We start from the raw sequence: 72089 nt of genomic DNA on the forward strand, positions 1-72089 counted from the left end.
GCACCTTAGTTATCAAAGTGACATCTTTACTCTTAAAATTTTATAAAGGTCTTTTGCAGCAGATTTACCCAATGTGATACATCATTGGATTTCTAGACTACTGCTTCTATGGACATTGATAGTTGATCCAAGTAGTCTGAAATCATTGACAACTTCAATTTTTCTCCATTTATCATGATGTTGTTCATTGGTCAAGTTGTGAGGATTTTCATTTTTTCACAGTCCAGTGTAATCCTTACTGAAGGCTGTTGTATCTGGCTTCATCAGTGTTTCAAGTCATCTTTATTTCCAGCAAGCAAAGTTGTGTCACCTGAATATTGCCAGTTGTTAATGAAATCTTTTTATAATTCTGATGCTGTGTTCATCTTCAAATAGTCCAGTTTCTCATATTATCTCTTCAGCATACAGATTGATTGTCTTTTCAGTTACCTTTTATACATGCAAGAGCTAGTTTATCAAAAAGGAAAACAGAAGAACTGATGCATTTGAGTTGTGGTGTTGGCAAAGAATATCACTGTGGACTGTCACAGGAATGAAGATATCAGTCTTTGAAGAAATACGGCCAGAATCCTCCTTGAAAACAAGAATGGAGAGAGTTTGACTCATCTGTTTTGGAGACATCATCGAGAAAGACCAACTGCAAGAAAAGATAAAATAGGAGATCAGAGAAAACCAGGAAAACTGTTAATGAGATGGACTGACATAATAGTAAGACATGGACATGAAATATCAACTGTCAAGAACAATGTTTCATTTTGTTGTATACACGATTACCATGAGTCGGAGCCAACTCATTGGCAACAACAACAATTAGCTGTATACCTTCAGAAGGCCTGGTGGAGTAGTGGTTAAGAACTGCCTCTGCTAACCAAAAGGTGGACAGTTCAAATCTACCAGGCGCTCCATGGAAACTCTATGGGGCCGTTCTATTCTGTCCTATAGGCTCACTATGAATCAGAATTGCCTCGACAGCAATGGGTTTGGTTTGGTTTTCGGTTTCAGAAGGTCTGGAATGTAAAGGCTACCTTCTTGATGCTGATTTTGATACCAACAAAGGCCAATGAGTTGTGAGTGTTGAGAGACATTTGCAGAGGCCAGACTCGAGATTGCAGTGGCTTCCTGACTCCATATTGCACCTGCATGTCCTTACAGTCGTTCTAGAGCTGTCTCCTTGTTTCCTGCTTCTCTGATCTCTCTAGTTATGTCTTAAGCCCCTTTTGCTTAAAATACCTAGAGTGATTTCTGTTCTTGACTGGACTTTGACTAATATAATCCTACATTCAGAATTTTCCTATAACAGATGGATAATCTAATGGGATCGCTGCCTATAACGGAGTTAGGATAGCTTTGATCATTACTTGGGAAGATCTACCTGTATACAGAATAAATTTTGATTTAGAAGAGAATGCTTCAGCCCCACAGAAAAGGACTCTAAAACATTGGGTACAGTCCCAACTGAACAGTCAAATATTAGAAGTTATATCATTGCTCCAGTTCTGGGATAAATTGGAACTGAGGTACTAGATAGGGCAACATGTTGATAGAAAGACAACAACAAGTGATAATAATAATCAGATTGCAGACTAATTGCCATGGTGGATAACTAACGGGTTAACAAAAGAGTAAATGGAAATCTATAATTAAGGAGTTAAAAATATATATATCCCAGGCTCTGGGGTGTAGCTGGCAAAAGAGATTAGGGAGCTGACTAAAACCGGTCTGCAACGGTTAGGCTATAGACCCCAAACCGGGAGGCATGACTTAATTCTGGAGAATGAGTGATATGTGACCTAAGAATGATAGGACTGGCTCAACCGATATCACAAAATAATTCACGTATTAATTGTTTAATGAGAGACTAATTTGCTCTGTAAGCCTTCGCTTAAAATACAATTAAAAAAAAAAAAGAATTAGAACGCTACTGAGCAATGCAGAGGACCCATTCCTAAACATTTACCCTCTGGCCATTTCAATGCTAGCTGTGCAGGGAAAGTAGGCAGCTCTGATATTTTATGAAGAGGTACAGTGGACATCGACAAAGCAAGAAGTAGGGGGGTATTGAAAGGAGAGGAACACCAGGGAAGGCTGTAGGGAAGAAGAGGAGGAGAAAGTACAGAGGAATAAGCCTATCACTTTTATTTCAAGAGAATCATTCAAATTCATACCCAGAAATCAAGAATAAAAGATTACAAACTTGAGTAATTTTACCACCTGCAGTAAAACGGAATAACAATTTATAAAGAACTATGGTACATATTTTCAAAGGGTAAATATGTAAATTACAACCACACTGAAAATCCTTATTCAAACGTAATTCTCATGTTGCTCTGAACTTTAATAATTTACTATTTTGGAGAGAGGCCCCAAAGTTTTCAAGCAATGGGCGTAGGCAGATAAAATGTCAAATCAATACAGAAAGATGTAAGTAAAAAGAAATTTGGATAGGAGAACTAACTTTCAGACATTGTCATTAAATAGCTGTATATTTTTGAACAATTAGTTAAAAATTTTTATCCTCTAAAATTTTCTTATGGATTAGAAAGATTTAATTAAGCCATCTTTAAGATCAAATAAGATTAATTTAAAAGCATGTGATTCATTTTTTTAAAAGAGGCAAAAGATAAAAAGAAGTGATAATATCCATTTCTGTCAATGATACCAAGAAACTCTTTCTCATATATTATGATTAGTAATGCAAATTTATACAACTTTCTGGAAGCAATTTGTAATATGCTCCAGGAGCCTTAAAAATGTTGTACAATATAAACAAGCAGCACTATATTTTGAAATCTACTCTTAGAAAGTGATTTCCAAAACATGGGAACATCACATAACAAAAACTATCCATTACAATATTATTTTTAATATAAGGAAATCATGTAACTTCAATATTAAGAATAGAAAATTTAGACTAATATCACCAATTCAACACAATGTTATTCAGGCGCTAAAATCATCTTTAAAAGACATCAGAGATTGTCTTAGTCATCTAGTGCTGCTATAACAGAAATACCACAAGTGGGTGGCTTTAACAAAGAGAAATTTATTCTCTCACAGTCTAGGAAGCTAGAAGTCTGAATTCAGGGTGCCAGCTCCCTGGGAAGGCTTTCTCTCTCTTTTGGTTCTAGGGAAAGGTCTTTGTCATCAATCTTCCCCTGGTCTGGGTGTTTCTCTGCACTGGAACCCCAGGTCCAACCAACACACTCCACTCCTGGTGCTGCTTTCTTGGTGGTAGTAGGTCTTCATGTCTCTCTGCCTGCTTCTCTCTTTTATATCTCTAAAGAGATTGACTTAGGACACTACCTGATCTTGTAGATTGAGTCCTGCCTCATTAACATAACTGCCTCTAATCCTGCCTCATCAACATCATAGAGGTAGGATTTACAACACATAGGAACATTACATTGGATGACAAAATGGTGGACAATCACACAATATTGGGAATCATGGCCTAGCTAAATTGATACACATATTTTTGGGGGACACAATTCAATTCATGACACTGAATAAGAAAATAATGGCCTTCTCATCAAAAAAAAAAAAAAAAAATAGTTTCTCCCTCAAGCCTTCTTTCTACTGAAACAGTTCAATCCATGACAGAGCTATACAAAATATGCTTGTGCTATAATATTACAATAAAAAGCAACAGAAAATAAAATATACGATGTAGTAATTAAAAAGAAAAAAAAAAACACTGCCATGAAGTCAATTCTGACTCATAGTGGCCCTATAGGACAGAGTAGAACTGTCCCATATGGTTTCCAAGGAGCACCTGGTGAACTTGAATTGCCGATCTTTTGGTTAGATGGTGTAGCTCTTAACCAGTATGCCAGCAGGGTTTCCAATTGTATAATAGTGTATAATGTGTGATATACAATAACTGTGTAAATATGAGTGAAACAGAACTTTCTAGGAAAAATGTGCTCCATAATCCCATCATCCCCATGCAGCTCCCCTACCATCCACCCTGTGCCCATTGTCCTCCTCATTAGTACATCCTTTATTTTTTAATGAAAGAAGCATCTATGGGACCCTCCCTGGTAGCATAGTAGGCTGACCATCTTTGGTGTATCTAATCTACCATGCCCATCTCTCTGAGCCTTCTCTTTCCCTCGTATAAGTTCCAGGGCATGTTCAGCTTCTCTGCTTATTTAGAATAGGCCAGTGTCATCTCCAAGCTTCCAAGGAGCCATTCTATCAAAGAATCAAGACAGGCAGAGATATTCGTGCCAGCAGGTTAAATCCCATGTCACTAAAAATTACCAAATATGAATACTCCTTTCTCCTGCTTTATGTTCTAGACCCTGGCATCCACAACTTCGTTCAGACTCATGCATATTCTCCCAGTTCCTTCTGGTACCCGTTAGCCAGGACCTGACTATTTTGATGAATGCTTTATTTCTTCCCATTCGGTAACTATACTTTCCCACTTAGGCAGTGCTGAGAACTGGTTCTTGTTATTTGTCTAGAAATAATAGAGAGAAATGGAGGCAGGCCTTGAAGAAGAAGAGCATCATTTTGTGAGGCTTCATGTGAACATTTTGTTGACCTCCAGAGAAAGGGAGGTAGTACTTTTTTAGCAGAGAGAGTGGAACATTTCTACCAGCTCAGAGGATTCAGATAATCCTGGGGATACGAGATCTCAAGTACACCACCCAAGTGTCTTCATCATAGGTCTCAAGACCCCAATCCTTTCCTGTTATATCTGACTTTAAAATAGAAGACTTGCTGGGGCTGTAAATCCAGTATCCCTTTTAATTCCATCATCATGATGAACAAATCGTGGGTCTGACTTTACCATTGCCTGCAGGAGATAAAAAAGGGTCTCCTTAAATGCTATCAGGAGGTCTTCTGACTTTCACAGTGTACTCTGATGTCATAGGTGGCTAAGTCTATTGTCATCTTTCATAAAAATTTTTATTGTGGTTAACAAAGCTTGACCAACTCCACAAACTTTAAAATGGCCATCATCACCATAACGTTCAAGTGTCAATGCTTCCCATTCACCTACACACCACTGTATTGCAACAGAGGTGAGAGCGTTAGTAACTGTGGTACACCTGCTATTACCACCCCACTTATCATCATATAGGACACTTGTTCTATCTTAGCAGCAGGTGGTCCAATTCCAGCATGCAGTCATGAAGGCCTGCTTTCTAGGGTGTTAACTGTCTTAGTTTGGGTTCCCGCAAAAGCAGATGTTGAGACAGGATTTTGTTCTATGTAGTTTTTTGGGCCACCACCCATCTGCCCATTTGTCTTACTGTCGTGGCTTGCATGTTGCTATAATGCTAGAACCTATGCCACCAGTATTTCAAATACCAGCAGGGGTCACCCATGTGGACAGGTTTCAGCAGAGCTTCCAGACTAAGACAGACTAGGAAGAAAATTAGCCAATAAAAACTCTGTGGATCACACAGAATATTGTTCAATATAGTGCTGGGAGATGAGCCCCCTAGGTTGGAAGGCAGTGGCTGCAATGAACTCGAGCATACCAATAATCATGAAGACGGCATAGGATTGGGCAGCGTTCTGTTCTGTCATATATGGGGTAGCCATGAGTTGGAATCGACTCCATAGCAACTAACAACAATAAGGAGTTCATTTGGGAGGTGACCACAGGAATTAAGGTGAGGGGGTGAAGAAGTGAGAAAGGGAAGGGTATAATAATAACGATGGTGTTACTACTATTAGGAACTAAGCTTAGTTCCACTGGAGACCCTCTCAGAGACTGGGTAGAGCATATCTCAGATCCATCTCACTGAAACTCAAGGAAGCTGGTATGTATATCCAACCTGCCTCATCAAGGGTCACTCCTGGGGAAGGATGACGAGGCTGCACCTCACATACTTTGGACATGTTGTCAGGAGGGATCAGGCCCTGGAGGACATCATGCTTGGTAGAGGGTCAGCAAAAAAGAGGAAGACCCTTAAGGAGATGAATTGACACAGTGGCTGCAACAATGGGTTCAAGCATTACAATGATTGTGAGGATGAGCCAGGACCAGGCAGTGTTTTGTTCTGTTGTAGACAGGGTTGCTATGAGTCAGAAGCGGCTCAACAGCACCTGACAATGACAACAACCTGAGGCATTAACTCCCTGAGATTTCTGACTGTGCCTGTTTCCACAGCCAGAGAATGTCCTAGGGCAGAAGGATTGACAAAATCATTGGCCCCAGATAGAACTGTCTGCAGGTGGCTTCGGGTGAGCCAGGGGGACATGGGACAGCACTGACAAAGTCTGCTGCAGATAGGAAACTAATCTTCAATGGAGAAAAAATTAGTCTCGGTCAACTCCTATCTATGAGCTCTCTAAAACCCGTTGCCTTCAAGTTGATTCCAACTCATAGTGATCCCATAGAGTAGAACTGCCCCATAGGGTTTCCAAGGAGAGGCTAGTGGATTTGAATAGCCAACCTTCTGGTTAGCAGCCAAGTTTTTTAACCACTGCATCACTAAGGTTCTCTAAAAACAAAACAAAAAATCCATTGCTGTTGAGTTGATTTCTGACTCATAGCAACCTGTATTTGGCAACATAAAACTTGCTTAGCTGATGGACTGAAAATACATGGCATAACCTTAGGCAACGCTGCAATGTCTTTCTTTGAGTATGAACAACAGGAAGCATAGGGGACAAGGACAACAGCAAGAAGCACTGAACCACTTAGGATGTGAGGGTGGGCACTTGCCTGGAGACCATAGAATCACTGAGAAACGAATTGACTGAAGAAAAAGCAGACGTGGGTTCCTACTGCTACAAAGAACAAATGTAAATAGAGAAAATGAAGCCTTTTAAAGTCCTATTTAAACTACTATACTCTAATATCTTACATGTCTCTGCTATGTGCACGTGTATATATGTGTGTGTATGTCAAACGTACAACCTGTGCATACATACACATACATATATGATGCACCTCTCCATCACTTAAATATGTGCGCATCTCTGTACTTTTCCACAGAAATTTTGTGTGCTCCTTATTAGATCCAAAACAACTTGTTTAGCACTCAAAGCAGGAGAAGTGGTAGACTTAACCTCCCCTACTTCCTGATGACTTATTATCTACTAAAGGAAATTAGATAGACAGAAAGACAGATATCCAGTATATAAGTTATATGACCCTAAAACATAAAAATGTGCTATGGACATTCAGAAGATACTAGGATTGTGTGGATATTAGAAGATCAAATAAGTCTTTATGAAGATTGCATTTCAACTGATCCTGAAAGAAAAGTAAGGATTTGGGCATGAAGAGATGGGAAGGGGTAGGGAGCAGCTAATGGCTAGAAGTTGCGCATGAAGGAAACAGTTAAGCAATAAGTTCAGAGAATATACTCAGCAAATAATAATAAGAAGAAGCTTTGTATATCAGAATATACAAAGGAATTCATGTACAGAATCGCAGCTGAAATACACCTGATGATCAAATGCCTACCTCTGGTGCTTCTGCTAGGCTAAGACGAGATAACAGATAATCTGCATAATTGTACATAATGACAGTAAAAGGTTCGTGCTAGAGAAATGCCCACAATAGGGTATTAAAATAATGAACAGATAAGTGATGCGTACTTTCTCCTTCCTGGCTGGCATGCCTCGTTGGTCAGTGGGGCACAAAACCGGAAGTAAAGTGTCGTTACTTGCTGGTTGTTGTCCAGCCTTTGGTTGAATTTCTCTTTTGACCTTTTGGGGTTCAGGCTGTAGCCAGACTTCAGTTGCAAGACCCCTTTCTCTTCTCTCCCTGGCTTAGCATTCGGCATTCAGCATTTCTACAGCAGATTAATGACAGCTAATAATATCTGATATATCTGGACATTGCCACATAATGAGTTGCAGTCCCACTGGGTCCCAGAAGTGTCACCACTAACAAATTCGCCAGACCTGCACGTAATTAGCATGTGAAGGGAGTGATCGCACAGTAAATCTGTGGGGAAGATGGATAGCCCAGGAGAGAAAGGCAAGGGGAAAAAAATCCCTCCTTATCCTGACTTACTAAATAGATATTTCTTGGCAAGAATTTTTTTTGATAACAAACTGTGGACAGGTTACCTTTACAGTAACATTATTCCTTCCATGGCTGATAGGCAGAATTTCATTATGTCACCGCTAATGTTTCCATATTTCTGCAAAATGTCACCATATGTAAATTAGGAGAGGTGAGGGTTTCCCTGGCAGTTTCCTTTAAAGATGCACAGCCCCCTTTTCACAGCGGCCTGGTGCTCACTTACCACTCTGCGACAGGCTTGAATTTAGTCAATAAACCCACAGAAATGCTGTCCTTACCAAAGCAAGGCTAAATGAAAAGGAATACATACACACAGACATTACTCTGAAACGACAAATGGAATCTACCCTAGGAGTGGAAAATACAAAGGGAAAAGAAATGCACAAACCCACATCATGCCTCCAACAATTACCAACTTTGAGGTGTGTTTCTCACATGACACTGAGTATTTAAACCCACATGGCAATTTTAGGATTTGTCTCACACAATCAGAACAAAAATAGAAATGTTTCTGATTACATTGGGTAAGGCATGAGAGCTTTGCGCTTGATCCTTCAAGCTCAGCACACTAGTCCACGCTAGAGTGATGCCATGCTACTTGAAGCAAAAATATGTCTATGAGATCGAAGGAAGAGGCTTGCAAAATGTGGGTCAATCCCTTTCCTACAAGAGTGTTAGTATAACACCTAGTGAAAACACAAAGAAATTTTAAAAATCAAGCCACACAAAGACAATTCACGTGCTGGGTCTCAGAAATACTGGCTCATGGAGCCCCTTTCCATCTCTTTCATGTTGGATTTGGAAAGTGGCTAGCATCAGAAACCTCATATTTTACACTTCACAATTCTTCTAGTGGCCATGGGGATGGGGGGTAGGGCATTCTTCGAACCAGCATTCTGGAAAGACATTCCCAGGTGGTCAGGATAATAGACTAAGCAAACAGCACTTACGATCTGATAATTGCCCTAATCAATAATCAGTAATCAGTGAGGCCCCTGAAGGCAGAGGCTCTTCTTCAGCCCTCAGCCCACTATCCTCAGGCTTCTACCCCTTAAGCCACCGAACCTTGACATCAGTGACCTCCAACACTCTGAATGGAATTCTTACTTGTAGGTCGTACTCACCGGTCCTGTCTGCAAGATGTGGCCAGACTGCACATGCCTCAGGAAACCTCTTTCTCCTTATTGTCAAGGTTACCATTTTTTTGTGTACTTTCTCTGGCTGCACATCTTAGTCTTTTTGCCTGAGTCCCTGTCCAACCCTTCAATTATAGTGTTTTCTGGTATTCCATCATAGGTCCTCCCTGATTTTCATGTTATACTTCTTCACTGGGAAATTCAACTTATATGCATGCCTTCAACCACTCTTGTTGTTGTGTTGTTAGTGGCCATCGAATGAACTCCATCTCATGATGACCCTATGTGTAACTGAACAAAATGTCGCCCGGTCCTGCACCGTCTTCATGATCATTGATATGTTTGAGTCCATTGTTGCAGCTATTGTGTCAATCCATCTCACTGAGGGTTTCCCTTGTTTTCACTGGCTCTTGCTTTATCAAACATGATGTACTTCTCTAGTGATTGGTCTTTTCCAATGACATGTCCAAAGTAAGTGAACCAAAGTCTTCCCATCCTCACTTCTAAGGAGAACTGTGGTTGTATGTCTTCTAAGTTTGACTTCAACTATCCTTATATCTATTAATTCCCAAATGTATACTTCCAACTCATAGTTGTATCCTGAACTCAAAACGTTTAACCAATAAACTACTGAACATCTACTCCTGAACGGCCCAAAAGCTTCTTTTCAACTTTTATATGTCTAAAATTAAATGTCTGCATCCAGCCTAGCCCTGACCCAAACCTGCTCCTCCTACGCTGGAAACTATTATGGTACTTAACACAACTCATTCAGTTTCCAAAAGCCATTTGAGAGGTCTTCCTCTCCCTCACTCTTGTATTCAGTCAATGGCACAATTTTCTTTTCTCAAGATTCTTTTTTTTTTTTTCAATTGTACTTTAGGTGAAGGTTTACAGAACAAACTAGTTTCTCATTGAACAGTCAGTACACACATTGTTCTATGACATTGACATGGCGTAATTGTCAACACTCTCCCTTCTCAACCCTGGGCTCCCTATTAACAGCTTTCCTGTTCCCTCCTGCCTTCTAGTCCTTGCCCCAGGGCTGGTGTGCCCCTTTAGTCTTGTTTTGTTTTATGGGCTTGTCCAATCTTTGGGTGAAGGGCGAACCTCAGGAGTAACTTCGTTACTGAGCTGAAAGGGTGTCCAGGGGCCATACTCTTAGAGTTTCTCCAGTTTCTGTCAGACCAGCAAGTCTGGTCTTTCTTTTTGAGTTAGAATTTTATTCTACATTTTTCTCCAGCTCTGTCCAGGACCCTCTATTGTGATCCTTGTCAGAGAAGTCAGTGGTGGTAGCCACCTAGTTGTACTGGACTCAGTCTGGTGGAGGCTGTGGTAGATGTGGTACATTAGCCCTTTGGACTAATCTTTCCCTTGTGTCTTCAGTTTTCTTTAATCTTCCTTGCTCCCGAAGGGGTGAGACCAGTGAAGTATCCTAGATGGTCACTCATAGGCTTTTAAGACCCCAGACACTACTCACCAAAGTAAAATGTAGGGCATTTTCTTTATAAACTATGTTATGTCAATTGAGCTAGATGTTCCCCAAGACCATGGTCCCCACCCCCACAGTGGTGCAATTTTCTTAATTACCTTTTAAATTTATGCTCTTTCCTTCAGGTATTCAGTTCAGTACCTTTAATTCTTCTCCTAGACTATAGAACATAGGCCTAATGGGTCCCCTGATTCAAATCTTGTATTTTACCCTTCCTTTTCCCACATGAAGGAGTCCCTGGGTGGTACAAACGGTTAACTCGCTACGGTGCCAACTGAAAGGTTGTAGGTTCAAGTCCACCCCTGGGTGCCAGGGAAAAAACATTTGATGATCTACTTCTGAAAACTCAGCAATTGAATACCCTATAGAACACAGTTCTACTCTGACACACATGGGGTGGCTGTGAGTCAGAGATGACTCAGTGACAGCTGGTATCTGGTTTTCCCAACATGCTACCAGAAAGATTGTTCTAAAGCCCAAATACAATCACGTTATTCATTTACTATAAACCTTTCAGAGGTGCTCCATGGCCAAATTAATCAAGCTCAAATTCCTAAATTCAATAACAAGCAATATTAATTGCCTTTTGTTTGGCAGCTGACTATGCACCTCTCTATCTATATCTTTTGTTTGTTTATTTTTGTTTTGGAAGTGCAGGATCTCAGCTCCTATTTCAGTCCTACTGCGTTTTGAGAGGATTCCCCCAGTTGATGTGATAAATTCAGATTGAAAGCCTTAGGAGCACTAATCTAGCACACTGGTTCTCAACTTTGACAACACGCTGGAATAACCTGGTGAGATTTTACAAATCCTGATTCTTGGGTACTAATCGCAGCTGTTCTAATGCTAATATTTCTTAGATAGGATGACAAGCACCTAATATTGAGAAAAAGGAAAAGCACTTAAATTGGACTTCATTAAAATTAAAATATTCTGCTCTCTGATAGTCACTACTGAGAAAATGAAAAGACAAGCCACAGACTGGGAGAAAATATTTGTAAATCATATATCTAATATAGAGCATGTATCCAGGATATACAAAGAACACTCAAAATTTAAAAATAAGAAAAAAAAACTAATTTAAAAATATGGGCAAAAAGTTTGAATAGAGATTTCGCCAAAGGTGATATATGAATGGTCAATAAACCCATGAAAAGATGAACAACATCATTAGTAATTAGAGAAAGGCAAGTTAAAACCACAATAAGATACTGCACACTTGTTAGAATGGTTAACAGTAAAAAAAATGGACTATACCAAGTGTTGACAATGATACGGAAGAACTGAAACTCTATATGCTGCTGGTGGGAATGTAAAATGGTACAGCTACTGTGGCAGTTTCTTAAAAAGTTAAGCATATGCTTACATGTCCCAGCTATTCCACTTCTAGGTATTCACTCAAGAAAAGAAAATATATTTGCATATAAGACTTGTACACAAAGGATCATAATGGCTTTATTTGCAACAGCCCAAAACTAAAAAAGAAAATGACCATCAGATGAATGAATAAACAAATTGTGATATACCATATTTTTACACAAATAACACACACCTTCTATGTTTGTTTGCTAAACACTACCCCCACCTGTGTGGTATTTTTGTAAGTATAGGATGCTTTTTAATTTTTTTTTTTAACAGCAACGTGTTAAAACAAAAATTGGTATAATGGTGCTTCTGGAAATACCTCACAGGGGAGAGGGAGCGGTTGGCAAACATATGTAGAAGGTGTGCACTATTTGTGTAAAAATAGAGTATATGGACACTGCTGGGAGCTAAAGGAGCCCTGGTGAGCAATGGTTAAGTGCTCAGCTGCTAACCAAAAGGTTAAAAGGTTAATGGCTCAAACCTACCCAGCAGCTCTGAGGAAGAAAAGACCTGGTGATTTGCTTCCATTGAGATTTGCATCCTGGGAAACTCTGTGGGGCAGTTGTACTCTGTCTTATAGGGCAGCTATAAGTCAGAATCAACCCAACTCAACAGCACACAACTGAGAGCTAAAATGAAAGAACTCTTGGTTCTCACAACAACATGGTTGGATTTCAAAATAATTAGGTTGGATGAAATAAGCCGGACAAAAAGAGTATATACTATATGATGTCATTTATGTCATATTCTAGGAAATGAAAACTAATCTATAGTGATAGAAAGCAGGTCGGTGGTTGCTGCTAGTGGGGGATAAGAGGTGCTTGGCAGGATGGCTTATAGAAGGAAATGATGAAACATTTTTGGGTGATAGTTATGCTCACCCTCTTAATTATGAGGATGGTTTTACCAGTGTACACGTGTCCAAACTTACCAAGCTGTACATTTTAAATATGTGCACTGTATTGTATGTCAATTATACTTCAACAAAGCTGTTAAAAGGAATCATGATGTCCACACTACACCCTAGACAAATATTAGCTTTATCTTTTGTTCTTCCTCCAAGTACACTTCATCTTGCTACAATACTCAAATACTAAATTATTCTCTTACTATGTTACATATCTACTATATCTGCAGTCTGAAATTGATGGAACATGCAATCAAGATGCATTGATAATTCCTGGTGATTGGAATGTGAAAGTTGAAAACAAAGAAGGATCAGTAGTTGGAAAATATGGCCTCGGTGATACAAATGATGTCAGAGATCGCATGATAGAATGTGGCAAGACCAACAACTTCTTCGTTGCAAATACCTTTTTTCACCAACGTAAATGGCGACTATACACATGGACCTTGCCAAATAGCATACACAGGATTTAATATTTGGCAGATGCTGAACAAGGTTGGTGTACCGAAAAAAAAAAAAAAAAAAAAAAATGGATGACGTTGTCCTGAGCGACCGCATTTGTGAGTAAATAAACTTTTTTTTTTTAATGGCAACAGGTGGAGTTGATAGGTGAGTTTTAGGATACCATCCTGCTGTTGTTAGTTGCCATCAAGTTGTTCCAATTCATGGAGACCCCATGTACAACAGAACAAAAACTTGCCTGGTCCTGTGCCATCTTCACGATCACTGGTATGTTTGAGTCCTTTGTTACAGCTATTGTGTCAATTCATTTCATTGTGAGTATTCCTTGTTTTCACTGACCCTCTACCAATTATAATGTACTTTTCCAGCTATTGGTCTTTCTTGTTGTTGTGTCCAAAGTAAATGAGCCAAAATCTCACCATCCTTGCTTTTGAGGAACATTTTGGGTATATTTCTCCTAAAATCGATTTGCTTGTTCTTGGTGCAGTCCATATAAGCTACCATTTATTGCTTATATGTGCCAAAAACTGGAATAACCATTTCACACTCTTAAGCTTATTTATTCCTCGTGCAATCCTAAAAGGAGGATTCTGTCTCCTATTTTTCAAGAGACATATTTGTATTTGCCAGTTTAATTTGAATTTGTTTACCCATACGTGATCTTTTTTCAGGGTTCTCTATTCAGCTAAATTTCCAAGTTAGAAATTTGTGATCAAACTTGACACCTTCCTCTAAGTTACACTCTCCCAGTTTAATCCTCTGCAAAATCTTGTCATTTTTATTTACTCTCTCCAGTATCCCTCAAGAATGTCCTCTCTTCCCATGTCTTCACAACTACTACCCTAGTCCAGGCTGCCATGGGTCTTATCTGGGTGCCTCTGTGTTCTCTTCTCATCCGTTCTTCACCACTCTTCAATCAGTTCTCAAAACTGCATCTAAAGGGTCTTCTTCTCCCAAGCAAACTATGACCATCTAGTCCCTGTTGATGAAAGTTTGGAACTGAGAAAATATCTAGCAGCTTGAATGAAGCTCATGCTCTTGACCATGACCCAAGCAGACTACATTACACAGGTCGTTTCGAAGCCAAAACAACAACAGCAACAACAACAAATCTAGTAAATAAGCAAAAAGATAAAGAAAAGTGAACAGTGTCATTAATCTCTGCACAGAACAAGTAAACTTTCCCTTGATGGCAATTATAGCTGATGTTAACATTTACAATATATCAGATCTTATTTGAGCTAACTCAAGTGATCTCAACCACAAAAAAGGCAATTTCTCTCATCAATATTATTTTGCAAATGAGGCTATTGTAGCTCTGACTGGCTAACAGACTTGAAGGTTATACAGATAGTATGCGCAAAGCTGAATTAGGACCCAGGAATGCGGCTCCAGAGTCTACAGTCTAGACCATGTCCCCTCTGACTCTGTACTCTATTTAATAATGATATTTCGTAATTTCTCTTTCACCACCCTAAAATGATATTCATAGATAATATAAGCTGCCTAAAATCATAATTAAAAAAAATCAGGATAAAACTCTAACTGTAATGTGAAGACATAATAAAAATATTACAATGAAATAATACGTATTTCCTTATGTAAATATTCAGGCACAACCACACTAGTGAACATAACAAAGAAGCCAAATGTTTGCACCAGAAGTGCTGGGAACATGAGGACTGTAAACGTAGGTGACGCAGATGAGCTACACCGGTGACTGAGTGATGACGAGTACAGCCAGTGACATGACTTTCTAAAACTGTAAACAAATCTTGGAAATTTTCCAAACAAAACAAAATGACATCTTCTTTCAATTTATGTGGTGGTTGTGTTCCTAGAAAATTTAATAGAAGTTAAAACTGAATAGAAAACAACAATAGCAACATCTTTTTGTCCTTATGTAACCCAAGTTACAAACACACAGATTTTGCATCTACATGAATTTCCACTAAGACAAAAGAAGTCACAGACAATTCTTTGTAGGGTTGGAACAAATCACCCACTGCAATGACAACTAAGTTTCCTAGCTTCTTCCCACTAAATGTTACTAAAAAACCAAAAACCAAAACCCCCTGCCATCGAGTCGATTCCAACTCACAGTGACCCTATAGGACAGGGTAGAACTGCCCCATAGGGTTTCCAAGAAGAGCCTGGAGGATTCGAACTGCCGACCTTTAGGCTAGCAGCCATAGGAGCACCCCTTTAATCACTGTGACAGCCAGCAACACCCCCACAAATACCCTAAATGTCCCCAGGGATGGTGCTGCCCCATTGAGAACCACCATATTTCATGATAGTCAATCTCATATAAACAAATGCAGCATATACCCCTCTTGATAAACAAGAACGAAATTTCTTACTTTCAACTCGGAATCTCAAGCTTATTAATCATACAAGCACAGCATTGTATTACTTAAAATAATGAATGTCTATTGTACAAATGGAACAAACAAGGAACTCAGTTTTAACTAAAAAATTGATATTGTAAAGAGACTATACCACTTCCTCAGAGACCATCATTACATTTGGGGTCTAAGAAGCTTCTTTGGAATGGTGGTGATCAAGCCTAATAATCAACTGGAAATACATAGCTAATAAAGATGGACAGGTTGCTGGTAACTTTTTCAGTGTTTTATGTTTCTTATTAAATAAAATTTTTTAACATAGCTGTAACTTTGAAAGTTTAATGATTTGAGGGTGCTCTGCCACGCTTGACTGAACCGGTATCATTTGGTTTGATTCACAGAAAATTTCATTTTGCAGTGTCATTCTTTCACTGGTCACGTTCCTTTATATTTATGGGCACGAAAAGCCATGTAGCCATTGCTTTGAAAAGTAATGCTGTCTGTTGGTTCTGTTTCACATTTATAAACTCATGTGTATTTATGTATATAAATATATGTATATACATATATACATAAATATAGATCTGATATTTATAGCATACCTACTAAATGTCAGAAACTTTATACCATTACTTCATTCGATCCTTGCAATAGCCTTAAGACACTGATATCTTCATTCTGCAGATGAGGAAACTGATGCTCAGAGAAGATAAGAAACTCCTCCAAGTTCATCAACCAGAAAGTAGGCAAACCACTGTTCCAAACCAGGTGTGGTTTCTTTACAGCTTGTGCCCTTTTTACCATATGTGTTCATGCAAATGAATTCAATAATGCTCAGTTGAACTTGGGATGCTAATTCATCTTACCAGAGGTAAAATAAAAAGAAATAGAACTCATACAGTGAACCCCAAAACCCATAACAGCAAACCTGCTTCGTTGAAGTCCAGCTCCCCATCCCCAACTGCCTGTAAGGTACCTCTAAAGAGCCAGGAAGTTTCATGGAAAAAAATTTGTAAACCAGTATTCTGGAGCTCAAAAGGGAAGCTAGAATGAATGGACTTAATTTTGGAAGCCAAAAATGTAAGATCTTCAATTTGTTAGAACTTCGAAAATTGTTGTTAAAAAGACTTTAAAAATATAGAAAAAATATTTATAGGAAAATGAAAAAAAATTAGGATTGTAAATTATATTTACCCTATGATCTATGAGGAAACCCTGGTGGCATAGTGGTTAAGAGCTATGGCTGCCAGCCAAAAAGTTGGCAGTTTGAATCCACCAGGAGCTCCTTGAAAACTCTGTGGGGCAGTTCTACTCTGTCCTGTAGGGTCGCTATGAGTCGGAATAGACTCCAGAGCAATGGGTATGGTTTTTTTGGTTTTGTGATCTATGATACAAAATGTATAGAAAAAAGTAGAAAAGAGAAGGCAAAAATGCCACTGTGTTTGTAATTCAATAGCAATAAGGAGAGTAGCTTTATTGAGCACCTACTATGTAAATTAGGGAAGCCTTCCTTATTTGTGGAAACCCTGGTGTTGTAGTGGTTAAGAGCTACAGCTGCTCACTAAAAGGTCGGCAGTTCAAATCCACCAGGTGCTCCTTGGAAACTCTGTGGGGTAGTTCTACTCTGTCCTGTAGGGTCGCTATGAGTCGGAGTCAACTTGTTAGCAGTGGGTTTTTGCTTACTATGCTCCAACACTTTGTTTCCACTTGAAAACTGATTTATACCTCAGAGGAATGCTCATAAGTTGGTGCTATTTTATTCATTTTGCAGATCCAGGAAATGAGGCTTAGAGAGGTTAATATTTGCCCAATGTTACACAGTGGTCAATAACAGAATGAGAGCATAAATCCAAGTCAGCTACCTCAAAGACTGTGCCCTCAACCTATTGAATTGTGGGCAATTTTCTTTCTCTTCACTATTGTTCTTTTTTAAAAAAAGAGTTGTATTACACTTCTTATATAAAATGACTTATAATTAAATGTTTATTTTATATCAAGTATATAAATATATGCAACCCATATTTAATTTACAATGATCCATTCGTTATATTGTTCATGGCATGTAAGATAGAAGAGTATAGACCAACCCACCAGATTTGTTTCATGGAGGAAATTTCATCTCATTAATTCTTGATAAAATCGAAATTCAAACCCAGGTTTTTAGGTTATGTAGTAAGAAAACAAAATTTATTTTACAAATTAAAAAAAAAAAAGTTGCCATTGAGTCTAGAAAACGAAATTTATTTTACAAATTAAAAAAAAAAAAAGTTGCCATTGAGTCTCTTCCGCCTCACTGTAACCCTATAGGACAGAGTAGAACTGACCTATAGGGTTTCCAAGGAGTGACCCGTGGACTTGAACTGCCTACCTTTTGATTAGCAGCCTAGCTCCTGTAGCTCTCAACCACTTCACCACCAGGGCTCCATTTTACAAGTATTGATTGATAAATGTAAAGCACTTACAACAGTGCTTCGCTCATCATGAATACTCACAAGTGTTAGCTATTACAGTTATTTTAATTATATAACAGGAACTCAATTTTTGGCTTTTTTTATTTTGGAGGATGAATTTCCTGTTAGTCATTGCCTGTTTCTTCAATTTGAAGAAACCCTCTGTGTTCTAAATAACCAAAGATCCTTTAACAATTCCCAAATGGTTATTCAAACTTTGAAGCTCAAAAGCCAAATTTATGGGAAAAATCATGCATTAAAAAGTTTAATTTGTATTTGATAGATAAACTGGATGGTTGATTAGCAGGACGTTTCACAGAATTTTAGCAAGTAGCAAATATTTTGAAAAGAATTTCAAGATGGTGATGCCCTCACATGGTCCTTAAGATATAAATGCACTCAAAGTGGGTCTTTCTTCTGGTAAAAGCCACACGTTAAGAAACAGACAAATGATAACATGCCTGGAATGTGACCTTGCCATAAAAATGCCTTCTTTTTTGTTGTGTTTGTAATTTTGAAAACAAAATGCATCATTTCACAACAGGAAACCACTTGGGATGATGCGGAGCATAAAATATGTTCAAGCAAATTAAGCTTGTTTAATATGTTTTGACTCTTCCGTTTTTGTTTTCTTCTCTTGAACATGTAGTCCTTTGTTTATAGCTGTTGCACAGGAGAAAACGAGCGCCTTATGTGCCTGAGAGATCCATCATACGATTACCTGGAGGAAATTAAAATGATACACAATGTAATAAGGCAAATGGAATGTTGAGCAATTATTCAGGAAATCTGAATGGCCAGTGTGCAGAGCAGTAATTCCTTAGACATTCCATTCTCCAAGAGATCTTGTACTACCCACAGAGAAGTGAAAAAATCCCCTTGCCTATAGAACCCCTGTGGGGAGTCAATGCAAAGCAATGTGCTTCCTCTTGGTGGTGTTCTGCATAAAGGAATCTGAAGGGCAAAGCACATGTGTCCTGAAAGCACTACGGGAGCATATTGTTATTACCAGTAATGAGAATAAATGGAGCCTTTGCACCTATAAACAAATCAAGAGAGGTATATATTTTTTCCTCAGCTTTTAAAATCAATAATAAGTATAAGGGCATTTTCTTGGGATTAATCACTAGCTGAAGTTATTGCCACTTTGATATGGAGGAAGGCAGCCATCGTTAATCCTGGAGAAGTTCTCTGCTTTTCGGTCACTAAACCATGGACCGATCTTGGATTGCTACTCCTTTCTAACTCAGCAGAGGAGCCACAAAGACATCGGGCTGGGCACAGAATTAAGGAAAAACAAGAAAAGGACCAACTAGCCTCTCCTGAGTTATTTCTTGGAGTCAGAATTTAAATATAACTTACCAAGTAAATTTGTTGTTAAGATCCTTACAGTGCGTCTGAGTAGCTGCAAGTCCAACGCTTTGAAAAGGTTGCTATTGTTCACCTCTCCAGTCCCCTTTTGCTTCAGTGTTCCATCAAGACAATTCCCAGAGGATCAAAAGCAAACAGCATCCAGGGACCATTTGTAGTCACCGCCAGGCATTAGCCCTCACCTTCAGGGGGAAAAAAATCTCAATTGTGGAGGAATATGTTATGAGTGAGGACTGCTCCCGGAGTCCCTGGGTGGTGCAAACAGTAAGGTGCTTATTTGCTAACCAGAAAGTTGGAGGTTCAAATTCACCTAGAGACTCTTCTGAAGGAAAACCAGCCATTGAAAGCCCTGTGGAGCACAGTTCTACTCTGACATGCATGGGGTCATCATGTGTTGGAGTCAACTGGTTGGCAACTGGTTTATTTTGTAACAGCTATTCCCACGGATGGGTGTGGTGGAAGAAGAGTGATAATTTCAAGTAATAGATAAGTACAGATTTAATGAGCATAATCAATAACCAGTGATAAAATATGGACATGGGGATTAAAGACTGCTATTTCTATATGACAACTGTGTTATTTTACTTTTAAATAAATGTATCTGCACTATTAAAATTATTTAGATATTTTTGACAGCTCTTCAGATACTTTTATGAAGGTCTAGTAAGTTTGCATTTGTAATATTTTTTTGTGTTTCATTGAGGGAACAAATAATTTGTTTGTTGGGGGTAAACCAACCATAAAACCAAACCCATAGCCTTTGAGTAGATTCCAACTCACAGCGACGCTATAGGACAAAGTAGAAGTGCCTCATATAGATTCCAAGGAGCGGCTGGTGGATTTGAACTGCCTACCTTTCAGTTAGTAGCTGAACTATTAACCAGGAATATCTAACTGCAAAATGAAGAGGTAGAAAAAGAGAATTTTCACACAAAAACTCGGAGCTCACTTTGCAATCTGTGATTCCCCTCCCCACCCCACCAGCCTTTCTCTTACAGACTTTTTTTCTCTTTCTAGACTGCCGTGTCCAGACACAAGTCCGCACAAGTGATCAAACACTAACAATGGGGGTGGATACAAACGCTGAAGTTACAGACTGATTATGTCTCTCAGGCCCTTGCTGGAAATGAGTTTTGAAAGGGTTTCTCCTGTTGCTTTCTTCATTGTTCAGGGTGCACCTTACTAAAGGCAAGAAAAATTAAAACTTCTCTCATTACATCAGAGACAGTGTGGTAGAGACAAAGTGCATTTTCTGTAAAGTAAGTGACCTAGCCCACACAAGTACTGTATTTTACTGGCACAATCCTGCACAAGCCCACTGACCTCTCTTGATGTCAGTGTTGTGATCTCGGGGGAAAAAAAAAAATACCGATGGCACTCTCTTGGATTTATATGGTATTTTTTGGATTTTGAATACATTTCTCATATAATCTTAAACACCCTCATCCCTATTTCTGTGGTGAGGAAACTAAAACTAGGAAAAACTAAAAGACTTCAATTTTCCAACATTTAAAAAAGTGACAAAGGAGTCCTGGAGGCAATAATGGTTAAGCGCTCAGCTGCTAACCGAAAGGTTGGTGGTTTGAACACACCCAGGTGCTCCTTGGAGAAAGTCCTGGAGATCTGTTTCCGTAAAGATTACAGCAAAGAAAACCCTATGCAGCAGTTCTACTTTGTCACATGAGTTCACTATGGGTCAGAATGGACTCATGGGCACCCAAAACAACAACAACAGGTCAAGTACCTAAAAATCAGATGTAATAAAAGAAAAGTGATGTGATAGACAAACGAACAAACAAACAAAAAACCCTGTTGCCATTGAGTTGACTCATGGCAACCCCATGTGTGTCAGAGAATTGTGGTCCATAGGATTTTCGATGGCTGTAATCCTAATGGAAGCAGATTGCCAGGACTTTCTACTGTGGCACTGCTGGGTGGGTTCAAACTGCCAGCCTTTAGGTTACCAGCCAAGGGCACACGGTTTGCACCACCCAGAGACCTATGATGGACTAACCAACACCACCCACTGCTGTCAAGTCAATTCCAACTCATAGCGACCCTATAGAACAGAATAGAACTGCCCCGTGGAGTTTCCAAGGAGCACCTGGCAGATTCAAACTGTCGACCTTTTGGTTAGCAGCTGTAGCACTTAAACACTACGCCACCAGGGTTCCCATGATGGACTAGGGAGAGGAACAATGAGCTGAGACCTTTCGCTGGGGTCTTCTCTCTGGACCAGGTTCCATTTCTCACATTTTGAATTTTAGTAGTGCAAGACATAGGCTTTTTAAAATTCCCATCAGACACTAAATCCTAGAAGTAGCCACAGAAGGAAGACAGATTGGGGAAAGTTTAAGGAAAAAAAAATATTGTCCAATGTTTTGTAAATTTTCAGACAATTGGAAGCTTAGCACTGGGTTATGTGAGAACAAAAAAAATAGATTCGTAATTGACTTACAAGTTGAAAAGAGCTTAGTGACGCATCTAAAACCATAATTATGACTAACAGAGCCTGAATCAGTGCTGTTTTTCTTTATTTTCCCCTTCTATTAATCAATGGCTGAAAACCTTGCTCATGGCTTGCTAAGGCTGCTAATCAAAAGGTACGTAGTTTGAATGAACCAGGCACTCCTTGGAAACCCTATGGGGCAATTCTACTCTATTCCTATAGGATCACTATGAGTCGGAATCAGCTCAATGGCAACGGGTTTATTAATCAACGACATCAACAATTATCTAACTCCCAAGATAGAGCTAGCCATACTTTCTTCAACATTTTCCTTCCTTTCACTCCCTGTTCTATTCGGTCAATTGCCATGTGTTGACTCTCATTGTTACTTTATCCTAGGATTAGTTCTTTACTATTTCTTTCTGAACTATTAAAGTAACACCTATTGTACTCCCTGCTTTAGTCTGTCACCAGTCATCTTCCTAAAGTATAGGTGGAACCGTGTCATGAGGGTTCCCACTTTATTTAGAGCAGTGGTTCTCAGACTTGAGTGAGTGGCCACTACAATCACCAGAGTGTTTGTTACCACAGACTGCCGGCCCCACCCCAGAGTTTCTGATTTAGTAGGTCTAAGTGGGGCCTAAGAATTTGCATTTCTAACAAGTTCCTAGATAATGCCGATGGTACCGGTCCCAGGATCATACTTGGAGAATCAATGACTTAGAAAAATATAGTCCTAATTTACATTTGGTTAAGAGCTTGGCTGCTAATCAAAAGGTTAGCGGTTCAAATCTACCAACTGCTTCTTGGAAACCCTATGGAGCAGTTCTTCTCTGTCCTACTGGGTCGCTATGAGTCAGAACTGACTCCATGGCACCTAACAACAACAACAATTAATATTTAGGGGCAATGATGGTTCACTGGTAGATTTCTTGCCTTCCATGCAGGAGACCTGGGTTTGATTCCCGGCCAATGCACCTTGTAGACAGCCACTATCCATCTGTCAGTGGAACCTTGTGTGTTGCTATAGTGCTGAACAGATTTCTGCAGAATTTCTAGACTTTATGGACTAGGAAGAATGGCCAGGCAATCTACTTCTGAAAATCAGCCAATGAAAACCTATGGATCACAATAGTCCAATCTGCTACCAACCATGAGAATGGTGTAGGACAATGTAGTGTTTTGTTCAGTTGTACACGGAGTCGCCATGAGTCGGGGGCTGAATAGATGGCAGCTAATAACAACAAATTTACATTTCAAGCTTTAACTCCTACTAAGTCAATTCATAATCAAAATAATTGAGCTTAAATGGGGTTCTTTCCATTTGTGTAATAGGCCTTGCCTTGAATACTGTAACATATCCTATTTAGATAGCTCCAGAGTCAAACGTCTGGGTTTGAACCCTGACTCTAGACCCTTAGAGTGGCATGACTTTGAACAGTTTACTTGGTCTTTTGCATCTAGGTCTTCTCAACTGTAAAAAAAAAAAAATCATAGAACGTACCAACCACAAAAGAGGATGAATACTTCACACCATGTAAGCATTCAATTAATGTTAACTACTGGAGAAGAAATTGAAGTTGTCAATGATTTCACCCTGCTTGGATCAACAATGAAGGTCCATGGAAGCAGTAGTCAAGAAATCAAATGATGTATTACACTGGGTGCATCTGATGCAAAAGACCTTTATAAAGTTTTAAAGAGCAAAGATGTCACTTTAATGGCTAACCGACCCAAGCCGTGGTCTTTTCAATTGCTTCATATGCACGCAAAAGCTGAACAATAAAAAAGGAAAATGGAAGAATTGTGTATTTGAACTATGATGTTGGTGAAGAATATTTAATATACCCTGGACTCCCAGAAGAATGATCAGTCTTAGAAGAAATACAAACAGAATGTTTCTTAGACGTGAAGATGGTAAGACTTTGTCTTCCTTACATTGGACATGTCATAGGGAAAGACTAATCCCTAGAAAAGGACAACATGTTTGGTAAAGTGGAGGGTCAGTGAAAATAGGGAAACCTTCAATGAGATGGATTGACACAATAGCCACAGCAATGGACTCAAACATATAAATAACCATGAAGGTGGTGTAGGACTGAGCAACGTTTTGTTTTGTTATACATAAGGCAGCCATGAGTCAGAGCTAAATTGATGGCAACTAACAGCAACAATCCTATTATTTTTTGAGTTGCCTATTAGATCCCAAGCCTTGGACTACTTCTTTCAGATGTGTTACCTATAATCTTTACTATAATTCTTGAATGTTGCTATTTTTGCCCCCATTGTAGTGAATGAAGAGACTAAAAGCACAGAGAGATTAAAACCTTGCCTGATTCAGCTGGTTCTAAAGGCTTGTTTTTTTCATTATATCATGTTGACCCCTTTATATCTTTGATCTGTGTTATTCTCCCACTTCTCCATTCCTCTGAATTCTGTCCTTCCTTTAAGACCAATCAAAAGACTTCCTTGACTGAGCATCCCCTAGACAGTCCTTTGCTGTACTTCCACTATAGCACTGTTTTCGTTCTGCTCTGCTGTTGGTCTAGCCAAATAAGTTGATAAAAAACTTTCTTGCAGCCACGGTTCTTAGACGTCCTTCTACTTCCTATAGTCACTAAGCCAGGGCTGTGGTACACATTAAATTGCAAATGTTTGATGAATTACAAAAATATATATAACAAAAACCTAAATTAAAATAAAGGTTTACATGTCCTCTCCATTCATCATTTGTGTTATGATAACCTGAGATGAAATTTAAACTGCAATAAAAAAAAAAAAGCTGAATTCTCCCAAATCATTTAATTAAGACATATCTAGTTGATAAAAAAAAAAAAAAATTTTTTTTTTTTAATTAGTCGATTTAAATTCAGCCATTGTATCAAGGGTGGTTTACAACTCCCCTCCTCAACTTAAGTGAATAGCTAGCTAAAGTGAAATTCATTCACCAACAGCAATTCCTATTTCAGTTCTTGACATGCAAGGTTGTTACATAAATGGTAGTAAAACGTCCGGTGTGTAATTTTCTGGAAGTATCTGTTGGAAGTGTTTCTTGGAAACTTGGTAGACTAATGATTGCCTCAGTTCTCTACCTTTTTTTTTTTTTTTTGTAACACTTCTAAACTGATAACCATTTCCATAGTTTTAAGAACAGTAAATATATCATTTCTTCATACTTGCAGTTTGAAAACATGCCATTAAACTCAAATTTTTGGTGTCTTTTATAACTTTAACTTTAGTTTTTAAGGATGCTCAAATATCTTTACTGTACAATTTATTTCTGGGTGAATTGTTTAGTATTCAAGAGGTGAATACTAGCTAGGATTTTTTTAAATTTTCTCTTACTTTCTACCAAATATATTGTGAGTTAACGATTTTCTGGATTCCTAATGGTAAGAATCATCCTGTAGAGTCGCTATGAGTCGGAATCGACTTGATGGCAGTGGCTTTGGTGTTTTTTTTGAATGGTAAGAAGCTCAAATAAAGTCAGTGGATGGTACACACAGAACTTCTGCATCCTGAAAAGAATAATATATAGTATCTTATATCCCAATTAGATGGAACAAATATGCTACAATTTGTAATTATTATAGCTATTACCATTATTTTTAATGAATTCGTTCTTGAATTAAGGTTCCCTTTGGTTTATTCACAGTATTGTAAGGACTGTTATAAAAAATGAGCCAGGCTTTCAGCCATTTATAATAAAAGCTGAATGACTAAACAGGCCTACTTTTTTTTTATTTGCATTAATGAGTTCATCCCCAAATATATATGCAATAATATAGAAAATTAAGTTATAAATGTAGGGATGTGCTCCAAGTCACCATGAAAATCTGCATGCAAATGCATAATAATCACAAATCTACAATATTACAATATTAAAAAATACCCACAATTAAATTATCATGTGGAAATAATCATAATGTTATTGGAAACTCAATTATTGTGGCAACCCTTGTCAGGGAATTAGCAGAGTATGGCAAAGGCAAGTCAGACCTGAATTCATCAAATATATATTATCACAATATTACATGTTCCCTTCGATTCCATGCAAAGACAAACATCCCCTCTCACTAGTATCTGCTCAATGCATTTGTATTATTCATGAACAACTCTGTGATCTATTATACATACAAAACTGATTGTACGCTTCTTGCCGCCGGCTATGTTGCAGAGACACAGAATTAATTTTATTATATACACATGCATGATAATTGTGAAGGATTCTGTCAAATACCAAACTCCGCTCCTGCGCTCCATTATTCCCCTTTCCAAAAAAGAGGTCTAAGGTCAGCAGCAATTTCTCTTCGTGACAGTGAAACTCTTTGTCATTTAGAGTAGAAAGTTCCTGGGTACTAATGAGCCCCAAGCTGTGAGGCAGAGCCCAGATGCTCCTCTCTACCAAAGCAAATAAACAAGTTCATCTCGCTGATACCCTAAAAAGTTTGGTCCAGGCAACATCACTATTAGGAATATTTGTGAATCAACGATGGTCGCAACTCTATGAATCTGTCCATTTCTCCTACAAGGGCACGTGGGTGAGATTTTCTGGCATTGATCACGACTGAAGCAGAAATTAAAGGTAACATCAGCTTGCATCTTTAAGACAGGCTTTTTTTTTTTTTTTTTTTTTAGTTCCTTACTCAGCGAATCTCCTCGTCTCCCCTTCCTTCCCAGTGCTAATTGTAAATGAGTCTGTTTTCTTTCCTAAATCATAAGCTCCTAAGGCTTTTGGTTGCTTTGAGTTTCTTCACCTTTTTTTTTTTTAACCAGTGCCTAATAAAATGCCATGGACATAAAGATAAATAAATACAAGCTTATTTTATAAGTATAAATAATAGTTCAGAACTGCTGTCTACCAGAATTTTATTTTCCAGACTAGTTTATGCCAGGACTGTTCAATAGAAATATAATACAAGGCACAAGTGCAATTTAAAGTTTTCCAGTGCCTATACAAAGATGTCACCTTGAAGATTAAGGTTCGCCTGACTCAAGCCATTGTATTTTCAATCGCATCATATGCGTGTGAAAGTTGGACAATGAATAAGGAAGACTGAAGAAGAATTAACGTCTTCGAATTGTGGTGTTGGTGAAGAATATTAAATACACCATGGACTGCCAAAAAAACAAATCTGTCTTGGAAGAAGTACAACCAGAATGCTCCTTAGAAGTAAGGATGGGGAGACTGCGTCTTACATACTTTGGACATGTTCTCAGGAGGGATCAGTTCCTGGAGAAGGACATCATGCTTGGCAGAGTACAGGGTCAGCAGAAAAGAGGAAGGCCCTCGAAAAGATGGATTGACACAGTGGCTGCAACAATGAGCTCAAGCATAACAACAATTGTAAGGATGGCTCAGGACCGGGCAGTGTTTCATTCTGTTGTGCACAGGGTCTCTGTGAGTCGGAACTGACTCGATGGCACCTAACTACAACGACATACTAAAACAATGTAAAAAGAGGCAGGTGAATGAGCTTTAATAACATTTTAAACACAGTATATTCAAAATATTTTCATTTCAACATGTGGTCAATACAAAAGAATATTGATGAGGTCAATTCCATTGTTTTTCTACCAAGTCTTCAAGATTTCGTGTGTGTCTTACACTTACCGCACATCTCTCTCATTTTGGACCAGCCACATTTCAAGTGCTCCATGTCCACATGTGTGTTGTGACTATTATTTTGAACTATACAGGCCTATCCCCTGATAAATTCATTAAAAATATAATTATTTTAAATATTAAGCCAGTGTAGATGTGTGTATTTCAGATTATCTGATTATTCTGTATCTGTATCTGATTATTAGTTGATTATTTTTTTTATTATTCTGATTAGCAACTGTTTTTGCCCTTTAACTGAACTTCTCTAGGTCATGAGGGTATAGTCTAAGATGCAGAGATTGGTTTTTCCTAATTACAGCAGATAACAATAAGTAAAATAATAAAGCAACATCATTTTTGGAAAGGGCACTGCTTTGTTTTTGTCAGAGATGACTTTTGTAGAAGTAATAGAGTTAATGTCAGCCTTCTGTCCCCGTCTATGTTATTTGAGTGGAAGGTACATATGGGAGCAAGTGTGGTATAACAGAAGTATAATTTGGAGTCAGACAAATCTACATGTAAATCACTTCTCTGTCTATTGGGCCAGTTAGTGCATATTTCTGAACCCCAGGTTCCTTAACTACAAAATGTGGTTAACAGTATCTACCTCTGGGCTTGTTGTGAAAATTAAATGAGGTAGCACATAGTTAAGTTTTAGGCTGCTAACTAAAAGATTGGCATTCGAGCTCACCTAGAGGCACCTCGGAAGAAAAGTCTGGTGATCCACTTCTGAAAAATCAGCCACTGAAAAATCTATAGAGCACAGTTCTAATCTGACACACATGGAATCGCCATGAGTCAGAATTGGCTCAATAGCAAGTGGCTTGTTTGTTTGTTTTGTAGTTCATGTAAAGTGCTTAGTATAGTATTTGGTGTATAGTGGACACTGAATGAATATTAACTTGTTATTTTTTTATCATTGTTTTCATGAATATTTAAATACCCTTAAAACATCACCTGACTCTTTTGATGTAGGTCTTCATAAAAAATGAGAGCAGTAAAACCTGTGCTCTGGGTCCCAGCTGGGAAGATGAACCATGACAAATTGGGAAAACTCTATGCAGAAAATGCAAAAAGCACCACATGCAGACGCCCATGCAAATGTTCCCCTCTCTACATATGGACCAGCCAATACCATTTTTATGGGATGCTTTTCAGAACCTGCATTGATCAGGACCATCATACAAAAGACGTATTTGACGTTAATGAATAAAAAGTCCTCTTCATCATGGCAGATGTTTTGGAAACCCAGGGAGTTGTACAAAAGCTTAGGAGTATTCCATTTAAAATGGACATGCCTGCTTTTGTAGTTGTTTATTAAGTTATGGTATACATTTGAGATTTTCTTTTTTGGTAGTTGGAAGCTCAGTTTTGTATATATAAAATGAACACTCTTCCTACTGTATGCATGTGTCTAATACAACGGCAATGGGTATATTTTCTGCCTCTTAACCTAAGACCAAATTCTCTCAGTGGTGCAAATAGATAATTATTGACTGAATTAAGTACCATATTTTTACACAAATAACGTGTGTTATAAGACTTTTTGCCAACAAATCCCACCTCTGGTGAAGTATGTGCATAAGCACCCTATGCTAATTTTTTTACATGCACTTGTAAAAAATTACATGTTGCTGTAAAAAATTAGCATACCATGCTTTTGAAAATACCTCAAAGGGGGGAAGAGTGCTGTTGGCAAAAAATACATATAAGATGTGCATTATTTTTTGTAAAAATAACAGTACTCTAACTTTCAAAAGGAGGTGATTATGTGAAGATTTCTGGGAAATTCAAATGCCAAGGACTTATACAAAATATCTTCATATGAAGCATGTTCTAATTACCTGAAACCCACTGTCATCGAATCGATTCCAACTCATAGCGACCCTATAGGACAGAGTAGAGCTGCCCCATAGGGTCTCCAAGGAGTGACTGGTAGATTCGAACTGCCGACATTTTGGTTAGCAGCTGTAGCTTTTAACCACACTAGGTTTTCCATGTTCTAATTAGACAATTTTATAATTTTTCATCTCCTTCAGGGTATGAATGCGTGACCATTTGCCCTCTCTAAAAACTTTTGGCAGTCATGTATACCTAGGAAGTGCCTTGAAAAACAGATGTAATGTATATGAAGAGGTGGGGAGGGTGGGTGTAGTTTGAACTGTTAAAATCTGGTTAAAATCATAGGTTCAAGTGTTGAGAGCCCAAGCCATAGTTGTGTTTTGTTTTTTAACGTAAGCGTATGCTTCCATGGGCTTAATCATGGTTTGTGGTCCAGCATTTATAGCAACATGCTTTAAAGCACTGGTGATAGAATGAAGCTTTTCTCAGCAAGCAGGAACACGACGGTGCCAAAGGTGTGGCTTGGGGAGGAGATTTGAGGAGTTCTTCCCAGTATTTCTTAGCCCTTACCTTTCTGACAGCTTGCTTGTTGCTTCTCTAACTTTCCACAAACTTCTAACACATAACAAGACTCCGAAAATTTATTGTGTTTCAGTTTTCATTTACCTTTGTTTTCATATATTAACGTAATCTAGACGCTTCCATAACCCCCTACCAATTATCTCTCAGGCACACTCTCTCTAGTCCATTTACTTTCTGGGCAATATTCATTTCCAAGGAAGTCTTGAATAACCGGAGGCTTCTTATTAGCTCCAGACACTTCCATGTTCAGGAGAGGGTGCACCTCAAGGAACACAGCACTGATTCCTAACAGAGAGGTGAGGCACTAATGATATATTTTCATCTTTTGAATGATATTTGTAAGTTCTGTGTCTGGAAGGGGACCACCTTTTGATGAATGAACTATACTATAATGAGTACTCCCATAATACTCAGGAAAAAGGCTTCTTGGGTTTTTTCTTATGTTTCCTGGCTTTAGTATATGAAATTATCACTCTTTATCAGATCATGAAGCTCTCTCTCTCTCTCCCCCTTTGCTATTTAGTCTTCTTACTAACAGCCTCTTCCACATGCAGTCAGCTAGCAGTAATAGGAAAGGAATTTTAGAAGTACTGCTATTGTTGGCTGGAGTTTTCTCTTCTCTCCTAGAAGTCTAGCTGAACACTGTCCAAGAGAAATATCATGAGAGCCACCTATGTCACTAAAATTTTCTAGTGGCTAAAAAAAAAAAAAAAAAAGTCACTAAAATTTTCTAGTGGCTAGATGAAACAAATAAAAAGAACCAGGTGAAATTTGTTTTGGTAAGACATCTTATTTAACCAAGTACACCTAAAATATTATTGCAACATGTAATCAGTATGAAAAAAATATGAGACATTTTACATTTTTTTTTTGCATACTAAGTCTTTGTAATCCCGTGTGTATTTTGCATTTATGGTACATCTCAACCAGGACGAGGCACATCTGAAGCACTCACTGGTACATGTGGCCGGCCGGTGGCTACCGTATCGAACAGGCAACTCTAACCTAACTCCTGTGCCTTTCTTAGCCTGAGCTGCATAATGCTGCTATCGAACGAAACAAAAGCTTTCTTTTCACAAAGCCCAGCACTGAATGCTGACTGACATTTCAGCAAAGAAAATGTCCTTATATTTAAGCATTGGAACTATTACTTTTCTAATAAAGCATAACCTTTGGGTCATTTCAGGCCATTTCTCATGATTTGCATTAGGTGTTCCTTGAGACACAACATTAATCCAGTAATAATTAAAATGATATACTGTACTATTAACATTCTCAAATCTTTAAAGCAAAGTGATCTATGCCTGCAGCACTGCCCAGACTGACTAATTAAACAGCATACAGTTGTAAATGGCTATTGTAAGCACTTCCCTATTTAAAAATACAGCTTGCAGAAGTGCAGTTTATAGTGATCGAGAGACCTACCAGGATTAATCAGCTTTCAATAGAGGCCGATGCAGCACAAATAGCAAGTTTTACTTGAGAGTCCAGTATCTTGCTTTACTGCCAACATGGTAGCTGTGCCTATAACTGAGTGGCCTGTGGGCCATGCAAGTCAGGCACCCATGGGAGCAGAGGTTTCAGGGTAATAATGCTCTCTGCCTAGGCCCCACCCGTTGTTCTTTCACACGTGAGTCAGCATCCCTGGAAGGCCCAGGTAACCATCCCAACAGAGGGAACAGAGCCTCCACTCCACCCAGGAGCCTCTAATCTGTTGTGATCATCCCTGAGCCGAGGGATTTGGGTGTGTAAACTATAAGGCTTGCCTCTATACTTTCTTTGTTCTGCTGGAGTAAGAAGTGAGTTATTTGCATCTTGTTTTCTTTCCCCCAACTGCCTCCTGCCTTACTTCACCATTAGTAATCAAAGTTACTCACTTCTCAGGTTTTTTTGCATTAACTTTTCCTTGTTCTGAAAAGCAAGTGATTTTTTCGAATGGCCTTAATTTCTTGAAATGGAGCTAAAAATGTGGAGGAAGCTCCACTGATGACGAGGGATGAAGGAGTGGGAACCTCATACACTTCACTTCCATTCAGGTTCTCAAAGAGAAGACCTAAAATAAACTTCGTTAGAACTAGGTTACCTTGGAAGGGAGTACCTGGGTGGTACAAACAATGCAGTCAGCTGCTAACAGAAAGCTTAGAGGTTTGAATCTACCCAGAGGTTCCTAGGAAGAAAAGTCTGGAGATCTACTTCTGAAAAATTAGCCACTGAAAACCCTATGGAGCACAATTCTATTCTGACACACACGGGATCACCGTAAGTTAGAATCTACTCAATGGCAACTGGTACTGGTACTAACCTTGGAAGAGAACTTAGTGATGCTGCCCTTTCTGTTTCTTCCTCCATTTCACGCATGCCAATCACCCTGTAATAACCTCCACTTCATCAAACATCATTGTCCCTACATTGGAGCAGTGCAGAATGGCCTGGCTGCCACCAGATTGCCTGGCACAAAGCAGTGCTGAAAGAATAGATGAGTGAATGAATGAGTGAGGGAAGTTCTTACATTACTATCAACTCAAAACGAGACTCTCCAGCAATCTCACTTGAGATATAAATTCAAATTTTGCTATTTTACATATTACTTAGCAAAATGCCTGGAAACTATTAGATTGTAGAATCCAGGTTGTCATATGTCGCTATGCTATTCTACTCTTCCCCCCAGAACTCACAATTAGAGGTGAAGGACACATATTCCCTAAACCAGGTATGAAGTGGAATTAAGACAAAGTACTGCTCTAGCAAAAACGGGATGATGTATGTGGTACTAGGATGAAATCAGTGAAGAGACAGTGTAGTTGTTTGCTCATAATAATTTCTTTAAATATCTAGGTGTTCAGAAATTCTATTTTCGACATATATACCTGCATAAGCAGATGGTTTGTGTTATCCCGTTTGCATTTAAATCTACATGGATTTCATTTGCATAAAGTCTCCATTTGACCATACTTCACTTTAGAGAGTGACTCAGTGAACAGTATGTTAAACCTTGGGTGTGTGCAAACACACATCCCTCTAATGCCCCAACTTGCCCAAGAGAAGGGAGATGGCTGGCAGTCACATGCCCTGAAGAAATTAGATGATACAAAATAGAACTTCAACTACAGTTTATGAATACATTCCTTAGAAGATGTGTGACCAGTGTTGATCATAGTGGATCTATTTGCAACAGTTCAATATGCAAAAACTGTCAAAGTGGTCACATTCAATACCAAACCATACAGTCAGTTTCTGAAATGGCACCAGTTGTAGGCTATCATCCTAGAATAAGCTTCCCTGCTGGCTGCCTTGCAGAGTTTAGCAAAATGGAATCATGAGGTTCCGTTAGGACTTTAACCAGCCAAATGCAGATTCAGTCAGCTGTATAATAAGGGGACTGAACAGTAGTTAAGGGCTAGAGTGAAGAAGAACTTAGAGATCCATTTCTTATTAGGATCTTCTCTAGAACGTCCTGTTCAGAGCTGTCAGTTTTGAAGGACACATAAAAATCATTACATATGTAATAGTATCAAAAAAGTTCAAAACAATGCCCAAATATTCAGATGACACAGTGAAGTAGAGAAACTACATTTTGTTTTGTTTCAGTATCAAAATAAGAGAACATATTTTCTTGTTTAGCTGTATAAGCTCTGATTAAATCTTTAGTCTTTGAAAACATCAATTACTTGCTCTGGAATCTGTCTCACAATTTTTCCTTTGTAGAAAAACAAGGTAATTGAAATTTTTGTTGTTGATTAAACCAGAGGACAAGACAATAAGCAATACCGTAAGGACCCGAGATGATTGAGCAAAGTTTGGATCCATCTTGTGACTGAAACCAGGATGGCGATAAGAGACCTGCTAGACGTCAACGATAGGTCACTTCAGAATTATGTCCACCTCAAATTTTTTTTTTTTTTCCAAAGAAGAATCAACATTCCTGGGAATCTCTAAACCTTGACCCTCTCCCTATAAAACCCTCCAGTTAGCCCTTTTGAGGCAGACAGAATTTGAGGAACCCTCTGTCTCTTGAACACAGTGTTCAATAAAGCTCTCTTGCTGCTTACCTTCTCCTGTCTCAGTACTGGCTTTGCGGCAGACGGCTCGAATCCATGATTTGCAGTAACAAATGCCTGTTGTTGTTAGGTGCCATCAAGTCAGTTCCAGCTTGTAATGATACTATGGACAAAAAAACAAAATGCTGCTTGGTCCTACATCATCCTCACAATTGTTGCTATGTTTGAATCCATTGTTGCAGCCACTGTGGCAACCCATCTTGTCGAGGGTCTTCCTCTTTTTCACTGACCCTCTGCTTTGCCAAGCATGATTTCCTTCTCCAAGGACTGGTCTCTCCTGATAACATGTCCAAAGTATATGAGGCGAAGTCTGGCCATCCTCACTTCTAAGGAGCACTTCGGTTGTACTTCAAGACAGATTTGTTCATTCCCCTGGCAGTCCATGGTATATTCAATGGTCTTTACCAATATCATAATTAAAATGCATAGCTTCTCCTTTTTTGACACTGGGCAAACTATTTCCTTGTAAATCTAAAGTGATATTTGATAACTATACAGGTAAGAATTAATTGTATTTCCACCAGTTGCTCATTGGAAACCATATGGGGCAGTTCTACTCTCTCCTATAGGGTCGATATGAGTCAGAATGGACTCGACAGCAATGAGTTTTGTTTATTCTAAATATCTCCTCCTAATTAATAAGTAATAGCATCTATTTGGACTTGTTTTAAACTGTTAGTTAACTTCTCTGTGCAGTTCATTTTTACATAGGGCATAAAATTAGCTTCTATACCATTAGTTGCCTTAAGTGAGAGAGACGCTAAACTGCAATTTCCTTGGAGATCAGATGCAACAAAAATAATAAATAAATATATATATATATATATATATATACACATACTGTGATTGGAATAGTTATGTGCAGTATCACAGAAATGAAGAATTTTATATTATAGTTATCCTAATACCAACATTTCTGATGAAATTCGTTGATTTATCGATATCAACTCCTGGGCCACTCCACTCCTTGTTAAATATCAGGTACATCATGTTCAGATTGTGCTTACTTTACTCATGAAATATTTTTACTAAGATAATTGGTTTTTCCTCCATGGGAATTTGAACCTCTAAACATTGACTAAACCCACTTGGACATATATTTCAACCCCTGACTAAATGTAGTGATATATTTTAACTAAACAGAAGTTCAAAATCATCCCAATATTCTATAGCCCTTACCAGCAGTCTCAGTAAATACAGATCCACGGGAAACAACAGAGCAGAAGGGCAAACATAAATACTGAAACCTTACCTGTAGGTTTTTTGCTATAAATGTAACACCTACCATGTACAAAGAGTGACACTAAAAACAACTTTCTTTTGTAATAAGTCCACTGCTTCCTGAGAAAAAGGTAAAGAGAGTGCTTATAAGAATAAAATCAACACAATGAAGCTACTTCCTAAAGGCCTCTGGTATCCACTTTTATGCTGAAAAGAAAAATGTCCTTCTGGGTAATTGAACAAAAAATCAAATGAACATTGTAGATGTTTGATTGTATCCAAATGACATCAAAATTTCTTAACAATTCAATGCAGATTTCAGTTAACTGGATAGTTTTATGTATGTGAGAGAAAGAATGAAATGTGAGGTGACTTTATCGGAGGCTTTTTTGGGGAATATATAGATCAGAACGTTATTGTGACTGGGTATAACATTTTGACTCTGATATGAGACATTGACTGCGTCATATCAACAGTGCCATGTAAACAGAAGCCCCAACGTTATTTCAAATACCTACTTCTGCAGTGGTGGCTCATTATTTTTCTGCATGTGAAAAACCTGCAATATGAAAAAAAAAGTCTGCAGTGTAACCAAGAAGATGAGTCATGTCCTTAAATACCACAGATTCACAAAAGGATCTTCAGAAAAGAGCCCCTTTATAGACTAACTCATTGCTGTTGAGTCTATTCAGACTCATAAGAGCCTATAGGACAGAGTAGAACTGCCCCATAGGGTTTCCAAGGAGCAGCTGGTGAATTCAAACTGCTGACCTTTTAGTTGGCAGCCAAGTTCTTAACCACTGCACCACCAGGGCTCCAACTTAATAGACTAGTGAGGCAAAATTTTTAACTTGAGCGATTTTTCTAGATGGAGTACTTGTCACTCCTCCTCCTACTTCTGTGATTCTCTCTTGGGGACTTGCATGTAACATATTAAAGATTTTTGTCTGAATAATAAACAAATGACAGGGTAGATGGATTTACATGTCAGGCCCAAGATGGTGGCCTGTGTGATGTTTCTGCCTTGGAGGTCTGTTGAGAGGAGCCCTTGCTGCCCCCAGGTAATAATTGTGACTCCATTTTCCACCCACACTCCCACACAGCCTCTCTCAGGCTTTGCTTGTCTTGTGCACCTTCCCTTGTAAGGTACATAATTAGCTTTTCACACTCTTCTTCATATTTGTTTCTCTCCCTTACAATTTCACATGATAAAGGAAAAAAAGAAGGGATACTGAAATAAGTTAGCTGTAAGCATTTCCTATAAACCAGCTATGCCACATTTTTGATTCTCACAACAACCATAGAAGGTATTATTATTAATCCCATTTTATATATATAAATGAAGAAACACAATTTGTGGGAAGTAATCATAAATTTTATTTTTATCTCCAACAATCTTCTAAAATGTATTCTGTGTATAAGGCTTGTCTTTCCCCTATCCCTGGATGAAATTTTTGACAAGTCTTCCGATTTTTCTGTTCAGAGGCAAACAATAAAATCAGTTTCTATTCAATGATTTAAAATTGCATCTCCATGTAATAATCCACAGTCAAGCGTTTATTAAATTAAGGCTTTTCACCCTTTACCAGCTCAGGCCCTTTGCAGGATGACTGTGGAAACTGAGGGACTTTAACGTGCTTAGCTCCTAATGGAAAGGCTGGAGATTTGAGTCCAACCAGAACTGCATCAAAAGAAAGATTTGGCGATCTACTTCCAAAAAACCAGCCATTGAAAACCCTATGGAGCACAGTTCTACTCTGATACACTTGGGGTGGCCATGTTATTGATGCTGTTAGGTGCTGTTGAGTCAGTTCCAACTCATAGGGATTCTATGAACAACAAAACGAAACACCACCCAGCCCTACACCATTCTCACAGTCATTGCTATGTTTGAGCCCATTGTTGCAGCCACTGTGGCAGTTCATCTCATTGAGGGTCTTCCTCTTTTTCTCTGACCCTTTGCTGTAGCAAGCATGGTGTCCTTCTCCAAGGACTGCTCCCTCCTGATACCATGTCCAAAGTACATGGGACAAAGTCTTGCCATCCTTATTTCCCACCAGGGCCCCTTCTAAGAATAACCTTAAGTCAAATCCACAACTTTTTTTTTTTTTTTTTATTAAGAGGATCAAAAACAATCCCGGGCTAGATCTCTGGTATAAGCAGCCCACATCTGGGAGAAGGGCAGGACTCACAGGATCCCAAGATGCAATCCAAAAAATCATCTTCCATCTCTTGTATATGGCAGAGCTAGGTGGTCAGTAAAGGCTTGCAAAGCTGGCTTCCATCTTCTTTGCAAATTCCACTGAGGTGGCCTAGCATATCACTTTAGTATACGACATTTGTTGACCAGAACCAAGAGTAAGTTTATTTCATTTTAACAACCTGTTAAGTTTGAAAATATCTTGAAAAAAATTAATAAAGATTTAGCAGTTTTAGAAGTGACAAATAATAAGTTCTCTAGTTTTTGTCTTTCAAAACAGAATTGTAGTTTTGCAATATAATTAACTTCCTGAAAACCACTGTGTTGCCACTATAGTGTTCCTTTTCAAAGAAAAATTTCATTTGATGCATCTTTAAAACTTTTGAAACATGGTATTTCATATTAATAACAAACTGGACCAAACAGCAGTAGGTACTTGCATTCATAAAATAAAAAGACTATAGTCTGTTGGAGGTTAAGATACGCTATTACTCTGTATTGTTTCCTCAAGGATAACAGCCTGCATCAACTTCTTTAACTACTCGCAAATCTGATATTTTTTCCTTGCAAATCTTTTTTTCTTTTTAAACTTGGAACATACTTGCACATTTCCTAGAAACCAGTTGGAAAAAAAAAAAATACAGAACTATAATTAGTTTCCAACATTTGGGGAAAATATTGGCACTGCTTTGTTCATGTTGCATTTATATTCTATGAAATGCTCAGTATTATATGCATGGAAGAGTAATCAATGTTTAGATGCATGTGTGTGCAAGTGTGTCAGGTATGCATTTTTTTGTTATGTAAAAAGCCAACACATACACTGGCAGTTCGTGTCAACTTTAAAATGGAGAACAGAATCGAAGTTTAGACAAGGGAAATGTAACCACTTAGGAATTAAGTGGCAGGTCAAGCTTCAAATGCTTCCCTTGTTTCAGACATATGCAAATAGCAAATAAAGAAATTGGAAAAAGAAAAACCAAGAAGCCATAGAATCAAAAACAAAATAAACATCTCTACGACAAGAAAGAGAGCAGAAACACAACATTGTAGGGGGAAAAGCCTAACAAAGGCAGTGGCAACTAAATATGTCTCCCAAAAGAAAATGGAGGCTAAATGTGCTCCATGTGTAATTGGAGGGAAAAAAAAAGTTTCCTCATAGTTTGACCTCTTGCTTTCTTCATGTATGATGGCCTTGATGTCATTCCACAACTCTTCCGGTCTTTGGTCACCAGTGTTCAATGCATCAAGTCTATTCTTCAGATGGTCTCTAAATTCAGGTGGGTTATACTCAAGGTCATATTTTGGCTCTCGTGGACTTGCTCTGATTTTCTTCAATTTCAGCTTAACTTGCATATGAGCAATTGATGGTCTGTTCCACAGTCAGCCCCTGGCCTTGTTCTGACTGATGATATTGAGCTTTTCCATCATCTCTTTCCACAGATGTAGTCAATTTGATTTCTGTGTGTTCCATCTGGAAAGGTCCATGTGTATAGTCGCCGTTTATGTTGGTGAAAGAAGATATTTGCAATGAAGAAGTCGTTGGTTTTGCAAAATTCTATTGTTTGATCTCCAGCATTGTTTCTATCACCAAAGCCATATTTTCCAACTACTGATCCTTCTTCTTTGTTTCCGACTTCCACATTAAAATCACCAGTAATTATCAATGCATCTTGATGGCATGTTTGATCAATTTCAGACTGCAGCAGCTGATAAAAATCTTCTTTTTCTTCATCTTTGGCCCTAGTGGTTGGTGCGCATGTTTGAATAATAGTCGTATTAACTGGTCTTCCTTGTAGGCGTATGGATATTGTCCTATCATTGACAGAATTCTACTTCAGGATAGATCTTGAAATGTTCTTTTTGACAACAAATGCAACATCAGTCCTCTTCAAGTTCTCATTTCTAGCATAGTAGGCTATATGATTGTCCAATTCAAAATGGCCAGTACCAGTCCATTTCCGTTCACTAATGCCTAGGATATAGATGTTTATCCCTTCCATTTCATTTTTGATGCTTTCTTATTTTCCTAGGTTCATACTTCATACATTCCAGGTTCCGATTATTAATGGATGTTTACAGCTGTTTCTTCTCATTTTGAGTCATGCCTGGAATATCATTGCTGATGTCAGATGGATCCTGGCTGAAAGCAGAGAATACCAGAAGGATGTTTACCTGTGTTTTATTGGCTATGCAAAGGCATTTGACTGTGTGGATCATAACAAATTATGGATAACATTGTGAAGAATGGGAATTCCAGAACGCTTAATCGTGCTTGTGAGGAACCTTTACAAAGATCAAGAGGCAGTTGTTCGGACAGAACAAGGGGATACTGCATGGTTTAAAGTCAGGAAAAGTGTGCGCCAGGGTTGTATTCTTTCACCATACCTACTTAATCTGTATGCTCAGCAAATAATCTGAGAATCTGGACTATATGAAGAAGAATGGGGCATCAGAATTGGCGGAAGACTCATTAACAACCTGAGTTATGCAGATGGCACAACCTTGCTTGATGAAAGTGAAGAGGACTTGAAGCACATACTAATGAAGATCAAAGACCACAGCCTTCAGTATGGATTGCACCTCAACATAAAGAAAACAAAAATCCTCACAATTGGACCAATGAGCAACATCAAGATAAATGGAGAAAAGATTGAAGTTGTCAAGGATTTCATTTTACTTGGATCCACAATCCACAGCCATGGAAGCAGCAGTCAAGAAATCAAAATACACATTGCATTGGGTAAATCTGCTGCAAAGGACCTCTTCAAAGTGTTGAAGAGCAAAGATTTCACCCTGAAGACTAAAGTGTGCCTGACCCAAGCCATGGTATTTTCAATTGCATCACATGCATGTGAAAGCTGGACAATGAATAAGGAAGACCGAAGAAGAATTGATGCCTTTGAATTGTGGTGTTGGCAAAGAATATTGAATATACCATCGACTGCCAAAAAAACAAACAAATCTGTCTTGGGGGAAGTACAGCCAGAATGGTCTTAGAGGCAAGGATGGTGAGACTGCGTCTTACAAACTTTGGACATGTTGTCAGGAGGGATCAGTCCCTGGAGAAGGACATCATACTTGGCAGAGTACAGCGAAAAAGAGGAAGACCCTCAACGAGGTGGATTGACACAGTGGCTGCAACAATGAGCTCAAGCATAACAATGATTGTAAAGATGGCTCAGGACTGGGCAGTGTTTCGTTCTGTTGTGCATAGGGTCGCTATGAATCAGAGCCAACTCAACGGCACCTAACAACAACAGCACAGTAATAAAATAACTTGTCCAAGGTCACAAGCAAGGAGATGGTAGCCTAGCCCTAGAATTCAAAAAAATCTTAAAAAAAAAAAAAGCATTTGGTGAAATAGATAGGATAGGCTCCAGTCCACACACAGCAGAAGTGAGAAATATTAAATTGGAAGGCAGTGCTGAGGAATCCAACAAAAACTCAACACAGAGAAAAAGAGACAAAATAAAAAGAACAGCAAAGATAAAGTAGAAGATCAATTAAGAACGTCCCATATTTGTCGTATAAGAGAACTAGAAGAAAAAAGTTTACAAAATGTTGCAGAAGTAACATTTAAAAAAATAACTATTAACATTTTTTCAGTATTTAAGAAAGACACAAGGTCTTTAGAACAAAAGGCCTTGGTGAGTACCCAACAAAATAAATAAAGACACATCATAGTGGAACTGCAAAACGCTAAGGTTTTTATAAAAAAAGAAAAGAATATTTTAAAGCAATTAAGGAGAAATACATTACCTACAATGGAAGGACAATTAAAATTTATGTTAGTCTTCCCATCAACAACCAGAGAAGCCAGAAATTAAGGAATAATATATTAAATTTGGAGGGGAAAAATGTTAAGTAAGTTATTTCAAGATAAAATAGCATACAAACATAAGAGCAAGCTTTTCCATTTTGTCTCATATTAGGCTAAGAGGCAGCTGGAGGAGTGGATTCAGCTGGTAACTCATGCCAACCAAAGGAGAAAGGAGATTGGAGAGATATTCATGAACTGCAGCAGATTTTGACACCACACCAATCTTTCAATGACAAATATGGCTGTTGCCTCACTTCTGACTTTCAGATTTCATTCAAATATTGTGGCCAATCCAGGCTCAGAACCATTAAGGGAAAGGAATTCTGGGAAGGGAAGTTCAAGCTTAGTTAGGTTGAAACAGTGTAAAACCCCCACAAATACAAAGGGAACAGAATAACATCATATAGAGAAGCCTGGCAGATACCACATTAATGGAGTCATCATGGTACACACCATCAGCAATGGGACAATTGAAATCATGAGCCTCTTAACAGGATGCAATAAGAACTCAATATCTCTCCTATAATATTCTTGCCAAAGATTTGTAACCTATCCATGAAGAAACATCAGAAAAATCTAAATTGAGGAACGTTCTTCAAAATAACTGACCTAACTATTCAAAATAGCTAAAATGTAGAAATAATCTAAATGTCCATAAACAGATGAATAGCTGAATGAAATGTGGTAAATACATACAATGTAGTATTACTCTGCCATAAAGAGAAATGGAGTCATGATCCATGCTACAACACAGGTAAGCCTTGAGAACTTTATGCTGAGTGAAGTAAATCAGTCACAAAAGGACAAATACTGTATGATCTCACATATATAAAATATCTAGAATAGGCAAATTTATAGAGACCAAAGTTTATTAGTAGTTACCAGGGGCAGGATGGAGGAGGAAAAGGGAGTGACTGCTTAGGAAGCATCATCTGTTTATGTGATGGTAAACTCGGCAATGGATTCGGGTGATTTTTGCACATTATTAATGTGATTAATGTCACTGAATTGTGCACGCAAAAAATGCTGACTTGGTAAGTGTGTACATATATGTATATAACATATGTATGTATATTTTATGTATATAAAACTGGCCTATAAGTTTCAAAAGTGTCAAGGACATAAAGGTCAAGGTAATTGTCAAGAAATTTTTCAGATCAAAGTAGACTAAAAGATATGACAACTAAATGCAAGCCATGATTCTTAACTGGATTTTTTGCTATAAAGGACATTTTTGAAACAAATAAAAAAAGCTCGAATGTGGCCTGAGAAGAATAGCAATAATGTATCAATGTTAATGTTCTGATCTTGATGATTGTGTTGTGGTCATATAGAAAATGTCTGTAAAAATACAGTGAAACATTTGAGAGCTGCAACTTGACGAGACTGCCTTTTTTTTTTTTTTTTTTTCCCAGATCTCTCAAGTTTTCCATCTTTGACAGGGTGCAGTCTTATCACTTTTCTATCTCTCATTTTAGTGGAAGTTATTTGCGTTTTCCCTCTCTGACAGGTTTCCACCTTACACAGGTTCTGGCTTTCACAGGTTTTACTTTATACTCTTCAGTATTGGGAAACTCTGGGGGCATAGTGGTTAAGTGCTATGGCTGCTAACCAAGAGGTTGGCAGTTCGAATACACCAGACTCTCCTTGGAAACCCTATGGGGCAGTTCTACTCCGTCCAATAGGAATCGACTCGATGGCAGCGGGGTTTTTTTTTTTTTTTTTGGTTTCTATAGTATTGAGGTGATAGGTTGGCAACATACTCTCAAATGTTTCCAGAAAAAAAAAAAAATTGTACTTGGAACATTTTGGTAAATTTGAGATTATTTCAACATAAAAATAAACAAATAAAGTAGAAGCAAACTAGTAATATAAATATAAAATATTTATTGAATGTTTTCCATATGCCAAATACTGTCCTAGGGCCCTTATGTGTATTAACTCAGTTTTTACAACTCTTTTGACCTAGAAACAATTGTCATTACATTTTACACTCTAGTTGGTTGCCGTCAAGTCAATTCCAACTCATCATGTTGGAGAGTAGAACTGTGCTCCACAGGGTTTTCTTGGCTGTAATCTTTACAGAAGATCACCAGACCTTTTCTTCTTCAGTACTGCTGGTGGGTTTGAACCACTGACCTTTTAGGTTAGCAGTAGGACATACATAATTTTTCCCACCTATATAGAGATATGGTAAGTAATTTGCCCAATGTCGTATACCTAATGAGCACCAGGACAAATCTGAACCTAGTTTGTTGTCAATGTTTAAGTTTCACCATTACACAAGACTGATATTTTTTATATAAAATGACTGAGATAGGCTACCACAATCATATTCTCAATAAAAAATGTGTTTTACCAAGGTCACACAACAACTAAGAGCCCAAGAGACAGAAAGGGCCACATGAACCAGAGACCTACATCATCCTGAGACCAGAAGAACTAGTTGGTGCCCGGCCACAATCGATGGCTGCCCTGACAGGGAGCACAATAGAGAACCCCTGAGGGAGCAGGAGATCAGTGGGATACAGACCCCTAATTCTCACAAAAAGACCATACTTAATGGTCTGACTGAGATTAGAGGAATCCCGGCGGTCATGGTCCCCAAACCTTCTGTTGGCACAGGACAGGAACCAACCCCGAAGACAACTCATCAGACATGAAAGGGACTGGTCAGTGGGTGGGAGAGAGATGCTGATGAAGAGTGAGCTAATTATATCAGGTGGACACTTGAGATTGTGTTGGCATCTCCTGTCTGGAGGGGGGATGGGAGGATAGAGAGAGTTGGAAGCTGGCAAAATCGTCACGAAAGGAGAGACTGGAAGGGCTGACTCACTAGGGGGAGAGCAAGTGGGAGTACGGAGTAAGATGTATATAAACTTATATGTGACAGACTGATTTGATTTGTAAACGTTCACTTGAAGCTCAATAAAAGTTAATAAAAAAAAATGTGTTTTAGTGAGGACAGAAAAGTTAACTGTGGAATAAGAGAAACAATAATGAACATAGAAACTGATAGAACAAATTAATAAATGTAATTTACTAAATAATGCAAAAAAGCTAATTGTTTTATTGTTTAAAGAAAACTCTAAGTAGGAAGACCTCATGAGGTTTAGAGACTTTTCAATGCATGATTAAAGGGTATTAAGTTCCTTCTTATGTCAAAAAAGTCATAGAAATACTGAAAATCCAAAGGTTTTGTTTGAAAATTAATGGTCAAGTATGAATGTTAAAAATCTAAGTAAACTCTTAAATAAGTGAAATGCAATCTGTACCTTCTGAAACAGAAAACACAAAACGTATTAAAAAGTTATCAATCTAAAAGAAGGCAGAGAATGAGAAAATCAATATAAAATAATACAAATAAGTCCAAATAAATGTATCAACCAATAAATGCAATGGATTAGCTCATTTATTTAAAAATAAATGCTTTATAGTAGATTTTTAAAATGTAGTGTTTATGCTGTTAAAAGAGAATACCTAAAATAAACCATACCTCAAAATTGAAAAGGAGCCCTGGTGGCGCAAAAGTTAAGCAATTAGCTGCTAACTGAAAGGTTGGCGATTGAACCAATCAGCTGCTCCATGGGGAGAGAGATGTGACAATCTGCTTTCCTAAAGATTTACGGCCTTGGAAATGCAATAAAGCAGTTATACTCTGAACTATAGGGTCACTAAGAGTTGGAATCAACTTGATGGCAACGTTTTTAAAAATTTATTATTATTATTATTTAATTTTTTTATTGTGCTTCATGTGAAAGTTTACAACTCAAGTTAATTTCTCATACAAAAATTTGTACACATACTGTTTTGTGGCATTAGTTGCAATCTCCACAATGTGACAGCACCCTCCCCACTTCCACCCTGGGTTCCCTGTGTCCATTCTACCAGTTCTTTTCCCTCCCTACTTTCTCATCCTGCTTTTGGACAGGAGCTGCCCATTTGTTTTCGTATATCTGATTGAATTAAGAAGCACATTCTCACGTGTATTATTTTTTGTTTTATAGTTCTCTCTAATCTTTGTCTGAAGAATGGGCTTTGGGAATAGCTTCAGTTCTGGGTTAATATTGCATCTGGGGGCCATAGTTTCAGGGGTTCCTCCAGTCTCTGTCAGACCATTAAGTCTGGTCTTTTTATATGAGTTTGAGTTCTGTTCTACATTTTTCTCTGGCTCTCTCCAGGGCTGTCTGTTGTGTTCCCTGTCAGGGTGCGCATTGGTGGTAGCCCAGCACCATTTAGTTCTGGTCTCAGGCTGGTGAAGTCTCTGATTCATTTGGTCATTTAGTCCTTTGGGCTAGTATTTTCCTTTTGTCTTTGGTTTTCTTCATTCTCCTCTGCTCTGAGTAAAGTGGGCCCCAATTGTTGTAGTTTAAGTGGCTGCTCCAAAGCTTTTAGACACCAGAAGCCACTCACCAAAATGGGATGTAGAACATTTTCTTAATAAACTTTGCTGTGCCAATTAACTTAGATGTCCTCCAAAACTACGGTTCCCAGGCCCCAGCCCCAACTACTCTGTCCCTCAAAGTGTTTGGATGTGTCCAGGGAGCTTCTTTGCTTTTGTTTTGGTCTGGTTTTGCTGACTTCCCTGTTTTGTGTGTTGTCTTTCCATTCACTGAAGTTGATCCTTGTCTACTGCCTACTTAGTGATTTCCCCTTTCCCTGTCTCCTCAACCTCATAACAATCAAAGCATCCTTTTTTCTGTGTTTAAAACTTTTTTTGAGTTCTTATAACAGTGGTCCCAAACAATATTTCTCCTTTTGTGACTGACTTATTTCACTTAACTTAAGTGATGAAAAGACGGAAAGCACATACATTCCAAACAAAAGAAAAATGGTGTGATGGTTCAGGTTGTGTGTCAAACTGACTGGGTCATGTTTATCAGTGGTTTGGTAGTTATGATGTAATTTTGCAGTTATGTAATGATGTAATTTGGCGGCTATGTAATGAAGTAATCAACTCCATGATGAGATCTGCTATGAGCAGCCAATCAGTTGAAAGGGAGTTTCCTTGGAGGCGTGGCCTCCCTCCAGTATATAAATGGATGTTCCAGCAAGGCTCTTGCTCTGTACCTGCATCTAGGTCATCATCATCTGACCTCCAGTTCTTGGGACTAAGCTAGCAGCTTACCTACCAGTCTTGGGATTCATCAGCCTTTGCAGCCTGAGAGCCAGCGGCCTTCGATCTTGATCAGCCCTTGCAGCTACATGAGTCAGGAAAATCTCCAACCTGAGCACTGACCCATGGACTTAGTATTTGCCAGTCTCTTCAATCATGTGAGCCATTTTCTCAAGATAAATCCCTCTCTGTCTCTGCCTCTTCTCTCTCTCTCTATTTGTATATGCATCACTGATTTTGCTTCTCTGGAGAACTTGGCATAAGACATTTGGTATCAAGAGTGGTTCTAGAGAAACAAAATTGTAAGAATGAGTTTTCTAAATTGATTTTCAAGTCAGGTTAATCTTAAAGATGTTGATGACTCTGCTTCCAGTAGTAAAGAGGGCACTGCTAATCCATGGCATGAGGTGGCAATAGAAATATACAAGATATCACCACAAATAGACCAAGTATTGGTGAGAGACAAGGTCTGGGTAATCTCATGTTTGATACTTCTCTACAATTTTGTCAGAATGAGAAATATAAGGAAGCTTGTTGGGTGGTCCTACCTTCACTAGACACAGTAGTGAATGAAAGAGATGAGCTCAGGGCTTAAGAGTCACAACTCAAGCACCTCATAAATGTCCCCAAAGTTGCACTTGTGCCCTGAAAGAAAGCTTTATTTCTTGTAGTTACAGAGATGATATTGCTGAAAACCAAACCCAGGGTATTACTGTAAGAGTGGCTGAATTACAATGCCAATTGAATTCCCCACCCCAAAGGGTGTCTGAAGTTAAAGTGAGGGCATTTATTTGGAAGAAATAGCATCCTGAAACTTGAGATGGGGACATATGGGCAGATAATCGGGAAGCTGGGGACACTGAGCCCCTAAATTTTGTTGAATCACTCCTGCCAACAGAACCAGCCCTCTCATTCCCATTTGAAGAGATTACTCTATCTCTTTCTGATAAACCACGCTCCCTAACAAAACCATTAGCCCCTCCACCACCATCTGATGAGATTGAACCAGCTGTGTCTGAAGAGCCTTTGTCTGAGTCATCCCTGGGAAGGCTCTAACTCATTGCCTTGGCCATTGTCCAAGGCTGATGCCTTACAAGACACTGCTGAATGTTCTCAGAACACATAACTACCACCCATTTTTGCTTCTAGGCCTATAAGTCAATTTAAATTGCAGTGAGCCCCGAAAGGTGAAGTACAAAGTGTGACCCTAGAGAAGGAATGCCATACTCCAAAAAATTGCTTGATTTTTCTAATATGTACAAACAGAAACCTGGGGAGTATGTGTGGGAATGGCTATTAAGAGTGTGGGATAATGGTGCAAGGAACATAAACTTGGACCAGTCTGAGTTTATTGATATGGGCCCACTAAGTACAGATTCTTCATTCAATGTTTCAGCTCAAGTGGCTAGGAAAGGATATAACAGTTTATTTGATTGGGTCACTGAAGCATGGATTATGCAGTGCCCTACACTAAATAAAATTGAAGTACCAGACCTGCCTGGGAATACTGTATAAGAAGGTACCCTAAGGCTTGGGGAAATTGGCATGCTACAGTGGATTTATCAGGTTAGAACCACAGACCCACATACGGAGTGCCCAGAGGACACTGTGAAGGGAGACTCGGCGTCTTGAAGATGCTGTGATTGCTATTTTATGTAAGTCAGATTTGACAATGGGAACTGTCCTAACTGAATTAAGACACCTAACAACAACGGGGCTGATGGCACCCCTTGGTGGTAGGCCCCAAGTGGCAGCACTCAATCGACAAAGACAAGGGTGGCATGGTTAACATAACGGACAGTGGAGCCAAAGTAGTAATCAGAATAGTCTGACTCAGATGGACTTAGGCATTGGATACTTAGTTAAGGTGTCCCTAGGAGTGAAATAGATGGGAAAGCTACTATTCACTTTATCTGTACAAGCAGAATAATTCTAGTTCACATGAATGGAAGTCTAACTCAAATTGCCAGAATAGAGAGTCACAGAACCTCAATCAATTCCCAGACTTGATCCAGTTTATAAACCCACAACCCTTTTGAATGAAGGGTTGGCCAGGTCCCCTTGGCAAAAAATTCCACTACACTGCCAAAAATTTATACTGTTAATCTCTCAGATTTCCCCAAATGAATCTATGGCCTTTTATGAGAGTGACTGTTCACTGGGGAATAGGAAATAATCAGAGTTTTGGGGGATTACTGGATACTGTCTCTGAACTGACACTAATTCTAGGAGACCCAAAACATCATTGTGATCAAGGACTTGAAATTTCATGGGTAGTGATTCCCACTACATCCCCATTCAACTCACCTATTTGGCCTGTGCAAAAAACATCTTTGAGAATGAGGGTGGACTATTGAAAACTTAACCAGGTGGTAGTGTCAATTGCAGCTGCTCTTCCAGATGTGGTTTCATTGCTTGAGCAAATTAATACATCAGGTACCTGGTATGTAGCTATTGATTTGACTAATGCTTTTTTCCCCCATACCTGTTTTAAAAGACCACTAGAAGCAGTTTCCCCTCAGCTAGTAAGGCCAACAATACACCTTCAGTGTCCTGCCTCAGAGGTATATCAACTCTCCAGCCCTATATCATAATTTAGTCCACACAAAACTTGATCACTTTTCCCTTCCACAAGATGTCACATTGTTCCATTACATTGATGACATTATGCTAATTGGACCTCTTAAGGAAGAAGTGTCAATGACCCTGGACTTATTGGTAAAACATTTGCATGCTAGAAGGAGGGAACTCAATCTGACAAAAATTCAGGCGTCTTCCACCTTAGTGAAATTTCTGTGGGTGTGGGGTTTATTTTATATTTTTAACTTCTTTATTTTTTAAAAAAGAAGAGAGATTGAAAATAGCGAGGTGATCTGTTCAAGAAGTTATGGGGAAAAAAAGATGAATCTAAAGCATGCAGAAAAAATGAAATAATAAAGAAAAGTGCTAAAAAATTAACAATAGTAAAAACCCAACAGTATCAACTTTATGACAACAAATATAACCTTGATCCAAATTAGATAAAGAAAGCATAAGGAACACGTGCCTTTTGAGGACACATGCAGTAATCCTAAATAAAACATTTGCAAATCAAAGTCAGTAGCCTAAAAACAAAAATGTTTCAATTAAATAAAGTTTGTTCCAGGTATGAAAAGGTGACTCAACATTAGAAAATTCATTGTTATACCATATTAATGGAATTAACCAAAAAACCAAACCCTTTGCCATCAAATCAATTCCGACTCATAGCGACCCTATAGGACAGAGTAAAACTGCCCGAAACAGTTTCCAAGGAGCACCTGATGGATTCAAACTGCCGACCTCTGGGGACGCAGCCATAGCACTTAACCACTACACCACCAGGGTTTCCATTAACAGAATTAAGGAGGTTAAAATACAACCATCTCAAAGATACAGGAACACAATTATTCATGACAAAATGCTTTCAAACTACGAAGAAAATGGAATTTCATAAATAATTAACTTTACCTATAAATAAACTGCGATGAGTGAAATAGCTTATTGAAGACACATTGAAAGCATAACCATTAAATGTAGGTGGAAAAAAAGATATTTTTCACTTTGTATTGAAGGTTCTAATCAATTCAATGAGGGTAAAAAAAGAGGTATAAGAATTAGAAAAGAGGAGACAAAAATATTTGTTTGAAGATAGTATATTTTTCTATATAAAATAGAAGAGAAACTACATGCAAACATTTAGAGCTAAAGAAGTCCAACAAGGTAGCTGAAACAAAGTATCCTAAAAAAAAAAAAAACTAGCATTTCTAAGCATCCTAATGAATTATTGTAAAATAAAGTAGAAAAAAAAAACAAACCACATAGCTTAGGCACCTTAGAAAAACAAAACAAGCCTAAGGCATATAGAAATAAACCTAACAAGATATATTCAAGACCTTTGTGGAGACAATTATTGAAGGATACAAAAACTATCTTTGTAACTGTCTTTATAAATGGAAAAATATACCACATTAATGGATAGTAAGAGTCAATATCAGAAAAGATATCATAATTTCAAAATTAACCTCTAAATTAAACTACAGTGAAAAATACCAAGTTTTCATGGAATTTAACAATCCGCTATGTCAAATAGGGTTGTGGTGGGAGACAAAATTGACAAAGCCCAGCTAAGACATCACTGAAGAAGAGCAAGGTGTTAGAAATTATGAAGGCATATTTTGAAGGTATAGTATTTAAAACACTATACTATTAGCTGAGAGATTAAACAAAACACCAGGGAAACAAGAGGAACTGCAGAAAGAGACACCAGTATATGTATCCTACCACAGCTGCCACAATGCCATGGAGTTGATTTCAATGGGTGCCATTGAACAGGATCTGTGCTCCCCAGGGTTTTCAAATGCTGATTTTTTAGAAGTAGATCTCAGCTGGGTACACAAGTGTGCTATACTATAATTGCCTCCCTCCATCACAATAGTTACTAATGGACATAATAATTACTAATGGACACAAAGTAAAGTATGTGCCATAGGGGAAGACGATTTCCCTCTGAGAGACCTGAAACATTTATTATTTTATCTTAGTGGGGTAAGAGAGGAAAGACTGTTCCCTGATACCAGTAATTCTAGAATAGCCAATCAGGAGATGGCCACCCACCCTGAACATGGGCAGTTAGCAATATCCATTACCCACAAGGGACCTTCCCCTTTCACTACCCTTTTCCCTTTTAATACGCCTCTCACCTACTTTTTTCTGTACATGCTACTTGGCACGTAGTCCTTGTAGCTTGCTAGTGATATTAACCCCGGGAAAGAGGTATATCAAGGTTCTTCTCCCATGATATGAAGTGGTACATGCATGAACACAATTATTCATACCCTGGGATGGGAGCCTAACTTCAGGGAACCTTGGCTATGATGTTTGCTGTTCCATTCATCCCTGTCCTGTTTATTCTGTGAATAATAAATGCTTGTCGATCACACCATTAGAACATTGGTCTGTGCTCTGCTCCACATGTTCCTTCACTTAAGAACTTATAAACATAGTACCTTATGATCTCCAGGCCTTTCTCCTGAAGTGCCTTTGGGTGGACTCAAACCATCAACCGTTTGATTAACAGCTTAACATGTTAACCATTTGCACCACGTAGGGACATGGATCTATACTGTATACATACACACACATACAGTAGATACGTATACTATACTGTATATATGTGTATATGTGCATGTGTGTGTATATATGTATTTATGTATAAAGAGAGTTATGCCACCAGTATTTTAAATAACAGCAGGGTCACCCATGGTGCACAGTTTTCACTGGAGCTTCCAAACTATGACAGATTAGGAAAAAAGTCCTGGCAATCTACTTCTGAAAATTAACCAATGAAAATTTTTGGATCACAATAGAATATTGTCCAACAGTCTAATATAGTACTGAAAGATGAGCCCCCCAGGTGCTCAAAATACACAGTGGCTGCAACAATGGAAGATGGTGCAGGATCGGGCAATTTTTTGTTGTTGTTCATGAGGTCAGCATGAGTTAGAGCCAACTCAGTGACAACTAACTACTGTGTGTGTGTGTGTGTGTGTGTGTGTGTGTAAAGAAAGAAAAGAAGTCTATATATAGACTATATATATTTGTGCATACTATATATTTTTTATATATGCATATACTGTATATATTGTGAGAATTTTGATTACCTTTAAATTAAGAACTTTGTATATTAAAAGATTACATATGTATGTGTATATATAGACATACATACACATACCACACACACATATACATATAAATGGAGTAAAATATCAATAATAAATTAATCTGGGTAAAATATACCAAGATATCCTTTGCAGAAGCCTAATTCGTACAACTTTTCTCTATGTTTTAGACGATTTCTAAATAAAAAGTATTTAAAAAGACAACATCCCAGTGCCGTCGAGTAGAAAGACAACATAAGGAAAGTAAAAAGAGTTGCCACAGACTTTAAGGGAAAAAATACATGAACCAAGAAAGAATTATTACCTAGAATATATAAAGAAATCTAGTAAATCATTAAAAAGAAAGAAAAGAAAAAAGAAGCAACCCAATATAAAAACGAACAAAGTATGTGAACAGGTAATTCCTAAGAAAAGAAAGATGAATGGCCAATAAAGGTATGAAAAGAGGATCAATCTAATTAATCGTGAAGAAATTGAAGTTAAAATTCTTTTATTTTTATCCAAGTGATAAAAGTGACAGGGTTAAAAAGAGAATGCCAACAGTGCTGTGAAAATGGAAATCTCATGCAGGACTGGTGGAAGATTGAATTGGTTCAACCCCTTTGGGGAGAAATTTGTAGTGCTAGTGTGCAGAAGGAAGCAAATGATTATCGACAGTAGACAGTCCCAGACACAGTACAATGAAGGGAATATTTCCTCAAAAATAAAATGGCAGATACCTAGGCTGACCCTCTGGAGCAAGTTTCAGACTCTGGCCATTTCCTCTGCACCCTGTCATGGCAGCTGATCCTGATAGTATAGATTTTCTGAACCACTGACAGTCACTGAATCTACAGGACATCAGATAACCAGATGGAAGCCAATGATCCAGCAAGCCAGTTGGTTGTTTCCAACAGTTGCTCACAGGGAGAAGTTAGACACCAGACTATTTCAACACACGTTATGGCAGAATACCAAAACCTTCCTCTTCTGCGATGTTTGGTCAGAGTGATGAGACGCGGCAGTTTTACGTGGAAGCTTGAATAAAATAATCTGTTTCATCATTGCTATATTGTTTGCTATTTTAAGTACAAGTGAAAAACAGCAGAGGTTATTGTTTTTTGGAGGCGCAGTCATGACTCAATGCTTGAAATGCTATGTGGAACCTTGAAGTGTTCCTTTTGTGACAATTTCTCACTTTGTAACAGGTAAGGGATTTAATGAGCTCTTGCTGTAACAACCCGCAGACAGAAATTTCCCCTTTAAAATCATGTTTGCTTTTGGCTATTTTGGTTCTCATATATTTCTATTTCATCTCACTAATTTTTGAGTTCGGTTGCTGGTATCCCTTTTGGGGAGTAATTTTATCAACATGAATTTACAGGGTCACTATAAGTCAGAATTGACTCGATGGCAATGATTTTTTTATACTATTATATCATTATTTGCTACACATTTGAGTCAATCATTCATTCGTTTTAATCACGTTGCTGATGTTAGCTGCTGTTGAATAGGCCCCTGAGTCCTGGCAACCCTACAGAAAACAAAAGGAAACACTGCCTGGTCCTGCCACATCTCCGCGACTGGCTGCAGATCAGCCCATTGCCAATGTTTATCAAGCGTTTATTATGTGCCAGGCATTGTTCTCACAGCTTTATGTAAGTGACCTCATTTATTCTTCTCAATTCTCAAGAACTCTGTGAGCTTGATGTTATTGTTACCCCCATTTTACAGATAATTAACAGTTGCAAGGAAAGATTAAATCATTTGTTTTAGGTCATTTAGTTAGCAACGGATGGATCCAAGCTTTAAACCTAGACAATTTGGCTTCATAAAATATTCTTCCAGCTACTATGTGATTCTACTCCCTCTAAAAAGCAAACATATTTCTTGCCTTCAATATACTAAAAAAAATAAATAAATAGGCATGGTAGATATTTAGTCTAGCAAAATACAATCAATCCAAACCCACTGTCATCAAGTTAATTCAAACTCACAGGGGCTCTACAGAACATGGTAGAACTGCCCAATAGGGTTTCCTAGGCTGTGAATCTTTACAGAAGCACACTAACACATCTTTCTCCCATGGAGCAGCTGGTGGGTTTGAACCGTTGACCTTTCAGTTAGCAGCTGAGCGCTTTAACCACTGTGCCACCAGGGTTCCTTGCCTCACATGATAAATCAAAACTGCTGCCGTTGAGTTGATTCCGACTCATAGCAACTCTACAGGACACAGTACTGCAGCTCCGTAGGGTTTCCAAAGAGTGGCTGGTGGATTCAAACTGCCTGCCTTTTGGTTAGCTGCCAAGCTCTTAGCCATTATACCCCAGTTTTAACAAATGTACCATTTTTCACATTGTTACATTTTCAGTGTAATTATTGAACCCTTTCTTTCTTTAACTATCTTGAGTTTAGTCTGAAAAAGATAAAACTAAAATGTCAAATTTGTGGGTCTTGAGAATGAGTTGTAAATCTCTCAAAAGACGATATTGGTGGTTCAGTGGTAGAAGTCTCACCTCCCACACATGAGACCTGGATTCAGTCCCTGGCCAATGCACCCATGTGCAGCCACCACGTGTCTGTCAGTTTGCTGTGATGCCTGCATGTTGCTATGATGCTGCACGGGTTTCAGTTGAGCTTCCAGACTAAGATGGACTAGGAAGAAAGGCCTTTTCTACTTCCGAAAATCAGCTAATGAAACCTCTAAGGATCTGTGGTGAAATGAGTTCCTTTATGTGACCCTTTTGCCTTGGTTCTTTGGGAAAACAACTTCAGAGATTTTTTTCCCTAAACCCTGAGGAGTTACCTTTGCCCTAGCTTTCTACACCAGAGGGTTTGTTTCTTCTGTCCAGACTGATTGACATTTCCCGGGTAAGTTGCAAACAAGGATGATTCTACCTTCCCCTATTACCTTAACTACTGAGCTCACATTATCATAATCAGTAAGTTGACCCTACAGTGTCCCTAACACTCTAAGATGAAGGCCTTTTCTGTACCTCCCATAGGATCTGGTGTCTACCATCATCATAGCATCTATCACACTGTATCTTCATTAATTGGTCCATTTTATGTGTCTCGCTCCAGAACTTAAGCTTCTTGAGGGCAGAGATGGTGATGATGATAATGACTTTTTTTTTTTTTTTCATCACAGTGTTTTTATCTCCAGTGAAGAGTACAGTTCTTGGCATGGAGAAGCTTTTCACTAAATATCTGTGGAGAAAAATTCATCTTTTTCAGTTTGAAAACAACTTTCACATTATTGTACTTGACCTTCAATGTCTCGTGGTGAACAGAGATCGCCTCCTCCTGAGCCCTGTTATTGGCACAGGTACACAAGGTGGGACTTGAGTATCTTTGGCGGGATTTGTCTTAGTGCCTGAATTGCTGAGAGATGAGAAAATGAAAGATGTTCTTGGGACTAGTAGGTTAAAAAATCCTCTTCAAACTGTTCAATGTTGTATCATGTATGGTTGATAATTTGCGACTTCTTTTGTACTTGGAAAAAATTACTTCACACAGAGAGAAGTTTAAATGATTTCTATGTTGTCTATACCTTGGCAAAAAAATCTGACAGCTTACATTGAAATAGAGAAATTGAAATACATAACAAATAAAGTGAAATGTGGAGAATATATATTGCTGTCTCTTAATGAAGGATGTTGAGAATAAAAAAGCAACCAATTATTATTTTTTTTTTAGAAAGGGATTTATATAAGCCAAAAGCTTGCCATAATAGTATTAGTTGTTGTTGTTAGTTGCTGTGCAATCAAGATGCATTGATAATTACTGGTAATTAGAAATGGGAAAGTTAGAAACAGAAGAACATAGTGATAGAGATATGCAAATAATAGTTAATCCTCTGGCTTAATGAAGAACATTTTAATTGAAATTACTTCCAATGTTTATTTGGCAGCTGCTTAAATAAAAACTTACCTAAAATGATAATAAAATACATAAAAACCGTAACAGTATACGGAAAATAAACATTAAAAAAAAAAGTAATTTTAGAGAAAACATTTTATTCTACTTTGTAAATGTGATTGCAGGAAGAAAACCAAAAAACAAAAAAAAAACAAAATGTTTGTATTTAAAGGTGTCTTCCAGTAATGGAGACTTTAAAAGTCTTGGTTTGAACAGAGAACCCTGTGCACTGCCTTTGTCCCATTTGGCTAGCTCCTTTGTGCGCATCTGTGTATGTTTGCATTGCTAAGTCGGTGCTGGGAATTTCCCACCAGTGCAGATTCTCAGGGAAAGGTATTGGGAACAGTGGAAAGTACTTAGGCCATTGAGTTTGAAACCTAACTCAGCCATTCTAACTAATTTTTGCCCATTACAAACTAGTTAACCACCCTCAGCCTCAGTTTGTCCGCATGTAGAGTGAGAAATAATGAGGATAAGTAGTAACAGGGCCAATATATTTTTTAATATAATGCATGGTGAGTAGTACAGACACGATAACTGATAGCTGTGGTTATTAACATTGTTGTTATTCTTTTCCAGTTCTATTTAGCTAATTATTTGGCAAGATTTGGGGAGCAAAAATCTAAAAATCAGGGATTAAACTGGATACGCTTTAACGTACTTCCATTCCTGAGATCTTACCTCTCCACACTCCCTGTATCATTAGCATCAACCACAGTCACGTATTGGAACGATCACGCACTGCTTAGTTTGCATTCTTACAAATTGTGTTCACACACATGAAACCCTCAGTTCTCACAGCAACTCTGTGAGTTTGGCACGACTTTCTCCATCTTACAGGTTCTGAGGCTGAGAGGGGCAGGTTAAGGGATTAACCAGAGATCATTTGGCCATGCAGGTGCAGAGATCAAACACAGGTTTCAGACGATAAAGCTCTAGGCTTCCTGCCTTTTCTCTTTCTTTGACTTCTAAGCCAACAATTGAGCAGGTACTATGTTTTACAGACAGAATTTATCATCCAAAGCAGGACATATGTGTGAGCAAAGGGAGGTGCTAGTATTAATTATGCTGTAAAATAAAAAAAAATAGAAGGGCTAAATCAGGCCAAGAAGACATATGTCCACCCTGGTTATACTATAAAGAAAAGTCTAGCTGCCTTAGAAAATTGTTTGGGAGCTAGAACATAATTAAAAACGAAATAAATCCAAAAGAACAGAGGTGAGACAGGTAAGTGCTACAGCAATTCAGCTGAGCAAAATATATTCCTTTATCAGAAAAAGGGAGGTACTTTAATCAATTCTAAGGTTGCAGCACTTAGTACAGTGCCTAGAACATAGTAGAGGCTCCATGAATATTAATTCAATTGACTTGAATTTCTTAGTGTTAGATGTTCAGTGGAAATGAGGGAGAAGGAGACAAAGAAATACAGTCAAAGTTCACCCAAAGTCTTTTCACCTAGCCCACGATGGCAATACGTTTGTGATTATTATGTGACCTCTAAATGGGCGAATTTGAAATTGATCACCCAAAGCCCAATGCACACTAAGCTATGACTAACCGCATTGTGGGGAGGAATTGGGACTAAAAAGCAGAGATAAGGAAATCCATTTCCTGTTTGAGCAAGAAATATCCTTGTTTGTGAATATTAATCCAAAAATTATTGGCTGATTTAATTAATATTGGTTAAATTTGTTGTATGACTGAAATGATAGATTCAATTTAAAAAAAGGAGCCCATATTGTATTCTTGGGTAGACACAGCCATAAAGCTTTGGATATACTTATGAATAAATGTGTTTCTCTTCATACATCACTCACATCTGATGCCACCACTTAGCACATACCTTCCAGTGGGCTCCAATACTAGCATACTCTTCTGTATTTGTGGTGAATGCACCTCAAATGGAGGTGAGAGTTAACTACATTTAATGAAATGCTTCCAAATGAATTAAAAGTGATATCACATGTAAAATCTGGGGGTGTGTCAGTTTGGGGGATAAAGATATCTAAGTGACACACAATAGCTTCGTAGTTGGTGAGACATGCGCCATCCAACTTACAGGGCTTCAGGAGGTGGTTTTGGGAATATAGAGAGGAAGGTCCAAGAGGTAGTAAGATTGGCCACAGAAGAACTAACTCTGGCCTCCAGGCTAGTATAACCTAACCCTAATTGCACCCTCCCTGGTCTCGCTGCTTTGACTGTAGTCAGAAGAGCTTCTTAGCACCTTGAGGAAAGTATGACATAAATGACAAAAATTTCTAGTGGAATCCAGAAAGCTGGCTTCTAGGTCTGGGCTGTTCTTGGTCAAGTCATGGAGCTTTTCTGAGCTTTATCTCCACACACCCAAAATGAATGTCTGGCATAAAGTATGTCTAAGTCTCTTAGCTCCCTAATGACTCTGTCAAGTCCACTTTATGCAAATGTTTGTTATCCTTGCCTGTTGTAAATAGGTCTGGAAGGCGTGTGAGAACACTCCTGCTCACAGCTAGAGAAATGAGAATCCTCTATTACCTGAACATATTTTCAAATAAAAACTGCTTCTGAGATTTTACTTCTCATTCCACACTTTATTGCATAAATTTTGCACCAATCCTCTTCTGAGTTTTAGCCAACCGCTGTTGTCCTGAAAATCAAAATACTGGTAGTTGTCAATGGTCTGCAGAACTGTTAAGTAAAAAGCAAAATTTATCCATTCCAATCATACATAACGCCTCTTAAGAAAGTGGTTTGAGTTAATCTGCAGCTAGCCTCCACATTCAAATTCAAACATATTATTTTTTATAAAAAATTGCTACACATTTGTAAAATGAATGGATTCCAAAGGCTAAAGTGGGGAGTTTTTTCAATGGGGCTTTTAAGTATGAGTGGGGAATTAGAGCCTTTAGCTCGCCAGCCTGAGTGATGAACGGCGGCTGGAAGATCAGGCCTGAAACGTAAATACCTTGCTCAGGAGCCGGAGGGCGGTGAAGACAGTATGTTTCCACAGAACCAAAACATATGTACACACAGAATGACCCATTCACTGAGGGGAAGAGAAAAACACACACTCAAATACCAAGATGATCATAGAATAGGGTAGCCAGCCATGCCTTGGATATGGCTAATAGATTCCCCATTAATGATTAAGTAGCAGTATCCCATGGAGTACGTGGTCTCAGTGATCTCTCAAATCCCAGAGTGAAGCATTTGTCAGGTGACTTGAATGTCTGTTAATAATCACTGAAGGTAAAACCTGCTTGTTGACAGCTTCCTACTTTTTCATGAGAAATTATTTAGCTCCTCTGGGACGACTGTACAGAGCTTTTGGTACAAATATTAAAATTCTATTTAGATGTACAATGTTTTAATGCAAATTTTTAACCATAAAACCAAACGCTCCATTCAGTTAAATTAATAGAATTACAAAAAGATGTAATGATAGCAATTAAGTCTTGAAAATGCAAATTTTATAGTCAAGGACAATTACCTCATTTATAGTATATTGGAATGGTGCCAGATGAAGGTAATTTAGATCCCCCCAGCTCACAGTTACATCATGATGGATATCTTCATTTCATTAGTACAACAAAGATGAGTTACAAGTTAGACAATACAGGGGGGGAAAAAAAATAGAGCTTAAAAGCATTTGACCTTTATAGGATAACTAGAACCAGAATTCGTTCACTAATTTATCAAGTGTTTAATGAGTACCAATTATCAAAAATTTCTATTTTTCTACCTTAGAAAAAATTTCTCCTTTATTCTCAGCATCCACAAAACACAGGTTTATAGAGAGATCAGATTTCTTCAAAAACAGGATTTTTTTTTGGTGCTTGGATTATACCTAGCCCTGTGCAAATGATCTGACTTTGTGTTGATTGGAGTTGATACCAAATTTCTCTGCAAAAAATCAGTGGGTTTTTCACTAATTATCTTCTATTTGAGTATGCTTAAAGTTGTACTACCTAGAAAAATATTTTTGACATTTTAATATTTTGCCATGGCTATTATTAACATTATCATCTCGGCTGCTATTCATTTACCCAACACTGAGCACTTAATGTTTTTCACATCACAGGCAGATGGATAACTTTCAAAAAAAAGGTTTACTAATAGGAGTGCAGATTTTTCAAACACCCCATATCGTGTTTTTTCTTAACGCTTGTATTCATATATAGTGTGCATAATCTCCTCTTCCACCCTCTAGAGGGCACTAGCTCACATTCCTGCAGATAAAAGGAGTCCAGTCTAAACCCTCCTTGGTGCTCTTAACATTTTCCCCTGAGTCATTATCCCAAGGGAGAAAATCTCTCCTGTCTAAAGGAGCAAAGAACTATGAGGAGCAGGTGATTTCTCCTTGCTACATAATTCCTGGACAGTGGGAAACATGTGTTCAGTGTAATAGCCAGAGGGACCATGGTGAGTAATGGGTGGGTTTTGGAGACAGACTGCCCAATTCAAACCTGGCTCAGGCACTTCCTAGATACATAATGTTGGCTAAATTATTTAACTTTCTGTGCCTCAGTTTTCTCATCTGTAATATGAGGACAATAATACTACCTACCTCACGGTGTTGTTGCGAGGATTAAAAAATCCTAATATACATATGAAGGAATTAGAACAGACTGGCCTACAGCAAACACCTAATAAGTGTTATTAAAACAAAAACTCATTTTTTAGGTTTTTTTTTTTTTTTTTAAGTAGCATTTCCTACCTCTAGGATTTCTTTCTTGACCCCAATGACTCAAATGGGCAAGGCTGTATTAGGACTCTCTCAGTGAAATATGCAACTCTCTTACACAGAATAGTACATAAGTACTGATGGTGAATCTCCAAAACATGCTGTATCCAGCTTGAAGAAACAATGTAGGAAACTCTATAAATTTTTGATTTTGTAAGTGTCCAAAAATACTTTAAATTCGTTGTCCTCAATACTCACAATAGTGAAAGGAATTAATCAAGGAGCCCACTGGTGTCATTCTGGGCTATTGCCTCTTATAGGTACTTTTAAAGAAGTTTATGTCATTGGTATAATAGACATTAAGAACAGAAAGTAAACCTCTGAAGGTTCAGAGCAACATGATAACTTTGTAGCCTCACTTCCCTGGCCATTCTTAGGCAACAAACCCCAAGCCAAAACATCTAGGGTTCATTGTAATGAAATGTCATAGGAACAGACCCTAAAAAACAGAAAAGAAAAAGAATATACAGTATGAAAATAAGCCCTTCCTCAATGTAGAAGAAGGGTTTTCGTTTGTTGATTTAGCCTGGTTTGTTTAAAGGTCACAGATATTGTAGGAGGTGTCAGGAATTTTTTCCCCAGAATTGCCTTCGTAGCTAGGAGAACCATTTTGTGGATCAATCTTTGTTTCTAGTGCTGATGCTCAAGTAGCTTTCTTTTCTTGGCGAATGCAGTGAGTATCATGAAGATTTTTCAATATTGCTGGCAGTGGTGGTGCTGGTGGGAACACTCTGCCTCCTTGCTACTCTTTAGACTTTTTTACTGAATGAAGTAAATGTACCAAGCACTGTTGTTAGTTGCTGTCGGGTAAACTTTGCCTCATGGCGGGCAACCCATGTGTGCAGAGGGGAACTGCTCCGTAGGGATTTCCAGGCTGCGACCTTTCAGAAGCAGAACAGCAGACCTATCTTCCAAGGTGCCTCTGGGTGGGCTCCAACCACCAACCTTTTGACTAGTGGTTGAGTGCTTAACCATTTGCACTACCCAGGGACTCCTGAAGCATAAGTGCTGATGGTGAACCCCCAAAACATGCTCTATCAGCTTGAAGAAGCAATGTAGGAAACTATAAATTTTTGGTTTTGTAAACATCCAAAAATATTTTAAATTAGTTGTCCTTGATACTCACAATAGTGAAAGGAATTAATCAAGGGGCCCACTGGTGTCAGTCTGGGCTATTGCCTTTTATAGTCCTGAACTGGCCCTGGAAACCCATTCAGACTAAAATCAACTGACAGCCCTTTGACTAGATTGCATTTCTAAAACTGCCAGATTTTTGAGGATCTTGTGAGCATTTCAACTATACATACTGTGCTAACGTGCAGAATTGGTTTGGTTGTTATTCATGAACTAATCAACTCTCTTAATAACTAGTTAAACAGTGCAGTGTTACACTGGCTAAGAGCTACTTCGAGCCATGGCAAGCTACGGCTGCTAACCAAAAGGTCTGCAGTTCAAATCCACCAGCTGCTCCTTGGAAACCCTATGGGGCAGTTCTGCTCTGTCCTATAGGGTCACTATGAGCCAAAATTGACTCAACAGCAACGGGTTTGGCTTGGTTTTAAGCATCAACTAAGGGCACTGGTGGTTCAGTGGTAAAATTCTCACCTTCCATACTGGAGACCCAGGTTTGATTCTGGCTATCGACTCGATGGCACTGAGTTTTACTGGGAGTGCAGCTCACTGTAGCCACCACCCATCTGTCATTGGAGGCCTGTGTGTATCTATGATACTAAAAAGGTTTCATTAGAACTTCCAGATTAAGATGGACTAGAAAAAAAGGGATGATGATCTACGTCTGAAAATTCTAAAAACCAAAAACCAAACCCATTGATGTTGAGTTGATGTTGACTCATACAAACCCTATGCAACAGAGTGTAACTGCCTCATAGGATTCCCAAGGCTGTAAAACTTTACAGACGCAGGCTGCCACATCTTTCTCCCATAGAGTGGCTGGTGGGTTTGAACTGATCTTTCATTTAGTAGCTGATCTCTTACCCACAACACCATCAAGGCTCCTAAAATTAGCCATTGAAAACCATGTGGACCACAATGTCCCAATACCACTGTGCTAGGCATTGCCATATGTCAAGGGCCAACTTCATAACAGCTAGCAACAACAGTGATCCAACCCACTCTGATGAAAGAACATTCATTAATTTCACTCTTTGTAATGAATACTTCTTTATGAGGTTGTTGTTTGTTGTTAGGTGGCATCGAGTCAATTCTGACTCATAGTGACCCCACGTACAACAAAATGAAACACCGCCCGGTCCTGCGCCATCCTTACAATCGTTGCTATGTTTGAGCCCGTTGTTGCAGCCACTGCGTCATTCCATCTTCATTGAGGGTCTTCCTTTATGAGGTAATGATGTTTAATTCCCCCTTATCCTCTTAACATCATGATAGAATAAGAAGCTAAAGCTTTGTGTTCTATTCAAAAAGAGAAATGACTTGATGTCCTTATTTCAAATGTTCTGCCCTATGCAAAGCCACCAAATTTCTGGCATTAATGAAAACAAAGGTGTGTCTGATCCCCTGGCTGTTGTGTCTCAGTTGTAAAAATCCTATCTGTAATCATAATAGGATATTGATTAGTTTGGATGCCATACAAAGCTGAATTGCATTTCTTGGTGGAGCACTAAAGGTCACTGTTTGATTACTCAATAACTTTCCAAATACAAGATATGCTATTTAAAAGTATGCTTGAATGATCCAGCTGTGTTACCAGAGGGAAATGGTACTTCTTTCATAAAGATAGCTAGGTAGGTAGTTGGATGTTAAATTTTTGTATCATCTTTTATTTATGTTTAACGGTTTGTCGTTTGTATACTAGAAAATAAGCATCAAGTGAAATTATGAATGTGATTTCTATACGTTATGATCCATGTAATATCTAATTTATGAAATATATAATTCACTTTATTTTTAGATATTAATTGGTTTAGTTCATTCTTACTCTTCCATCAATAGTATTTACATAACCTGCGTTAAAGAACTTGATCCAGTATTGTTTGGAAGAGCTATCTGTACTTGATGAAATCTGCTGAATTTATTGTCCTTGTGACTGGTAGACAAAGTAGGAAAGATCAGGACTTCCAAAATTGGAACTTTTTAACTAAGTGTGGGAAATTAGACCCAACTCCTTTATTATGGTTTTTAAATATTATTTTTAATTATATATGTATTACATGAATTTATTTTCACAATTTTTTTTTTAATTTTCAAAGAGCCACATGTACACTCAAACAGTACACAAAGTTACCAGTTCACTCCTACCCAGAGGCACCTCAGAAGACACACCTGACAATCTGCTTCCAAAAAGACACAGCCCTGAAAATCTTACGGAGCACAGTTCTACTTGGACACAGATGGTGTCACCATGAGTCTGAATTGACTCTATAGCAACATTTGGTTTTCATTAAGAAGTACTTTTAGGTTAGCTCTTGAGACAGATGTAATACTTTTCTTTCTATAAAGCTGTAATGGCCTGTGTCTCCCTATTATCATTTCCTCCCTCCTTCATATTTGTTTATAACCCTCACTGTAAAGCTTTTGACTAGAGAAATCCAGCAATTTGGCTGAGTTTCTTTTTAAATAGGTGTAAATAGATTAAATAGTTGGTGTAATTAGATACCCCCACACAATGGTATGTACTTTCATGAATATATGTGTGCACTAGAAGAAAATATGTGTGCCTGTAAAGAAAGACTCCAGCTAATATGAGATCAAAATACCCAACACTTTCTGAATCCTCACACATAACCTACTTTCTGCCCAACTCACATAACCTTGTCCCTCTAAATTAACTTAAAATGTGTATCATTATTATCAGTACAAAGACTATGCTAGTCACATCTGGTTAAAGATATTTTCTAAATTAATTGATGAGAAAGAAACTACACAATGTATTATAATTACGTTGTTGTCAGGTGTCTTTGAGTCATTTCCGACTTATAGCAGCCTCATGCACAACAGAAACACTGCCCAGCCCTGCACCATCCCCAGAATCATTGTTTTGCTTGAGCCCATTGTTGCAGCCATTGTGTCAATCCATCTCGTTGAGCATCTTCCTCTTTTTCACTAACCCTCTACTTTACCAAGTATGATGTCCTTCTCCAGGAACTGGTCCCTCCTGACAACATACCCAAAGTATATGAGGTGAAGTCTCACCATCGTTACATCTAAGAAGCATTCTGGATGTACTTCTTCCAAGACAGATTTGTTCATTTTTCTGGCATTCCATGGTGTGTATTCAATATTCTTTGCCAACACCATAATTCAAAGGCGTCAGTTCTTTTTTGAACTTCCTTTTTCATTGTCCAGCTTTCACATGCATATGAGTGATTGAAAACTCTATGGCTTGGGTCAGGTGTATCTTAGTCCTAAAAGTGACATCTTTGCTTTTTAACCCTTAAAAAGGTCTTTTGCAGCAGATTTGCAATGCAATGTTTGATTTCTTGATTGCTGCTTCCATGGATGTTGATTGCAGATCCAAGTAAAATGAAATCCTTGACTACTTCAATATTTTCTCCATTTATCATGATGTTGCTTATTGGTCCAAACCAAAACCAACCAAACCTATTGCCATCGAGTCGATTCCAACTCATAGTGACCCTATAGGACAGAGTAGAACTGTTCCATAGGGTTTCCAAGGAGCATGTGGTGAATTCGAATGGCTTACATTTTGATTAGCAGCCATAGCTCTTAACCACTATCCCACCAGGGTTTCTGCTCATTGGTCTAGTTGTGAGGATTTTTGTTTTCATTATGTTGAAGTGTAATCCATATTGAAGGCTATGATCTTTGATCTTCATCAGTAAGTGCTTCAAGTCCTCTTCACTTTCAGCAAGCAAGGTTGTGTCATCTGCATATCAAAGGTTGCTAATGAGTCTTCCTCCAATCCTGATGCTGAGTTTTTCATATAGCCCAGTTTCTAGGATTATTTACTCAGCACACAGATTGAATATGATGTTATAATTATATTACGTGATTAAAAGCTCAGCTTCGGTTCACATATTTATGTAATTGAGTTAACTTTTCAATTTGGGCAATTCCTTTTCCCTCTTGTTTAATTAAATATTTTCAGAATGGTCTTTACTGAGACACTACTATCTTTTCCTGAGAGGTTATAACCATTTTTATATCCTTTTTTTTTTTTTTAGCACTATCACATTATTTAATAACTACTGTTTACCAATTTATCTTGACAACTGGACCATGAACTTATCAAAACAGGTGTTACATTTTACAACCAGCTGCTCCGCAGGGAAAGATGTGGCAATCTGCTTCCATGAAGATTACAGCCTTGAAAATCCTATGGGGCCGTTCTACTTTGTGCTATAGGGTTGCTATAAGTTGGAATCGACCAGAAGGCAATTGGCTTTGTTTGGTTTTGGGCTACAAATTGATATATCCAGAAATATAATCATATAAATTCTTTTAATGTAAAGGTGGAGGAAAGTAAAAAGCTTCCTGGTTATTTATACAAAAGCAGCATCACATGGTATAAAATTCTAATATGGTAATATGGAAAACTACAGAGGAATTCCCTTATAAATACTGTTAGGAAAAATCCCAAATAGGATATTAGCAACAGAAACATTTGGTATATGTCAAAACAACATACCATGGCCACATGAATATTATCTACAAATAGAGAATATTAGGGGCAAAAAAAAAAAACTTGTATAGATAGATCAAAGGAGTCTACATATATCACTTTATTAGATGCTGATAGTGCACCTTTTAAAATTCACCCAACAAAATTCCCCTTATATAAGATTATTTCCTTAACCTAGAATCCTGTCTAGCCATATAAAACCAAGTTTCTTTCTAAAGCACTACATTGGTCTGCCCCAAGGCTATCCTTGGATAGCTTCTCTTCACCACTTTTATTCACTTCCAAAGCAACATCATCTAGTCAGAAGGTTTTCTTTTTATTGTTTTTAGATGTCATTGTGTCAGCTCTGATTCGACAGCCTTACGCACAACAGCATAAAACATTGCCTAGTCCTGTGCCAAAAAAAAAGAAAGAACAGGGGTTAAATTTTATTTATATTTCTCCTTTCATAACTAGCTGAATGGAAAATGCTTAACACTGCCCTTCTCCCCACTCAGACCTCCTTGAGATTCCAATACAAGACTAGACAATTTGGAACTCGAGGACTAAAACTAGATGAGACTATAGAATGGCTAGAAACAGCCAGAGAGAAATTGAGCCAGGGCACAAGGCCAACTATGTTCAAGGAGAAAGAAAAGTTAAGTCCAGAGATAAACCATATCCACTTGTCAATTCCAAACAAGAGTGTGAAACCAACAACAAAAACCGAAATAAGAGGCCAAAAATTAGGTGAATGAAACAACAAAACAAATGGTGAGATGCAGAGGGTAGATGAAGTGAGAGAGTTAAGAAATTTCAAGTCTCTAGCGTGGGGGTGCTTGTAGGTTGATTCAGGAGCATGATTTAGTTATGGCTCACACACACACAGAAGAAAACATAGACACGGAGGAAGCTACAAAGCCCAACTTATGTTAAGATATGTAAGGCTGTCATAATTTATGGGACCCTCAATGCTATCCTCCAACTTTATTAACAATGGTGTTGGTTACTCACAGCTGTGCCCATGATTTAAGTTTGTTTGCCCAAGATGTCATGGAAAATTATGTATAAGCCTAGTAATATTCAACATTGATTTGGATACATGTGCCTTGCAGATAATCAGGGACTAATATATGTAGTTATTGATTTTATTTGAAAAATAAGAGAGTCAACAAATATATAAACAAAGAAAATGTCAACAAATACATAAATTACATGAGTAAGTAAAGTATTTGCAAAGGCGCATTAGAGGTAGTACATTGATTGGTCTGAGGCGTGAAGAGACAACCATGCCAATGACATTTTGCCAGCAAAGAAATTCTGTCACTCTCTCCGTCCCTTCATCAGGAAGGCTAAGCTATCAGTGAGCTCCTCTGGATTGATTTATTCAAGGTTTCACAGAGAAAAAGGTGGAGCTTCGGAAACTGCTTGAGTAATTGGTGGGAGAGTTTGCAGATCAAGGATGCATTCTATCCATAGAAGACAGGAGAACAGGGCAGAATGGGAGTGAAAAATGAAACACTTAATTGAGAGGAGTGAAGATGATGGAGAGGGGAGCAGACAATTCCACATACATTTAAATGCCATAAAATGCTTTATTCTTCCCAGACGATAGATGGAGTCTTCCAGACAGCTGACTACACAAGTTTATGAATAACACCATACTCTGCTCACACTGTCCTGAATTCTGCTCACTTCTCAATCAACCTGAATTGTTTTAGTTCTTATTAGCATAATGTGAGTTACTCATATTGTGGGGCTTATTAAGCTACTTCAGTAGATGTTACTTATAAAGATTTTATCTCCTGAGCAGTTTGCATTCTATAAGGATTTGGTAATGGAGCCCTGGTGGCACAGTAGTTAAGAGCATGACTGCTAACAAAAAGGTTGATGGACTCCACCAGCCGCTCCTTGGAAACACTATGGGGCAGTTCTACTCTGTCCTGTAGGGTCACTATGGGTAGGAATTGACTTGAAGGCAAAGGATTTTAACTAGGTAATGGTATTACTATATTTTGAAATGGTGCCTTGGAACAATCCTTATGTAGTTTCTTGTATCCTGTCAGTATGGTGTCAACGTTTAAAGGTAAATCTTGTTTGAATTGTGCAAAGTCACTGCTACCTGAAGCAGAGAATACATTAGGCTTGCTCAGTTTTGTTTCTCGGTTTTTGGTTGGTTGGTTGTTTTTGCTTTTTGTTAGAAACCTTGAAAAGCTGGCTTTTGTCACTTTCTTGTCTCACTTTTAAATGCCTTTCAAAGGGAGGTAGCTTTCCATGTCTTGGGAAACATGATATCCATTTATAGACATGACTGTGACTGGGCTTCTCACCCTCATCTTGTTTTCTGGGTCTTGCTTTTTCCTCTGTTTGCAGTACTTTAATGAGCAGGAAATTATTCACAATTAATAATAGCCAACCGCTACAGTAGGGAATATACACTTATAAAATTATGACAAATAGCCACACACCGTGTGATCAGAGTATACAAATTACACCATAAGCAGAAAGTAGTTATGCTTGATTGGAGCAATTAAATGTTTTCTTTAAAAAAAAAAAAAAAACTCCAGTGAGAATATTTTAGAAAATGGCTTTTTAATCATCTGTAGAACTGCTAAAATTACTGTCTCATAATAGTTTTAAAGAAGGCCATGTTTGGAATTAACTGTAATCCCTTTGCATAGCCATGGGATTTTTTCCCCAGAAACCTGTTTACTTGAAACTTATTTTTAATCACAGACTTAACATCAACTCATTCCTATTCTGATTGAAATGAAAATACATTTCTAGGACTAGAAAATCAGGCATTTGGCTTCCATGAACCAGCAAATGCCTAAATACATGTGCCTTGTCACCTTGCACTTTGACTGTTCTAATGAGGTCTGAACTTGACTGGTGGAGAATTCTAAGGAACTTGGACAGAGACCCTACATTGCTCTCAGCACAGCCATAGAGAGGAAGATAAAGAAGTAACATCTTCTCATCTGGTGATGGGTTGTGGAGGCTAGAAACCCTCTGAGGATAAAAGGCTGGAAAGAGATGTTCCATTTTGGTTTTGTTGTCATTTCTTTCTTTCTTTCTTTGGCATGGAGTAGAGAGAAGAAAGAGAAGGGAGAGCTAGGGCTCTAAATATGTGAGACCAAGAGACCCTGGAATAAGATCTGATCTTTATGAAGACTGGGCCAATCTCCTTTTTCTCCTCAGCTTTATAATTTAGAAAACCCTGGAAAATGTACCTGAGTAGATTCCATTGTCCTGGAGGAACATCTGGGGAGCACTCAAGGGCAAAACATATTTAGGCAATAGAGAGAATGCCCAGAGAGCACCTAGGAAAAGTGGGAGAGAAAACACCCACAGCGTGCAGACTGGATTCTCACCACAGACGAGTGGACCCTAAGGACTTGCAGACAGTTCTTTTTTTTTTTTTTTTTTGCATAAGTTCTGAGAATCCTCATCAAGAAATGGATGCATACCTTCAGTAAAATTTAGCTCAGCAACATTACCAGTATCTCGTTCACAACCACAGGCTGATGAGGTTTGAGAATATTTGCTTTGTATCTGTTTTGTAAATTAAAGTTGAGAACTTCCTATACAAGTTTTTCCAATAAAGCCTAGAGGTCTTCCTGAATAACTGAATGGGGAAACTTAACCTGTGGCTACATGGGCCAGAATCATTTATATTACAATTGTGACCACTATGACCGAATGCCTTTTAAAGCACCTAGTTTAAGTAATTACCTAATAAGAGCTACCGTTTTTCTCTTTTTTAGGATTTACTAAGCAGTAGGCAATGCACTACTGTTTTACGTGCACACATTTAATCTTGGCTATAACTGTTTTCCCAACAGCTTTCGACGGAAGGAAACAAGAGCTCAAAGACTTAAAATGACTTGGTCATGGTAATATATACATATGTATATATGTATACATATACATATGTATACATGTATATGTATATACGTGCATATATATGTGTATGTGTATATATGTATACATATATATTTTTATACATATATATAGGACAGAACCTAGACTGAAACCATGCTATCAGATTTCAGATACCTGATTTATAACAAGAAAACATTCTTTCCAGCTTGATACAATGATGTTATTTTTCTTTATGTGGAACGTGTTACTATAGGTATAAAATTTAAGAGAAAAATGGAAACCAGCCTAACTTTATAATATCAACAGTATACTCAACAAAATGAAAAATGTTTTCCACAATAGTTTAAACCCTTAATTGGAATGCATGCTTTTCTAGATCTTATATATATACTTACACCATGTTTATTCAGAGCCCTAGTGGCACACTGGTTAAGAGTTAAGCCTGCTAACCAGAAGTTTGGCAGTTCGAATCTACCAGCCGCTCCTTGGAAACCCTATGGGGCAGGTCTACTCTGTCCTATAGGGTTGATATGAGTTGAAATCGACTTGATGGCAACGGGTTTTCATGGTGATTTCAAATTTACATTCTCCTTTTTAGTTTCACCTAACACTAACTTGTGTGGATTTTTCAGATTTTCTTACAGTTTGTGGCTTCACCTTAGTGGTTGCATGATTCATCAAATGCTCGAGGTATAAATTATAATAATTCCCCCATTATTTGGCATTTAGGTTATTTCTACCTCAAGGCTTTAGTGCTAACCAAGTTAAGTTTAGTAATTCATTTATCAGCAATAGAGTTTGAGTTTCATTGTTCTTCACTATTGTTTTTAGTTCTTCATTAATGTTAAGTTCTCTGGATAATTGAGCCTAGAGCAAACCAGAAAAGGTGATAAATAGTTATGAGATTCCTTTTCAGCTATGTTTTCTCTCAATTAAGGTGAAATGTCCCAGAGGAATTTTCTGGTTAATTTTGGTCTCCTGAACTCTTTCTGATTATGATGTTGAGATCATTATTATTAGGAAATAAACATTATCATCCTACCATAATTAGAAAGATGGATCTGATCCTGCCCTTTCCCTGTGTGAAAGTTTTCAATGACTTCCTATTACTTTTAGGAAAAGATAACAAAACCTTACCAAAGCCTTCATGGGCTCATTAAGGGCTCCAGCCTTCTCCCACCCAACTCTCTTCCCATGTCTTGCTCTGGCCGCTCTATTCTTTCAATGGCAATCTTAGCCCAACCTTCCTACTTCTCCCCCTCCACCAGAATACTCTTAGCATCCTTGTTCACAGTCACTCCTACTTATCCTTCAGATTCAGCTCCAAGTTGTTTTCTTGGAACAAGGAGAAGGAGTGTGGCTTCCAGAATACTCCCAATGCACAGTATCAGCTCCTTTCACTCATATCTCTCTGCACCCTTTGTAGTACTTATCACAACTGTAACCAGATAATTATTTTTGTAAACACTTATTTTTTTGTCTCTTCTTCAACCAAATATATGGGCTATGACTATTGGAACCACATCTGCCTTTTCTGCTGCTATATTCTAGTGTGTACCATAATGGCTTTGCACAGAAGGTTTGAGTGATATACATTTGGAATATTTCACTTAATTGCTTGTGCATGAAGTGCATTGGCCAGGAATTGGACCTGGGTTTCTCAAATGGAAGGAGATAGATTATGTAACTTTGTTCTTCTTGATTCCTTTGTTAGTTCCTTTACTGTCAGCATTCATATAGCCTCTAGATTTCTGAGTTGAGCCCTAGTCCTCCACAGTGTAAATGATCAGTCAGATTCAAATGGGTCTATAAGTTGGAATAGAAATAGAGAATCCTCTAAAGCAGTTAATTTCTAAT

The sequence above is a fragment of the Loxodonta africana genome, chromosome 1 (assembly GCF_030014295.1).
Source record: "Loxodonta africana isolate mLoxAfr1 chromosome 1, mLoxAfr1.hap2, whole genome shotgun sequence".
In the NCBI taxonomy this organism is placed as follows: Eukaryota; Metazoa; Chordata; class Mammalia; order Proboscidea; family Elephantidae; genus Loxodonta; species Loxodonta africana.